Source organism: Lycorma delicatula, chromosome 11, assembly GCF_047948215.1.
Source record: "Lycorma delicatula isolate Av1 chromosome 11, ASM4794821v1, whole genome shotgun sequence".
Lineage (NCBI taxonomy): Eukaryota > Metazoa > Arthropoda > Insecta > Hemiptera > Fulgoridae > Lycorma > Lycorma delicatula.
In genome coordinates, this window is record NC_134465.1 from 46,345,062 (window position 1) to 46,417,150 (window position 72,089).

The following is a 72,089-nucleotide window of genomic DNA, read 5'->3' on the forward strand; positions in this document are numbered from 1 at the left end:
TTTTTATTTACAATCCAGTTATACGCGTATATGGACTCTACTACCTTCGAAATAGTTCCCTTGAGAACCTCACGCAACGCTTCAAACGGTTTTCCTACTCTTCATAGCAGTGTTGGAACTCAGAAACCAGAATATCCTTCAGATGATCGGTTACATTTTTTATTCTACTGTTCAAAAATGTTGTTCTTTGAGGTGTTTTTTTTTTAAATTTGGGAACAGGAAAAAGTCGTAGGGACTCAAATCAGGTGAATAAGATGGTTGAGGAACTGCAGGAATGTTTTTCTCTGCCAATAACTCATTAACTGAGAGTGCAGTGTGACAAGATGCATTGTCATGATGCAGCATCCAGTTGTCTTTGATGGCTAATCTTATGCGGACATCTCTTTTCCGCAGTTTTTAAAGAATTTCTTGGTAAACATATTGATTTACAGTCTGTCCTGTAGATATAAACTCAAAAAGTCTCTGATTCGCTCAACATTGTCATCGCGTTTTGACGTTGACGGTCTTCCAGAGCGTGATTCGTCCGCAACTGATTCCCGGCCATCTGAAAACGTTTTAAACCGTCTAATAACTTGAGCTCGTGACGAAGTGTCATCTCCATACGCCCTTTTCAAGTTTGAAAAAGTTTCAAAAGTATTCTCACCGCGTTTAACACAAAACTTGATTGCACAACGTTGCTCATAATTATTATCGCTCATTTTTGTAACGCACAACAAAACCTCGTTTCACAAGAAGTTTTTCTACGTCTCACGTGGCAACAACAGACTAAAAATATTAATACCTAATATAAATCAGCTGTTCATATAACCATATGTTTACTAGTAACTTTACAGTGTTGCCACTTTGGCTGCAACAAAACTTGTCTCGTTACTTTATTTACAGATCTCATATATGCAATTTAATAAACGTACAAGGAAGTCATGTGGTGTACACATGACTTCCTTGTACGTTTCCTTGTTAAAAATTTAATGCGGTCACTATTAACTATTTTCGAAAAGTTTATGTTCCAGTCACGTGATATAAATAAAAATACGTAACAATACAAGTATGTAGATAGTTTTTCCGATTTCTCCAGCACAAAACCAGGGAAGATTGGGCGGCGAGGGGTTGAGGGACAGCCCCCTCCAGAGGTGCCGTTCGTCTGAGCTTGCACGGATGAGCGGCAGTGATGAGGCACTGGGATTCTCTGATCCCTTCGCGAAAAATACCGAGTTTCGATGTGATTGCCCTGCACAGGATGCTCTCACTAGAAGCATTGGCATCAAGACCGAGTACCGGCTTCTGGGTTAGGGTCCAGGAACGATATAGTCGGGCTTGGATACCCCGTCCTAGGGGTTACAGGTAGCCAATGAAAAGATCTAACCGGCGGGCTGACCGGTCGGACTAGACTTACGGCCAGCGGACGGGGAGGCCCGTTTGAGTACACAACCTCCTGGGCTGTACTTTGCTTTGGTGTTGATCCGGTCCGGGGGTTAGGGTGAAAAAAAAATAGGATCTTTCAAAAATTTCTATAATTTTTTTTTTTTTTTTAAATGAAACTGCGATATTGCTAAATAACCTGATACCTACAATTTTTGTGGATCACTATACTTTTGTTTTATAGTTTTTCTATTGCGCAACAATAGAGCTATACCCGGGAAAGTAAAAGATGGAAAAGGTTCCACCGAGTAACCGAAAAGGTTCTGTCTTTCATCAGACAGTTCACCGTCGTTGATAATGCAGTACAAGTCTAAGCACATTTATAAAATTAAAAATGTAAATAAAAAAGTGTCAATGACATATTAATCTCATTTTAAAATAACTATTACATATTATAATATTAATAATAAAATATATTTTTTATTATAATAATACATAGATATATAAATATCAAAAATATTTTAACTTCAGCTCAGTTCATTGACAGTAAAACAGATAAAAATAATTTTACATCACATCTTAAATAATTTAATACACGCATAGATGCAAGCACACTTAAAATTAAAGCAATAACATTTAATTAGTTATTTTTATTACGTATTTTCTTACAATATAATTTTTTTTCTTATAACGAAAAGGAAAAATTGATAACAGCAAGTATCATTTTGCCGAAAATTAGCACATCAAAGTTAGCAACAGATATAAAACACCACAGTATTATATAATTGTTATTTTACTTGTATAATAATTATACCATAAACCTCTTCAAATTATCATCTGTATGAATGCGTGTAATTTTTATTTCAACCACATTTATACAAATAAATAAAAGGAGTATACTCGTAGAACTTTAAAAAAGAGAAAAAAAAATTATCAAGCTAGGCACCGTTGGTATATAAGATTAGTTATATAAAAAATAAAATGAAAATCAACCGTACCAAAATTTGGTTGTGTTGTGAATCAGTTATGAATTATATTACCAATAAAATTAGAATAAAAAATCTAAACTAGACTCATAAACCCTGGGTATAAAAAAATATTTATCACTAATATTGATACAAATGAAACTATAAATATCATATTTAACAGACTATCTAAATTCAATTTACATAATGAAAAGATAGATGAAATAACTGATTTCTTAAATTAAGCTCTAATCGTACTTATTTTAAATTCAACAATAAATGTTACCAACAAAAAAAAAAGGACTTGTTATGGGTTCACCCCTTTTAGCCATTACGGCAGATATTTACGTGGAGAAGTTTGAAAATTCACTGTTACCAAACATTTTTAAAAATCACCAAATCCTTTTATATAGAAAATATAGGTTGAAGACATTTTAATTACGAGTAATTTTAATCAGATAACGATAATGACACAAATAAATTTTAATAAAATTAAGTCGCTAAATTCTAACATTAATTTCACGATAAATCAAGAAACTAATAATAAGAGTATTGACTTAGACTTATTTAGATATGACTACTGAAAAAAAAAAAAAATAATAATACGTTTAGAAATCGACATATATAGAAAATTAACTCAACATAACATTGTAATACAAGCTAATTCATCTCATCCATGGAACCACGTGGCTGCTCGCGTATAGGCACTGTGGAACTGCATCACCCCTTATTTACAATTGATATTATCGATAACATTTATTATAACGAGTCCTTTTTTCTTTAATTCTTTTTTATACTGGTACAATATAAAATCCTTAAGCTTAATATCAGTAGCCATCCCTCAGTTTATTAAAAAGAAACAAAAATCTTTGTATGGAACTGTGCGCTTCACAGTTCCAGCGGCATGGTGTTTGCCTGTTGTGTGCACGCGCACATAGGAAGCTGTAAGCGAGGCTGCGAGGGAGAGAAAGCACTGTCGCTCCCCCCCAAATGCCGACCCTGGTAGAAGGTAGTTTTTTTTTACTCCGAGAAAGTACGGAACGTTCCTTGTTCGTTCCCTTTTCTGGTTTATTTTACTCCGAGATAGTACGGAACGTTCCTTGTTCGTTCCCTTTTCTGGTTTATTTTACTCCGAGAAAGTACGGAACGTTCCTTGTTCGTTCCCTTTTCTGGTTTATTTTACTCCGAGAAAGTACGGAACGTTCCTTGTTCGTTCCCTTTTCTGGTTTATTCGGTAGAAGGAATATCAAAACGATTAAGTTGTTTTTTCAGTAGCGATCAGAATATGGCGGAAATCAAGGGCTCTTTGATCGACAAATCTGTTCAAAACACGCTGGAAGGAAGAAAGAGAAGGTAATTAGTAAAAACTAATTATATATTTGTTTCTGTGTATATAGTAATTTAAATTATACACCGTTGGACTGTAGTGTTTTTAAGCGGACATTTTATTAAGTTATTATCTAATAATATTAAAATATATTATCTGTATTGACATTTTATTACTTATTCGATTAAACCGAATACGGTTTTTAAGCACATTGTGCTTCAAAACCGTGTACCATATTCTTGAATGTGATAAAAGTGTAGAATTAGATTATTGTCCTGCTTCTAGCTATTCTATTTGATTCATTTTTTTTTCTGTTATTTTACAGAAAACTTTAAACCATGAAAAAGCCCAGAAAACAATTTCTGCGGCAGCACCCCGACTAATTTTAGCTACGAGCCGCCACTGAGTATGACCAATTGTTCTTTTTCTGTTAAAACTAAGGAACATATTAATAATATAAAGAAAGGATATTTAGATAAATTCAATTATGCTAAATATTTATTACAGTAAATAATTAAAATATAAAACCCACTTACCAAAAATCTTTTAATGCGTCCTAGCGCTTTCGGAAACGAATTCCATCTTCAGGAAATTAAGAATGTCTCCACCGTTATCTGGAGACATTCATTATGACAGGACGAAAGTCGACGCAATTTTAATACATGAAAATCACCTTTACACATTGTACCCACTTTACATAACAATTACTAATGACGACAAAGTTTTAGTTAAAAAATAATGTAAGTTCCTGGTGATGGAATTCGTTTCCGAAAGCGTTAGGACGCATTAAAAGATTGTTAAGTGGGTTTTGTATTTTAATTATTTATTGTATAATCATACCAACGGACTATGTTTATAAAATTATTATAAATTACAAAATAAACATAATTACAATCCTGATAATTTTATTAAAATATTAGATATATCTAAAGAGTTTTATAAAACCAGTTCTCGTAAAATTTCATATATATATATTATTATAACAATAAATTAATCAACGAGCAAACGAAATTTGTAGACGATATTTTGTTTAAACCAATAATGAATCAATATTAAGATACCTAACCTGATTATTCTCCTTCAAACATTATCATTCATAACAACTGCGACTTCCTTCCGTAATGGACGTAATTACTTTTAAGCAATGAAGACCGGTTGTAATGATTTTAATAAGTTATAACTTTTTAATTCAAATATTTAAATTTTAATGTCTTTAAATTGAAACAAACTTATTTCCTGAAGATAGTTGAATTAAAAAGTATTACAGGAACACGAACAAATTATTGGTAAGGTTGATTTTCATTTTATTTTTTATATAACTAACAAATCACTTATTAAAATCAATGTGGCTTCAGTTCTAAGAAACTAGTATCAGAAATTTGGTCACCAATTAAAAAATAACCTATTTTCCATCAAAAATTAAAAAAAAAAAAATCTTAAAATAATTATGTAAAATTGAAAACATATAGTAAAGATTTAGTAAATAAACAAAGATAGAATGATATCAATAAAAAATTTTACAATAAAAAATAAAAACGTATTTACTGCACAAAATATACAGAGGAAAAATTTTGCCCAGAAAATGATGTAACATATATTTGCCGATCACCACGGCAAAATGGTTACACCTCGATCTTTAATTCGTCGAAATGGGCGGGGGGAGGGGTTACGGATTTCAATCCCGTTAAGGCAAGGCATTTTTCAGACTACAAAATTCCATTTCCAAATTCCTAAGTATAAGCTTCAAATCTTCTGCGGATTTTGTAATAGGAAAAAAATTCATACTAACATATGTGCCAAAACGCTTTGTTATAGAGTTAAAACTAGCGAAAAATTTCGCCCGGATTTCAGTTCCTCCGGGGAAATGAGGTCATACTGAAATTTTTATAAGGGGTAAACCTCCTGATGGTTTATGTTTTTGACTTGAAAAATCGAATAAAATAGGTCTAGAAATTTATCTCTCATAGTTTTCATGATAACCAACGTAAAACAAAATTCCAGTAGTTCTAAAAGGGAAACCCACCGGGTTGGTCAAATGGTGAACGCGTCTTCCCAAATCAGTTGATTTGGAAGTAGAGAGTTCCAGCGTTCAAGTCGTACTTTTATACAGATTTGAGTACTAGATCGTGGATACCGGTGTTCTTTGGTGGTTGGGTTTCAATTAACCACATCTCAGAAATGGTCGACCTGAGACTACAAGGCTACACTTCATTTACACTCAATACATACCATCCTCTGACGTTATACCTCAATGGCACTTCCCGGAAGCTAAACAGGAAAAAAAAAGAAGAACCTCTAAAAAGGAAAGTATTGTAATCGGTCCAATTTAGGCATATGCGATTTTCACCGGATCTTGACGTTTTCACACCTAACAAACCCAAAAAACCGGATGGAAATTTTGCGAATGTTAATGTTCGTATGTACGTGTGTGTGTTCAGTGTTCGCCTTTAAATCACCTTTTATCTTCACAACTAATGGATCGATTTCGATCAAACTTGATCAGATTACTTCTATATATGGGGCATTTATTCCATTAAATTATCAACTTAAAAGATCAAGGGAGTGACGCAGTAGAGCAAGGTCACCCATCCCTCAGTATCTCGAAATTTCGGCAAGTCATATTTTTCTTAGACGATTAAAATATTTTGTTAACGATTAAAAAATAGCAATATTTGCAAAAAACATTTTTGAAAAATCGATCTCCCATCCCAAAAAAATGCTATTATAGTCATCTGCTATGTTGTGTCGTTACAGGTGAGCGATTCAATCAAATAAATGAATAATATTTAATGTGTAAAACAGTAACTCGGTCTGGGCAGGTCTCGAACTGACAGGCCCGGTAGACTCGGTATGTGGTGCGTTAAGCCTCCCGGCTACACCGGCTGCCAACCGTACAAGGGAAATTTCTTCTATGTAAGTTGTGAAATTACATTATTTTAGTTACTGCCGACCGTCGTCGCTACCACTAATATCTCCACAGCCGGGTGCGAATTAAATACGGTATGCGCGCGCGCTTTAATTAGAATCTTTCAATTAAATAAACAAAAAAAAAAATATATATATTTAAATAAAATGGTAAATATTTTAAATTAAGTTGTATGTGTATGTAAGCTACGCATCAGAAACAATCCACAGTCGTAGGCTTTTTTACATTCCCACCGTCCTAAATAAAAACCAAAATATACTGATGAAATTTACCACGATATATAATATCCCTACGTTACATCACATGATGTAAAATTTAATATTATTTATAACAAACTAAACTGACATGTATTATATTAAGAGTTACATCAGATTTTATAATTTACATCATATAAAACTACAAAATAAAATTATTTTTTTACTTTTTAAATTACGATAAAGGCCCCACATATCAATACAATATTTATAATAAAGCAAAATTTTATTATAAAGAAAATAAAACAAAAAAAAAAGTTTAATACAATTTCAAAAACAGTACTATATTATCTTTTCCTTTCTAAGCTATATACTCGTAATTATACTGAGTAGCTATATAGTATAATACATTCGATAAAGTACGCTAATCAGTTCAAGTTTTGCTATATGAGGTAGCTGTGGAGAGAAGGGATCAGATGGGACTTCCCATTTGTCGTAAGATGTTTACGACTTAGTCGTAAACATCTTACGTCGGTTAGAATATGGGGCGATGATGCTTGCTTGGTATGAAGACCGATCCGATATTTTCGGTAACATCCTGCGGTCAGATGAAGCCGTGTTTCATGTTGGGAGAGGTTTGTTAACCGGCAAAATTGTTATTATTGAGCGACAAAGGATCTGAGGATGGTTGTTGAAAAAAGCCAACATCGTCCAAAGGTCACAGGTGGTGCCGCATGACATCCACAAAAGTTATGGGTCCATATCTCATTCGGGATACGATGAATGCAGAACGGTAGTGATATGCTTGAAAATGATGTTCACGGTATTGTATCCACCGGGTCAATTACAACGACCTAACCTTTATGCAAGATGGGGCCACGCCTCCCTTCCAAGGCCTGTCCGTGCGTGGTTCGACACCCGTTTTCCAGGACGCTGGTTTTGCAGCAAGGAGTCCTGATCTAACGCCCTGTGACTTCTTCCTCTGAGGTTGGGTTGTACGTTTACAAGTTTTTGTAAACGTACCGCTGGGTTATCTGCAGATGTCTGTCGCAAACATCCCCTTCCGTTTACGGAAACTGGTGTATAACGGTGGTGTTATGTGAAATTTTAGCAATGCATAACATTCTACCATTGTAAGCAACAAAATGTTTTTTTTTGTTTCTAGAAGGTTTAATGAAGGATCTAAAAAGTTACAAACGATGTTCAATAGGGAGTTAATTCCGGCCCACTCTATAGATACATTTTCCACGCATCATCTAATCCTAGACCTTCCTTACCGTAGTACACAGTATTTTTCAGTTAAGTGTGATATTCCTCTTTTGAGAATCGTCTTTCCCAATTCATCTTCCCGAGCATAACATGGTTCCATCACTCGAAAACATATAGAATGATTTTATTGAGAGTAGTAGTTACAAACTCCCGGTGTACGCTACTCCGTAATCTCAACTAAAAGTATCGTCGACTATACCTAACAAATTTACAGTAGCTGATTGTAGATACGGGGGAAATAAATTTCTCTATGCAATTCATTCCAATACCACTATAAAATCATTGTGCGGCCGCGCACTACGCCGCTTAAGAAGGAACAACTACGGTCGGGATCCAAAAACTTACTAAGAATTTTTATTTTTTCTATTTATAATTTTAAAACTGCATAATTATTGAAAGTAAAATCGTAATTGAACAAAACGGTCAAATCGGATAAAATATCTACTGAACATTTTGATCTTTTTTCGAGATCGTGTATAAATCGAGATCGTGTACCCGATCAGCAAAACCAATAAAAATACTACTACTTTTAATTTTCTTTTTCTTGTTTAACCTCCGGTAATTACCTTTTAGATAATACTTCAGAGGATGATATGTATGAGTGTAAATGAAGTGTAGTCTTGTAAAGTCTCAGTTCGACCGTTCCTGAGATGTGTGGTTAAATGAAACCCAACCACCAAAGAACACCGGTATCCACGATCTAATCCGTGTAAAAATAGCTGACTTTACTACAATTTGAACGCTGGAACCTTCGACTTCCATATCAGCTGATTTGGGAAGACACGTTCCACCACTAGACCAACCCGGTGGGTGTACTACTACTTTTTCTGTTATTAATAATGATTATTTATAACTTTATTTAATACACAATTTTTATTTTATTTATTTTATAAAATTAGCTTCAAGGCGCTTTTTGCGTTAGTAAAAGCCGAGAAATAATAATATTTACAATTTTTATTTAAAATTAAAAAATATTTTACTTAATTTTATTGTATTTCCATTTTTAAATTTTATTGAACGATAAAGAAACTGCACTGTGAAAGTTTTGCAATTCTTTGCCGGATTTATTTAATTAAATCTAATTTAATATAAAAGAATTTTTTTTTTTTTTAAGTATAGATTGCAAAAAGTACGGGGGAGAGAGAAAAGTAGGCGTTTGGATGTGTAAAAGAAAATAGTTTGAAAGACATTTACAAGAGGTCATCGAACTCACTAAAAAATTAGTAATATTAATATAATAATAAATATAAACGAAAAATAGTAATAATAATGCCGTCTAATGTTCTAAGGGCATTATGATGCAATAATTTTGATTATAACATTATTGTTCTATTCACCTTAAGATGATGACAGACTAATAAATAGTACGATTTAACAATTACGGGTCGTCTTAAATAACAAACATGTGTTAACAGAGTGTAACACCCATGTTTAGATATATTTTTAGTGTTTTATATATATATATATATAAAACATTAAATTTTACTGGTAAACAAAATAAATACATAAATAATATATGATTCATGCAATTGAAATGAATAAAGACACGTAGCTGATGACCGACTATCCAAATAAAAAAACTATAAATAACAAGTAACCTACATATTTCGTTGCCGTTTCTATTATTTAAAAAAAATATCGTTAAAATTAGAAACAAAATAATACGAACGATACAAATTATATTATCTAATAATAACAAAAGCCAGCAAAAATTAGCCTATTCTTCGATTACCCCGGGGGCTTCACCCACGATAAACTAGTAGATGGAAGATAATTATTAACAAGCTCTTAACTTTAATATTTTCATAGATTCGCTTCGGTATAATTTCGGCTAACATTAATAGAAGTTTAATATTATTCAATTCCGAGTAAAATTTTGAGATACGGGACCTCCCGGTGACCGTACCTAGCAACCCCTTGACCGAACGCAACCAAAATTAAAGGACATCCTGACCCCGAAGAGGAAGATCACGACACGTGAAGATTCCGGTCGTCACGCCAACCCCTCCGTATTTAGCCCAGATGGATTTTACCGAAGGTCATCTTCTGAACCCACAGACCGAATATCATCTCTCGGTTTAACAGCTTGTCTTCCGTCAGGATGCCGCCGATGTAAATGCCACTAATGACATTTCCATCTGTGTAAGAACGTACTCGTTAAAAACAAAAAAAAATCGAAAACAAACTACTCATGTGAACAGAAATGAATAGAAATAAAATATTTAAATTTTAAGCTATAGTCTTACCAACAGAATAAAACGAACATCACGAAATAACAGAAAACCCCATATATAAAAATCATTATGGCAAACTTCATGCAAATTAATCGATCCAGTCTGGATACACTGAGAAAATAAACAGGCCACATCAATCCGGAATTTTTAATGCTACTATTTTTTTTGGGGTCATTGAACGTCAATATTGCAAAAACTTCTTCATACTTTAACCTACATGCACTTATACAGTATATATATATATATATACAGAAAAGTAAACATTGCAATACACAGCGTGTATCAAAAAGTATGATCCGATTTCAAAACTATACACCTGTGGAACCATGTTAGTTATTAAATTTGCAAAACTTAAAAGTGCGCGTCCTAGGGTTTTTCAAATAAGGCCGCCAGACTGCTATATAATGCTCAGACAAACGCTAATCTCAGTCGTAAACAACATGACGTATATGTAACAGAAGGCGTTTTGAGTTTTGGAATTTAACAAGACAATATCTGTAATAACGGTTCAGCGTGCATTTCAGGATCGACCTACCATCGTCTAAGAACACTCGACGCCGATATAAACAATTTGAAAAATTGGGGTGTTTATATTAAGGGTAAGAGTCCAGGGCGACTATATATTTCCAAGAAAAATGTACATAGAATTCAAGTGTCTTTTCAACGAAGCCCCGAAAAAAGTCCACTGTCGAACTAGCCGAGAATTTGCGATATCTCATACGACTGTTCTGTGTGTATTAAAACCTAACTTAAATTTCAGGTCGTACTGATTACAACTGCTAAAGTACAATGTACGAAAAACGGTAAACATTTCACCATATAAACTAAAATAGGTTTGTACCGCTGTTCATTTTTACTGATGAAGCGACATTTCATTTAAGAGGTAAAGTTTCATGTCATAATATTCGCATGTTGGGACTTGAGGGTCTACACGTTATCGTATGACAGGAGTAAGATTCATCAAATTTTATGGTATTTTTCTTTGTGCGGTTTCGTTTACAAAAATTGAGCGCCCTTTATTTTTTTTTTACGGAAACACAGTAACAAGGCATACTTACTTATCTTGATATGCTGCAGTACTGGCTTTTTTCCACAACCGTATGAAGAGGCTGAAGATTTCATTTTTCAGCGAGATGGGACTCCGCCACATCGGCACAACCGAGTTTTTCGATTTCTAAATGAAACATCGCCTTGGCAGGACGTAGAGAAGCTTAAGACATCTCACTACACTTCGTCATGTAGTTGTTTGTTCAGATTCCACGAGTGCCTTACACGTGATGAGTGATGTGTTCTCTAGACCATCTGTTTGTGAGATTCAGTGTGTTATTTCGCAAATTCATCAACGTAATACAAGTGCGAGCATCTGGATCTCAACCATATTGGAATTTCAGGCAACGAGCACACTGATGGTGCGTCAAAAGAGGCTTGTTTCCAATCTCGTTTCACTAACCGCGTCGCTTCGAACGAATTTGTCTGTTTTCTAAACAGAGCGGTTCATGATACGTGGCAAAGTGAATGGGTGCTAAAATTAACAACAAACTAATCCTATTAAGGACACTGTGTCACGGTGGAGCTCCTCATGCAGAAATAACCGTCGAGTGAGGGTTATTACTTTTAGTTTGCGAAGAGGGCTCACTCATAGGTATCTGATGACTCAAAAAGATGCACCCGTTTGTGCACGCTGCAACTTCTAATAGTGCATCACATCCTTGTTGATTTTATCTGTTATGAGTCATCTGCATCGCAAGTTTAACTTAGATGCTAACATACGAACTATTCTAGGGGATAATGAAATGTTATGTTTTACGATTTCTTACGTTTTACGTTTATTTGAATTGTTATTTTGTGTTTCAGCGATTTATGCCATTTTTTTTTTATCATTTTAAAATGTATTTTTACGTTGCTGGGTTTTATTTTTTGATTAATTCTTAATCGTCAATTTTTAAATTTATTTAATTACAACCAATATATCGTGTTCGGACGATGATAACGCGAAAGTGTTTTTCTTCTAGAAAAAAAATGGTACTACACACTTACCGCCGTTCAGGTATTGCTTCAGCGGATGAGATGAATGAAAATCTTTGTAGTGTGTGGCAATCCCATGCCTGACCGGGATTCGAACCCGGGACCTTCGGATGAAAGGCCGCGACGCTACCACTCGCACCACAAAGGCTGGTAGCAGTCTCTTACGTATAGATAATGTTCTACACTCTACGTAAATATATATGAAACTTATCATCATAATTACATGTGTTTTTTACTCTAGATTAAAAATAAAGATTAAAAAAATGTAACGCGTAGAAAGAAATGTTAGAAAAAAAAAATAATTAAGCAATAAAAAGAGACACCTTTAAAACCATAATTATCATGTTAAGAAGTTTTTCAAGGAGAAAAGAACAAGAAAGAGAATCTGAAAATGAAATGATCAGAAGTATGCAAAGAGGATGAAGAGGTATTGAGATGAAAGAAAACAGCAATGAAGAAGTGAAGGAGGTTAAAATATAGTTCTAAAGTGCCGAAAATTGAAAAGAATAAAGCAATGAAAAAAAACATTTGGTAAGAAATTAGGCTAGAACAATCAAAAAAGATAAAAAAGTATTTCCACATAGTTATGGAACAATGTGACACTAACACGCTACACGATAAGTCATATACTTTATCATTATGAGACAAAACTTGAATGTTTTTAACTCAAAATTAAGTAAAATGAGAATCTGTTAAGTTGCATTTTTTAATTTAGTAAATATAGCCGTACATCTTTTATATTTACCTAAATCAGGGGTAGGAAAATTTTTTTTCAGAAGGGCCAAATCGTAAAGATTTTAGGCTCAGCAGGCCAACTAGCAAACTCAAAGATATATTATATGGGTAATTCTACTCGTAGAACAAAAAAAAAACACATTGGCTACAATAATGTAAATTAAAATTTTAAATTAACTAAGATTACAAAAACAACTATAAATCATTAACAATTTTTTTAAATTTAATTACTACAAAACATTTAGACTGAAAGATACGGAAAAAATTGAGCATTAAGTGGAAAATTTACTAATTGTAAATGATTATATTCAGCTGATAGGCTGCAATTTATTGGACTTTTTTTAAAAAGTTAAAAAAAAGGTTTAATATGGGTAACAAGAATCTCCTCTTGACCTCAATAAGCAAAAAATAACTCTGCTGAAGGCCACATTTACAACCATTCATATATAATATTTGATACTATTATCAAATTTTATTGAAATTAAATTCATGAATAAAATGTCAATACTATCAATGATAATTTTGTAAATAAATAAACAAAATTAGTAACGCTTCTGATTAATATTGAAAGGCTAAATATAAAATCTTACCAAGGACTAAAATTAACGATAATTTTTTAATATTATTAGACAAGACCCCAAATTTTAATGAACGAAAATAAAAATAAAAAAAACTGTTAAAAACATCAACTACCGTGGTCTAATTCCTTGTGCACATTACCTCTGAACCATGAAAGTTAAATTTTTTTTATTGAAGGTCATAAAAATCAAAAAGTTTTATTTTTGCTGAAAAATGTTATAAATGTGAAAGTTTATCGAGAAAATTAAAATAGATTTTCGTTAAATTAGTAATTTTCAATAAAACTTTGTGATCCACATGGCCTTTGACTACATTTCCACTGATATCGATATTAAGGTTCCTTTGATTCATCGGTGTATCGCATAAATAATTACATATTTAATTCCACTGATATTGATATTAAGGTACTTTGATTCATCGGTGTATCGCATAAATAATTACATCTTTAAATAAATAAATAATTATCAGATTTTAAAAATATCTTGAAATGTAAAAAATATTTAAAAATTATAAATATAATGTAATGAATAAAATATTCAGTAATGTAGAAATACACTTTTTTTACAGTCTGTCAATTTTTAAAATAATGATCCCGAACAATACAAGAGTCAGCCTACAAGAAAATTACAAATAGAACGTAATATGATATTCTAATACTACTTTCTTTGTAGTATTACTACACTGCGCACATTAACTAGGACAAGCTATTTTTTCTCAAAATTGTTACGCGATTGCTAGTTATGTCTGAAACCGCCAAAAACTGATCTTATCTCCTTTCTTTTTCTTGATTTAGCCTTCGGTAACTACACTTCAGATAATACTTCAAGTAATTAGATAATAAGTATTCGATAATACTTCAGAGGATGAATGCGGATATGTATGAGTGTAAATGAAGTGTAATCTTGTACATTCTCAGTTCGACCATTCCTGAGATGTGTGGTTAATTGCAACCCTATCACCAAAGAACACCGGTATCTACGATATGGTATTCAAATCCGTGTAAAAATAACTGATTTTACTAGGACTTGAACGCTGGAATTCTCGACTTCCAAATCGGCTGATTTGGGAAGACGCGTTGTTCATCACTAGACCAACCCGGTGGATTAAAACAGCTGATCTTATCTGCCTTGAGGTGGTGTAACTGTTTGACCTTGACAATAAAAAAGCAGTCTGACTAGTTTTAAAGTGCAAGAAATCACCTTATCTTCAATTGAGAGCCTTTCAGTGTAGCAGGTGGATATTAATTTTACCCTCTGGATGTCACTTGCTTTCGTGTGTTTAAAAATGGATATTACTCCAAGGAAGCGTGCAAAAATTATTGCTCTTGAAGATCACCCGTCTCTTACGGTGAAAGTTATCACTTCTGCTGTCAGTGTAGGCAAATCAAATGTATCAAGAATTTGACAACATTCAAAGAATCTTGATCACCATCTCCAAAAAGTAGAGGAAAATGTGGGTGCAAACGCAAAACTACTCCGAGAACTGATAAAATTCTAATAACAAAATAGCAAACTTAATCCAAACAAGCTCAGACCTTAAAAGAGATTTATTGGCGACTGGTTTTTGATGTTAGTAGTTCAATTGTACTCAACAGGCTTCTGGAAGCATGCCAGAAGGTAAGAATACCAACGAAAAACAATTTTTAACTCCTAAAATGAAGAAAAACATTTAGCATGGGCCTATAAATATAAATGGACTGCTGATGACTGGAAGAAGGTAATTTTTAGTGATGAAACTCATTTATTAGTGTAGTGTTACAAAGCAAATATCATGAGACGAGGAACAATGAATCTTTGAGACCTAAGCATGTTCAATAAACTGTGAAACATCCTCTGAAACAGATGTTTTGGTATTTTTACATGACAAATGGTACTTCAAGCTTATTTCCTGTTCAAGGTATGATAAACTCAATAGAGAACACAGAAATATAATGATGTAGGATTGTTCCATTCATGCAAACTTTAGACAGGACATTTCAACATGACTTACGGGTGTCATTATTCAAAATTGATCACAACTTTCATGCTGGAAATCAAATTAATGTGCTGATTGGGCTGGAAATTCACCAAACTTAAAATTCCATTGAGAACTTGTGAAATATTTTGAAGAGATGTTTAGGTAAGATGGACTACTGTATGACAAAAGAACGCATGATAACTAATCTTATAAAAGTGTGGTTCCACAATTATGATGTCAAGAATATGTGCACTAATCTAATGAAGTCTATGCCAAAATGTCTTCAAGAGGTCATTTCTGCTAAAGGAGGGCATACTTCATACTAATACATTTATTTATCAGTGCATAAAGGCACAGAATGAATAAAATGACAGTTTTTTGTAAAAGGGTTTTTTTTTTTACTTTGTCCCAATTAATTTGCATAGTATTTCTTATCTCTGTACTTCTTAGGCTTTATTAATGCTCACAAAATTACCATCAGGCTATATATATGCAGGTTTTTTCAACAATTATAATGCACTATATTTATTGTCATATTCTTAACTGTGAAACTGAGCCCCTATTGGTTCAGGATTTTTGGGTTAGAAAAAATGTAAACTTAAGATCTCTTTAAGCTTTGTTACAAAACTGTGTAAAGATCAGCTGATATAAACAAAAGATTCTTTATATGGTTAAGATCGATTCAAAAATAGTTTGACTAAAGATTTGGTTCACAACCGTGAACCAAAGGAAATCAATTGTGAATAACACACATGACTCATGTAACAGTTAATGTGTTTAACATCTAGGAATGTATGACTGACCTAAGTAGCCCCAAGACCAAAGAAACTTACCTACCGGATCTGAAATAAAAACTATTGTATACCAATTACATTACATATTATGAAATTACGGGTTCAACTGCTGTGATTATTAGCCCAAATGGAAATTTTTAGCGTATGAAAAAGTCATGTCTAACCAGGATTCAAACCCAAGACCATTGAATGAAAGGCCAAGACACTACCACTCCGCCATAGTTATAAATAGAATGAAACACAATGCATAGAATTAGGCATTGTGTAAAATTAGACATTAAGCAGCTCCGAGCTACTTAAAGGAAACTTATAGTGGATTCGCATTACTAATCAGATACCTGTGAGTCACTTCTAATGTAATTCAATGAAATATCATACACTAAGCTAACTGTTAGCAACCCATTAGACATCTGTAACACACCACTTCCAAGCGACACACTGTTTCCTAGTCCATATGGTACATATTATTTCAAATTAACTCACTCATGTTTGTATTATGCTATAATATAGTAGGAGCAAAGAGTTAGATGACTATTTTGACATGTAACAAAAAATAATAAATTTAGAGTAAGTCTGATGGAGCTCTGTTACTGACATAATAGTCAGCAGTAGATGTTTTTTTCAAGAAAAAAATTAACTCAAAATTGTCTTTCTTGTTTTATTCTTTTTAAATAATACTGCATCACCAGAATCAGCTCTTGAGATATCATGACTGTACAATGAAAAAAACACTTTCAGACTTCAATGAATTTAATCGATGCAGTTTCTACCACTACTGAGTATCTGCATGTGCAAACCCATCACTAAACAATCGGTAATTAGTTGATTTTAATCGCTAAGCAGATCCATTCCTTTATGTGGATGATCTTACTGAAGCCTTTTGCCTGTCTTAGAATAGGTGTATTATATTAATAAAGATAAAGGTAGTAGAGTAGCTTACCTAGATAAACCTTTTCCAGAATTGAATTATAGATTTGTAAAACACTAAATAACTAAAGCAAAGAAAAGAGAATACAGAAAAAGGAAACAAAAATACTGTAATTACTAACTGTAATAAATATGGAATGCTACGAAGAGAAAAAATTAAATGAGATCCGCCAGGCAAAGCATTTAATTGGATTGAACAAAGAACAGTAAATTTTTATACAGTACATATTATAAAAAGCAAAATGAGACTGTATCAAATGTCACATATTAAAAAAAACAAACATAAATTGTAAAAAAACATTAATTTTTAAACTTTTATAGATAAAAGGGTGGACGGAATTAAATGCAATACATGTTTTTTTTGGTTTCTTCAAGGAAGAGGGCTTTTTTAAGTGCACAAATCACTCCAACTGATGCAAAAAATAATAAAGACAGAATAAACTGATTATTTCAAAAGTTATAACGCATTTTCTTGCAAATTTATCAGTAATTAAATGTTTTTTTTGTTACTCCACCTTTGGACCAGATCTACTTTAATATGAACAAAGTCCCAAGGGAAATTCTCAAGAAATTACATACCCCTGCACTTCTGCTTAGATGATCTTCAATGACAGTATGGAGACCACGTGCTGTGATCATTCAGTCTGCAACATAGTTCCAACGACGTTATCTGTAGGAAAGCACACTGAATTCCCTCCAACATGCCCTCCCTGCAGTGTTGTCCTGCACCCTCTCAGTGTCACACTCTACAGGAACTTTCAACATCCGTGCGCTCAGGTATGCTTTGAAACATCCCAACCCCACAGGGGAAGACACCCGCCTAGTGACACTTCCAGTTGCCACACCTCCCCCCTGTTCCTAGCCCTGATGAGTTTTAACAGGATATGCTTTGAAATACCTGTGACCAGTAAGAAATATGGTTAACTCATATCCCAATTCCCCATTCTTGCAGTCCAACCATTTAATGGAAGTCCGGGATCACCCTGTGGTTATCTGCCATGCATCGACTGATCTCAGTAACTAGCCAATTTGTCAATATTTAGTGGAATTAAATGTTAAGTTATGGCTCCAAAAATTAGCTATTTTTTTTCTATTTAAAAATTTTACTTTATAATGAAAGGAAATAAAAAATAACTAAATAATCAATATTTGAGTAAACAAGATTCAAGTTAGCAAGGTTTGATTTAATAATAATAAACACGATTAGAAAAAATTAAAAAATCCTTCACAGTAAAAATAGAATTGAATTGATTATTATACTTCAGATAAATTTATTTATTTATTACAATGGCTCAAATAAAATTTACTCTATATAGTAAATATATTGTAATGTGTGACTTGAATAAGCAAACTCAATTATGGCTGAACACTGGAAATATTCAATGAAAAATTTCTACAAAAAATAACAAATTTATATAAATATAATTCAATCTACAATACAAAAGAATAACATTTGTCATTGCATGGTCAGTGCTTATCAATAATTCTGCTGTTTGTTACTGTTTATTTTCTGCAGATGTAGCTTATTTCATTTTAAAACTTTCAAACAAAATCAATTTCAATCTTTTACAAATTTTTTTCAATTTTCTTTTTTGTCGTAAAAAAATAAAAATATAGATACTTTTTTCAGTTCAAAAAAGTTATGTAATATTATCAGATAACAACTGGTAGGGGTACTATTCCACAACATAAAAAAAAATAATGCTTCATTATTTAACCTATATTTAATGAAGCTCTGAATAAATATGAATATAATATCATTAGCTAATGATGTAACACTTCTATTCAGAAGTATTATTTGGGATGATTTTTTCCATTCAATAGAAATAGTTTGTTTAATTTAAAAAAAAAATGGTTATGCATAAGCACTGACATTAATTTTTTTAAAAATCAAACAACATAACTTTCTAACCTAATTTGAAAGGATAACCAACTACTTTCAAAACCAATACAGAAAAAAATTATTCAAAGTACTAACTTACTAACCTATATTAAGCATAAATATGGAACGCTACAAAGAGAAACAAATTAGATAAGATCCGCCAGGCAAAGCATTTAATTGGATTGAATAAAGTACAGTACCAGGAACCAAAGTTTAAAATATACAAGAGCCCCAACATACCCTTGTAATATATACAAACCCCAAAGTGTATTAAATAAAATTGGTAAAAATAAAATAACAATTTCAAATTGTAACTTGAAACATATTTAAGTATACATTATACAATCACATCAGACAGAATGGAGAAAATTCACCAAATTTATTTGGTACTTTACTATTTTAATACTTCCAATTATTTTTTTTTAAAGAAAAATTTTACATTTAAATGAAATAACTGAAAGACTTCCAGATAATTAAATAATTAATTAAAAAGTTCAACAAAACATATTTTTCACAGACTGAAGTCCTGTGCCGTGCAATTTGAAAGTAGTTCTTTTACCCAGTTTGATACAACTGAAACGTTCTTTATATTTATTTTTTTTATCAAAAGGAATATGTTTTAAAATATAAAAAATAAAAATGTTAGAATCTTTCATTCACTAAACATCATATGGTCATAGGATTTGTAATTATTGATGCCAAAATTCCTGAAAGTCCATTTTTAAAGCCTGACGACTTGTTTCACTTTCTGAACCAGTTTCTGTACCAAGATGTATTATATAGTACACTTCAAGGTGATATAGGAGTACTGGTATATCTATGTATGAAGTACGAATATAATGCAACAGTTATTATTTTAAATAATAATAATTTAATTATTTTTCATTTAATAAATAAGAAATTTTTCCAGATTACAAAATCGATTTATCTATCATTACCAAAACGTATAACATATACAATTTTATTTATATTTTAAGTTACATACATACAACCCATCTAATGAATAATTTTTTGAGTTACAAAAGCTGAATTATCTAATCCTGTAAAGGAATTTTCTTCTGACACAAATACAGTTTTATAATCTGTAAATAACATAAAAATTAAAGTTCTGATAGTTTGGGGTAGCCTTGTTATTTTTTTAATAATGTGACTAATCATTTTATTATTAGCCAAAAAATGGATATGGTATGCATCTCAATTGAATGAACTTAGCAAATTAGTTTTGTTAAAAGTATAACCTATTAAAATGTGTATTACATCATGGAATTCTATACCTGAACATTGGCTTTAAGTTACTGTTTGATCACAAAAAGCCAAATTACACTATCATGTAAATTAAAAATTGAGGCCTACCTTTTACCAGAAAAAAAAATTACTGACAATGAAATAAAAATATTAATAAGAAACAGCAACAGCTAGTTTGTGTAACTATTAACAAGCAATTCGATGGATGTCCCTCTTATCTGAAACGTAAAGCAAAATCCGAATCGAAGTGTCGTGGTGACTAAAATTAAAACTCAAACATTACCACGAATAAAATTAAGTATATTCAACTAATCAAAAGTAATATCACTAAAGCAAATTAGATTACATTAAAACTTACTTCATTTAACTCCTGTAACAGAATTTATATTATGAAAGTACTTTCGTTGTTTTCTATTAATGAAACACAATAAATACTGAATTGCACAATTAATAGTGACAAAACAATTTTAATTTTTTTAAACTGACCGAGTTGAGTTCACCGACGACGGTGATCAAATTACGCACTACCATCAAGTCGTTCGGTAGAATGACGCCAACGAGTTTGTCCACACCGAAAGACTTATTTACTCTGACCAACTCGCAAATCAACATTTCAAAATTTTTTTAAAATAAAAAAAAAATAATTTTGATGAAATAAAGCTATACGTCATCGCAGAAATATATATTCTTAATTAATATAGGGTTTATCGACAAATAAGTGATAATTTTCGTAATTTCATGTTTTTTAATTTGAAAATGCGAAATTTTTCTAACCCTGATTTTTTTTCTCCTAACCCGTTTACGAATCGCGCCGCTAGAGAGCAATATTGATAGCACTAAGTAGCGCACAAAAACTTGATAAAGTATACTTGAAATAATAAAAATTAAATACTAAATATTCTAAATGAAAATACTGAAGATGAAACTATTTTTTTAAGCCCCATCACTTCATTAAAAAAAAATAAAAGTATTAGTTTACAAGGAATTATATTAGTTTTATTAAAAAAAATTAAATAAAACAGAAAAAACTGGTAAAATTTTTATTCTATAATTATAACTACTTGGTGGTGCTAGGGGTCATCATATATCGAAAAATTGTATTTATGGTCCGATTTGGCTCATATTCAGAATACATATTAGTTACGTAAAACGAAATATTTTTGAAAAAAATGGACCCGCTAGGTGGAGCTGAGGTCGTCATATTTTGAAAAATTGTATATCTATGAATATTTATATGTATATGTATATATATATATATATATATATATATACATGTATATGTATATATATATATATATATATATATATATATATATATATATATATATATATATATATATATACATACATGTTACGTATACATACACATGTATACATTTATATATATATATATATATATATACATTACGTATACAAACACATGTATATACATATATATACATATTATTTATTCATTGCTTTATATTTATTTAGAATTAATACTGATCTTTTTTACCGTTTTGAATCTTGTATTTTTTAATAATTTTGTGTCAACACTATTAAAACCTTCTTTTTTTTTAATAATGCTGAACTATTTTCACATTATTATTGCAATTGCTCAAACCAATGAAAATAAAAACTCAATTACTAACAGATAACTAACTAGATATCGACTAGAAAAACTGATCTGAACTAGATCAGTATTAATTGCATATTTACTGCAACAATTGCTAACATTTACAGGAACCAAACAGCAATAGTAATAATTGAAGAACATAAGAAAGAAGCCGTAATAAGAAAGGGAGTCCCACAACGATATTCCCTATCACCGTTACTTTTTAATCTTTACGTGGAACTAGCAGTTAATGATGTTAAAGAACAATTTAGATTCGGAGTAACAGTACAAGGTGAAAAGTTAAAGATGCTACGATTTGCTGAAGATATAGTAATTCTAGCCGAGAGTAAAAAGGAGTTAAAAGAAACAATGAACGGCATGGATGAAGTCCTACGCAAGAACTACCGGATGAAAATAAACAAGAACAAAACAAAAGTAATGAAGTATAGTAGAAATAACGAAGATGGACCACTGAATGTGAAAATAAGAGGAGAAAAGATTATGGAGGTGGAAGAATTTTGTTATTTGGAAAGTAGAATTACTAAAGACGGACGAAGCAGGAGCGATATAAAATGCCAAATAGCACAGGCGAAACGAGCCTTCAGTCAGAAATATAATTTGTTTACATCACAAAAAAAATTTAAATGTCAGGAAAAGATTTTTGAAAGTATAGGTTTTGGAGCGTCGCTTTATATGGATGTGAAACTTGGACGATCGGAATACCTGAGAAGAAATAATTAGAAGCTTTTATAATGTGGTACTATTGAGAATATTAAAAATCAGATGGGTGGATAAAGTGACAAATGAAGAGGTGTTGCGGCAAATTGATGAAGAAAGAAGCATTTGGAAAAATATAGTTAAAAGAAGAGACAGACTTATAGGTCACATATTAAGGCATCCTGGAATAGTCGCTTTAATATTGGAGGGACAGGGAGAAGGAAAAATTGTGTATGCAGGCAACGTTTGGAATATGTAAAACAAATTGTTAGGGATGTGAGATGTAAGGGGTATACCGAAATGAAACGACTAGCACTAGATAGGTAATCTTGGAGAGCTGCATCAAACCAGTCAAATGACTGAAGACAAAAAAAAAATTTACTGCAGTACAAAAAAAAAGTTTTCATTCATGAAGGTGTGCTTATTTTATAAAAATTTGAAGTGGATTTTTCATAAAAATAAGAAGAATCTTATTATTAATAAATGACTAGTTATCGACAGCATTTGATATATCGTCTAAAATTTCACCGAATTTAACGAATGAACAAAAACCAAACAACATATGATATCAAAACTTCCAAAACGATAAATTTGTTAAGGTTTCGGTGAGAGTGTGCCGTTAGTTGGAAACATCAAAAATCGAAAATCAAAATTCAACAATTTATTTATTTATAGTTCTTCAAAAAGACATTGCCCGAATCAAAAAAGTACAGACATCTATAAAAGGCGATATAATAATTGTTATATAATTTTCCTACTTCATTTTTTCAAACACAAAAATATACATCATTAAATATTTTCTTCCTGCTCTTTTTTAATATTAACAAATACGAAATCATCGAGAAGTAATTGGAGATAAACAATTTTTTTTATATACTTAATAACACAAATCATGTAACAAAAAAATTGGTCAAATTTTCTCAAACATGTTGATTGAAAATACATAAAATCTTACCGGCCCGATTTCATACTTTTAAGAACGAATTTGAACGAAACTTCAATATTATACCCTTAATATTATTATTTGTTCTACGCAAATGCATTATGATCTCAACCATAAGTTCAACTTTGTCCGTTACGACAAAAAAATTCTATAAAGAACAATAATCGATTTCTGATTTCAATAAAAGATCACTTAATGAATAGATCAAAGATCAACATTTTGGGCAGTACGAGTAATTGTGACAATTTAAAGTGAACACACCTTATTACGTGAACTAATTATCAATCGTAGGTTTCTATTGACATATGTTCCTAATAATTAATGGTTAAAAAGTCGCATAATATTAATCATACGTAATTTTACCTTTAATAAAATGTTTCCTTGATATTTTGAAAATTCAAACTGACGAAACCATTTATAATTTTACCTTCACTCTATAAAGTATCATAGCTATCAGTAATGCCTCTGTGTATTAATTAGCCTGAAAAAAATTAATCTATTGTATAAAAAATGATTAAAACATATTTCAATTTTATGAACGAAATTTACGTTTTATTTTGTTATTTTGAAATCAAACAACATTTTTTCTAGAATAGAATTAATTTTTGAAACAAAGAAAATTACGAACCGTTAATATTTTTTTCAGCTAATTAATTATTTTCAATGATTGAATCATTTGATTCTGTCATGAAATAAAAATAATAGATCAACATTTTTTTCATTAACTTTAAACATTGTCAAAAATTCAAATATAAAAAATGAAGTTATTTTTTAGAAAAATTCGAAAAAAAAATAATAAAATAAGATGCATATTATTTTGTATGATACTCCCGAATTGCATCAATTGTTTTATACCATAGAAGTTCTTATAAATGACTAATTAGGATTTAAAACTAGAGAATGATCACTCATATGATTTGCATTGTGAATTATTTCTTTCAAAAGCAAGTCAAAAAGTAGAACACTCACTTATGGATCGTGAAAACTCTTAGGCAAGAGTTTTTGCATTTTCAATCAACATATTTGATAAAATTTGACGAAGTTTTTATTATATGATTTGTGTTATTAAGTATTTACACAAGTATATAAAAAAATTGTTTATCTCCAATTATTTCTCGATGATTTCGTATTTGTTTTAAATTAAAAAAGTTCTATCATTTAGTTACAATATTAGTAGAGCAGAAAGAAAATATTTAACAGTGTATACTTTATGTGTTTGAAAAAATGAAGTAGGAAAAATATATAACAATTATTATCTCGCTTTTCATACAAATCTGTACGTTTTTTATTCGGACAATGCCTTTTTGAATAATTATAAATAAATATATTGTTGAATTTTGATTTTCGATGTTTCCAACTGACGGCAAACTCTCGCCGAAACCTTAACAATTTTATTGTTTTGGGAGTAGATTTAACTTCAAATTAAGGTTACGAGAACTGGTAAAGAACTGTTTACGAGTATATTTGAAAAAAAAAACAGTCAACAAAACAAAAATATTTTCCTTAATGATTGATGTATTTTAAAAACTTAATTATAATTATGCAATCAAAAGACAACATCTAGAAATAGAAAAACTTTTAATATTTTCAATCCATAACTTTTACGTTACATGGGAAGTTAATTTGAATAATTTTGGTTGCATTTATTTATGGCAATCTTGTGTTACCTGTTCGATTGTAATTCTAATCGCATAAAGTAGCATTTGAACATTTTATTAGGCTGTACTATACAATTTATTGCTTTAAATTTCCATTTCATAATGTAGGCTTATATTAAGATTGTAAACATGAAGACCTTATAATTTTTAATAACACGACTTCCTACGCGGTTGAAATGTGACACACAATATTAATTAGATGCCGCTTCTGGGTTTATTAAATCATGTGAATATTCATTCAACCATTTTTATAGGCTATTAAAGGCGGTACTTGATCCCGCATGTTGATAACTTGAAATATATCTAGATAACATCACATTTTGTCAATAGTTTTCATGTATATAATTTAATTATGTAATAATATAAATTTATACAATATATAAATTAAATGGAAGTAATGTTTAGGATCGGAATTTTTTAATTTTCTCCACAATAACAATTTTAACAAAAGTCAGATCGAGCCTCCACGTGGTGCGCCTGGTGCCGATAAAATCGGAACAAATAGGAGTAATTTATTCGGTGATTTGAACCTAAATAAACTTCACAACATCTATCATCAAGTCATGCCCCACTATCACCTCACTACATCACATCTACAATTGTAAATCGGGACCTAGTCCCACCTTTGGTGGGAAAGTCAACTGTAAAAGCTCTTTTAAGAAATACTTTACGGGCTGAACCAAACAACACCAGAGTTCAGAGAAGGCAGCACACGAATACGGTGGGCTGCCGTTTAAAAGATAACATGCGACCGGAAATATTGGAATACCGCACACAAGAACAAGAATAATAGAAAACCCAAAATCCAACCGAAGCAAATCACCTACATTTCCACACACAATGTAGCTGTGCGTCTGCGGGGAGATCCAATCGAACGAACACATGATGTTCGATTGCCAAGCTCTTGGGCGGGCCAGAACTCAGGCCACCCTGGAATGTAGAGGTCAAGAAGAAAATTGGCCACTCACAAGCGGCAAGTCTATGTGGCGAGAGCCGCATTGTCGGACCGTGTGGGAGTTCCTTGATACGGTTTCTTTGTTCAACCGATATCAGTAGTTTACCTAAGAGAAAAGACTCCTACCGCGCTGCTGTAGGAAGCTAACCGAGGGATATGGCTGGCTACCAGCCAGATTAAGGCTCCAAGCGCTTTAATGGTGGACACCTGTCCACCATTAAAATGCCAGCAAGTAGGTACTTGCTGGCATTCAGCGGCCTAGGCGTGGTAGCGAATTGCTGTCTTTGAGGAGATGTATTTAATTACTAATAGTCATAGTAGTTGACGGGATGCGCCTACCCATTTTAGTGATATATGACAAGTGGGCGGTGGGACACGCAAACGAGTGGTGTATGGTACCACGCTTATTCCGCTCACGCTTTTAGGTTAGCTCTAGGAGCTAGTTAGGACACTAGTCGCTAAACTGTTTCGTGGCTCAGACATTAGCCGTTTGCGGCACAGACATGGGAAGCGAATGGGGTGGTGGCGGGAGAAATACTAAACAAACCAATACGCACAATGTAAACTCACTCACGCAGATTGGTAAACTAAAAATAATAACCGACCTAACGGACCAACACAAAATTCTCATCATGGGACTGCAGGAAATAAGAAATACAAACCAGGACGCTAGAAAATCTCAAGGATATAGGCTCTGCAAAGGTATACCTGAGAAGAGAGTTATGAAAATTGTTTCACAGTTTGGAACATTTTTTTGGTTAGCCTCAAAATAATGAACTCCGTACAATAATCCCCATGAATCTCAATACTCACCCTAAAAGCATATAATACAATCTACACCATAATAAACACCCACACTCCCACTCTAGTAATAAAAACAAATCTCCAAAAGACCGTGAAGAAACAGGAAAAATTCTAGGATCTACTTGACCAGACCATAATCTCCAAAAATCACTTAAAAAAGTAATTGATGACTTCAACTCTCAATTAGGCAGAGAAAAACGATACCGCGACATCATCGGAAAATGGCTCGCCCAAAAGAAAACGGTCAGAGCCATCGATCTCTACAGAAACCACAACCTAATCTCGAAATCCACATATTTCAAGAGGAGACCTCAAAACCTGGAAACACCCCGACTACACTAAATGAGAATGACAACTATATCATGTCTTCATGGACAAACACCACCACAAAGAGATCTACAACGTAAATGTCCTTCGAGGAGTAGACTCAGGCTCAGATCACTATGTAAAATGAAGCCCCTAAAACTAAAAGAAAACTGGACCCTATCCAACTAATCAAAAATGAAAATTATCAAAAAGCAACTGAAAAAATACCAGTTACAGATAAACTTGAAGATCTAGTCAACAATCTTAAACAAATCACAGAATTGCTTCCAGTAATTTATGGTTACTTGTGTTTCCCATAGCAGTCAATCTTTTTATTTTGTTTCTTATTCAAGTAACTGGAGGCAGGGGCAACCAGTCACACATACAGTAATGGTGGCAGTGGCTGTGTTGGTTGAGCTACAGCGCTGTATACCTTCACACCCATTAAAAAAAAATCAATAAATGATTCTTAAATATTTATTTGTAAGCCCAAATCTACTGAATATCTCATTTACTATAATCAGGATTGGAAAATTGACAATCATTGTTCAAAATATTTTTTACCTTTCTTCATCGCCTTTCAAAAATCTAAAATTGGTTTATTGACATGAAAATTACACTCACTAAAAATCGGGTTGATTTTGAAACTATTATTTTTGAACTATTTTGAAATAGATATTTTATTCTATTCTTAATGTGTATGTTGCAATCTGTTCAACTTGTGAACAATAAGCATCCCCACGGTCCAACGAGATCAATATGATATGTATGACAAGTAAATGAGGTGTAATATTGTACGGACAGATCAATCATTCCTGAGATGTGTGGTTAACTGAACCCCAACCATTAAGTATTCAAATTTGCATAAAAGTATATTTACTAGGATTTGAACCTCAGAACATCCAACTTTGAAATGAGCTGTTAAACAGTTGATTTGTAACAATGATTTTACTAGACAAACCCAGACAAACTAGATAAAAGCAAAATATAAACAATTAAAAAAAAAATTTTAACAAAATGTTTAAATTTAATCTGTAACTATTAATAACAACATTAACCACAAAAAAAGAAAAACAAAACTTTTTTTTAAGCTAAGTTTTATTAAACCAACATATTTAATTTACGAATGCTTTCTTAAATATACGTTTATTATCAACAGCAAAGGCTTACTTAAAATGTAAAACTTCTATAAATAAGTTGAATCATAAAATAAATTAAATTATAGCTAGGTTAATTATTTAGAGCTGTGAATATTGCTTTAAGTATCTCCTTCAAAATAATCTGTGTAATGATTATTATCAACTTAATTACTTTGTACTTTAATACAAAATACCAGGGTTGTTCAGAAAGTTTTTGGCCTGACACAAAAATGATATAAATATGATCAAATGACTATGATACTTATCAAATATGATCTTTTAGACAGTGTGCTGCAAAGTTTCAAACACGTAAATTCAGTTGATTGTTTGTGGCAACTGAATAAGTTTGAGATTTTCTTAAAAATGGATACATTTAAGTTTGAGATGTTATAAGGTAATATGTTTAAAAAGTTTAACCCTGATAAAGGTACAGAAAATTTAAGACTGTAAAATATGTCTGCTGAATTTCAACATATTCGTACACTTACTCAAGGTGGGATGCCCAAAAATAGCTACTACTGACGAAATTGTCACAAAAATCCACAATGCTTAATTAAATGATTGCCAACTAAAAGTGTAATGGTTCTAGAGGCTAAAGTGTAACTAAAAGTGTCTGCTGACATCAGAAATGTCTTAATAGATTGTGTCCATTACATTTCACACAATGTTTTCAGTATGAGAAATATTTCTGCTCGATGGTTGCCATGTATATTAACAGTCTACCAGAAATGTTTTTGACTAGACATTTTTCAACACATTAAGACTTATTTACATGCAACTTCCCCGAGTTTCTTTGATATTTTATAACAAAAAATTAAACATGGATTCACCATTATACGACAGCTGTAAAACTTCATGAACTATATTTACAAGTGGTTACATATGTTCTGTATTCGGCTCCCAGCGATTACTACCTCTTAAACGTAAAGAAATGAATGGCTCGCTAGAAAAAGATTCACTTCAAATCTTAAACAACTACACATTTTGCAGAATTGGAGAAGTTAGAAAGTCATTGGTCAAAATTTATAAATTGCAAGGGCTATTGAAAAAGATGACAAATTGCCAAGATTATGTTAAAAAAAAATCTCTGAAAAAACTTTTGTGTTTTCTTTATAAGGCTGAAATCTTACAGAAAATCCTCCCATTTGTGTGAGTGTAACTGTTTTGTCTGCAATTATTCTAACAATGTATATTTCTAACATTCATTGTATTCTAAGTCTTACAAAGAAAATACACATTAGAAAATGATTTGAGATCTTTAGGATAATTAAGAAAAAATGATTAATTATCCGGCAGATTTATAGATTAATATATAAAAAAAACCATTTACAGATAATACTTTTAGAAAGTATGCAGAATGAATCTTTAAAGTAATCTAACTAACTATATGTGTAGATAAAAACAACATAATAAAGAAAGGCTAATAAATTTAAAAAAACAAACCTATCTGATATACAGATCATAAACTTACTAATACAATCAAAAATAAAATTTTAAAGTAAAATTAATTACTTAAAATTTCACAATTATCTTAAAAATAAAATTAAGAGTAGTCTCCCTATTATGTGTCATTCATCAACAACTCCATCTCATAGTCAGCTATTCTTTTCCACTCCATGACCGATAATGGGAAGAATACTTGACGATGTATTACAGGAATAAGACACAATTATAACTTAAATCCTTAAAACACGTTCAAAGTTGCAACTACATCAAATACGTATATTTTTTTTATTATAATCTTATTTTTTAATATTTACACTTTAATTATCGTTTTACATAATTTATTGTTGATTTATATTCACATATATATTCTTGTCTCTCACACAAATTTTACAATTATAATTTTACACATTTACAAACCTGTAATTTTAATTTTATGCTGGAGAGAATGAACTTTTAAATTATCAATTATTGTGTCAAACAAGTCTATATTTTTGTTACATATTTAACAATTTATTAATTGACAACATTCCACATACCACCTTACTTTATAGTTTCACAGAGTGCATATATACTCAATCCCTTATGTATGTGCTCTAATCACAAAATTTTCCAAGTGTTAATTATGATATGGATGTATCCTGGAATACCTAAATAAGCATATCACTTGCCAAGAAGTTTTAAAAGACAAAATGTATGTTGCGAGTAGTACTGTACAAGAAAAGCAGCACTTGTCTTTTACAGAACACAAAAAACTTTGTTCTGCATTCTCCTTGGTATTAATGTTAATAATAAGTTTTGAAAATTCATGCTGGGACTCAAAGGCAATCACAGACAAATTGTAAGTTGGTGGGTAGATAACTTCGTTAACAAAGAAAAGAAGTATGGGGTAGCAATCAGCAGAGTAAAGAATTGTTGTTGTTTCTGGATGACAAATAACAGAAGACTAAAAATTAAATTTTTAACTATACAATAGGTTTAAAAGATGATGTCTTGCCTAAGTTGGTAACATTGATAACACTAAACAATATTAAGGAGATAAGCAACCTAAGCAATTGTTAAAACTAACAGAATCAAATTTGTAAGTTGACAATAAGCTATACATTAAATACGCTAGAATCAAAGATCACATATTTAAAAAAAAAATTAGAAAGAAAACTCGCTATTTTGATTGGAAAATAGGGAATAAAATTGACAGTTAGTGCCAAAAGTAACAAGTTCCTTCGAAACATGTTAATTCTCAAACCAGCTGTACTAACAGCCAAATCAGAGGCAATCATTTCTACTAATGAGCTATCGAGGTTATGTTGATTGGTTTTAAGCAAGTTGTTTCTCTGAATAGTTTTTACTTGGTTTTCTTTAATTCACAATGTTTCTTTTTTTCATCTACCGACATTGTCGACTGATAAAATTTTGGATAGTTACTAAGGGGGTGACCATATTCAAACACTATTTCTGCAAACATCCCCCATACGAGTGTAAATTAATGGTGCAAGTGTAATAATTTAACATACTTCCTGATATTGGACTCTTCCTCTCGATAGAATTAGGTTTGAAGAATTGGGCAACTCCAAATTAACAGGAAGAAAAAATGATGCATTATCAGAATGCATCATCTTACAATAATGATGTTATTAGAGATGGACTGAATTAGAAATCTTTTAAAAACTCATAAAAAAATTTGCCAAAAATTGTGATTATTAAGTAATGAAATAAAAACTTCATGATGTAAAAACTTCACTATTTTGTTATTTTGTATAGTAAATATTCGATTGAAAATTTGTTTGATATTTTATAAATATATTAGAAATTTCAATATATGATGTTATCTTTTGAAATCCAAATTAACCTACTACTTAAACTCATGTAATGTATGATAATAATTTGATTAAGTATGACAAAAGTATAAAGAAAGTTTTTAAAAGTTTTTGTAATATTATTTATAATTAAAAGTATTATTTTAACAATTTATACAATACCGAAAGTTATTTATATTAATAATGTATTGTTGCAGCTATCTTCATCTAAAGCTCCACAACAAATAAATGAAGCAGACCAGTTTTTCCTATTACTGGACATAGTTTACTGCCACCAAATCAAATATTTGTAAAAATCGAAAAGGAATTTAAAAGAAAGGAGACAATTTCAAAACCAGAAACTTTTTGTGCATATCAAAATATGCTAAAGTAAAACATGTTGGAAAAGATTTAGATGTGGCAGATTTTTGAGGTGCTGCTAAAACTGGTTTAATGTAAATGGCACTTCGAAATATCACAAGCATTAGAAATCTTTAACAGATTTACATTTTATGCAAATCTGAAACCATCTACTTATAACACCAAAGATAAAGTTGTGTGAACAGGTAGAAGAAGGCTGAACTTGTGCGATTAGTTTTTTTACATTTTTGATTAAATTTTTAGAATTACATTTTGAAAGGACCTTATTATCTTAAAAACTTAGTTTTTTTTATTATTTTTGTTAATAAATGTTAAAGTTGGCATACTGTAATAACAAAAATATATTGCTACTTTTTAATTATGTAGTTTTTCTTTAGTTATATTAACAATAAAAATTAATCTGCTTCATTACTAACTAAGAGTTTTTTAACTTCATTATTGATAATATTATTATTTTGTGCATCAGAAATCAAATGTTCTAATACAGTAATTGTCATAACTCACTCTGCACACTGTCAAAACTAACTAGTTCCAAACTTAATTCATAAATAAAACCTTAACTACACGGAACCTGGCCATTTTGATTACAGAATTGAACATTTCAGCCCAAATTACATTAGCATGGTGTAATTTTACTTTTAATTTGCTTTAGGAAGTACCTAAATTTTTTTTTACAATTCCTGTAAAATTAATTTTTTGGAACATGTGGTGTTTGATTTTAGCGTACTCACATATCTTTATATACATATTTACATTTACTTTTATAAATGTAAGTCTGATTCAACTAGTATTATGAAATAACATGTACATCCTGATCCCTTAGGGGAAAGGAATACCCTCTCCATGTGATGGTTTCGGTAACCACACCAAACCCTATATAAACTCCACACAAAACACACCTAGAAAGTCTCAAAGACTGAATAATTTTCTAAGAATGAAGAAATTCTGCTCTACCTATCTGATAGGTAAAAATGAGTCCAAACACAACGAATCATAAAATGCAATACAAAACCACTAACAAGACATAATAATAAATAATATACCATAACAACAACATAAAACATAACTAACGAAAAATAAACAAATCTATAACCAAACAGAAACAAAAACAATTCTGTTTAGAAACAGTTTAGTAAACCATAAAACAAAATAACAATAAAATCAAACAAACACAAAGAAGGAAAGTCCAAGCGGAACATCAAACCCCTTCAGCAAACATTTTTTTCGTCAAATATGTAATAAAACTTTTAACAATCATCTATTTGGCCTGGCTTTTCCAATTAACACTGAGATAAAAGTGTCGACCTGATAATATCAAGCTGACAAATAGTCTCCGTGCGCATTAGAAGTCATACTTCTAATGCGCACTAGAAGTCATACCTAGCACACTCATATATCACATGATAAGCATCGTCTAATAATCTGCATTGCAAGCAGATACCAGTCCTCCAGGCCAAATTTCTGTAGTCTGTCTCGAAAAACGCCATACCCTGAAAGAAATTGCATCAGATACTTGTTCGGGTGTACCCAAGAGGTGTCCTGTAAATCAACATTATGGAAAAGATAATGACTATTATGCCCACACTGTTTCATCCCATCAGGCCTGCCACAGGGTGACACCATGCTGTTCTATCTCCTTTATTTTCTCTGAAATCAATTCACCTGACTTTTTAGCAACACAACGCTGCGTACAATCAACAGTAGCAAAACACGCAATAACATGATGTAAATAACAAAAATAAAGATTATAATATTCAATCATATAAAGAAAACAGAAATGGATAAATCAGCAGTAATGAGCTCAACAAATTATATGGAACAGAAGGTGCAACAAAACACAAGTACAATATTTTCAAGAATTATTGAAAATGTAGTGGCCAAATTTCTGTTGTATTTCATATATGTGTAATAAATTGACTTCACTGATAAAGAACGAATTTCAGGTAGGTACTTACGTATTAACGCCACAGCAGCTACAGCTTTATTTAAAAATAAAGTAGTCAATTGGGTTTTGGTGGAAAATGGGCCGATATAGAGTTTAACGTAGATTCAAAACAGTCTCTTTATTAATTTTAATAAATGGTTATTTATATTTATTTATTTTATAAATATAATTTTACCAAACTTAACCTACGCTCGCTAACCTTGACTAATTAACACCGTAATTTTTTGAGTATTTATTTAATAAATTCAGTAATTATTGCAATCATTTATTATTTAAATAATCAAAACACTCCTGTTAATTAGTCAAGGTTAGCGATAAAAGCGTGCGTAGGTTAAGTGTGGTTAAATTATATTTATAAAATAAATATCCATTTATTAAAATTAATAGAGACTGTTTTGAATCTATGTTAAACTCTATATTGGCCCATTTTCCACCGAATTCAGATTGACTACTTTGTTTTTAAATAAAGCTGTAGCTGTGATTGCGTTAATACGTAAGTAGTACCTTCAGGTATATTATAACATACAATTTATATAACAAAACTGAAGATAAGAAGTTCAACATTATTACTTAACTGAGTACTGAATTTTCTCATTCTTTGAAGCCTAAAACAAGGATTGATAATTTCAAAATAAAGAATTGGAAAAATACAGATCTGTTGTACAATAATAGAGGATTTTATTTACAATTTTTGGATAACCATATTATTTTGTATCACAAAAAATAATTACACTTTAAATGGATTGGTTGGATGTCAAGTGATACAATAACTAATAAAATTCTTATTAACGAAAAAAAAATGAAATGAAAAGAAAAGAAAAAAATGAAAGCAACTTTATACGATTGCACACTTTACATGTTAAAAGCTTGTAAAAAAAAAAAAAAAACAAAAAAAAACACAAAAATGCATTACTTACAGTAAAATAACAATGTAAAATAAAGTAGTTCAGTTTTCAGCCACAATAATTTAAACAAAGATGAAAAAACAATGACAATGTTTTAATGCTACAGTGTAAGAGCAACATTTTTTGTTTACAGTTTTATTGACTATGTAAATTCATATTTTACAGTCTGAAAGTCCTCATGACATCATGTTTACTTTTACATACAACATAATATGAAATTTGTGTCACCAACCAAAATAAAAAATTTAACGATCTGCATTTATAACATCTGTATATGAATAAACCATCTGCTTTATTGATGATGCATACGAAACTGTTTCCAAACACGCAGAATCATCCTTATATGTCTGTATAATGTTATCCAAAATATTCAAAAAATTTAAATTTGGTTGTCGACAATCTTCCAATGCGTCTGGCAAGTCTTTAGATAATGAGATTAAAGCACCGAGTAAATGTTCTAAAGACGTTATTTTTTTCCCTTCTAAAGCTTCCATTATTAGTTGAACAAGAAGTGTTATGAAACCCATTTTTTGTAACTGTATTTTAAGAAATTGATCGCCTGAGAATGCAGTGGATAAAAGAAATGCTACTTTTATTTTAAGCCTGTCGCTATCAGATTGTAAAGCACGCATCAATGTATGACAAGCATCGATATCATGAAAAAAATTAATTGCTTTTTCATTTCCTCTCATTATTGTTGAAATAGCATACAACGCCTTAACTCTTACACGTTCATCTGTATCGGTATCAACAAGTTTTATTAAATCATCAAGAAATGTTAACTGGACAGCATTATGTTGAAATAATGGGTTGTTTTGAGCACATTCACCGACGAGTTGAGCAGCCCTCCATCGAATGCCATTGTGTGGTGAATATAAACAAGGCTTACACGCTTGTAATCCACCAATTTTCATAAAATCATTTGCAACATCGACTTCATCGACTAAATCTGTTAAAACTTCTAATGCATTTTCACAATCGGAGGGGTCATCTTGCTGAGTTATATTAACGGCTTGTGATATAACCTTAAGTGATTCAGTAAGTTTTTCTGCTATGTTTACACTCATACTTTCAAAAACATTCATTAAAAACTCTTTTCTTTCTTCATCCATCGGGCTGAATTCCGAATCATGAGTACCATCTTCATTTTTTGTAGTTTCTAACAGAAATTTTAACAATCCTTGCATATTTCGGGGATTTCTCCTCGGATTTGAACTACTTGGTAGTGCATCATTTGGATTGTGTTGTATTGGTAATAAAGAATTTTGAATCGGTTGAACTTGATGATTGTTACTAATAAAGTCACCCTTTTCATCTGCAGACATGATAATAACTTTTTTTCACTGGCACAAAGTAAACAATTAAATTAATTCACTAATAAACACAGACAACGAATATACATTTACACTCATTAATAATGGACATAACCTCAATTAGACTACCAAATATTGCGCAATACATTTTTTTATTTTACTATAATAATTTAACGAAAAATTATAAAATTTATATATCACTAATGAAAACGTATTGAGTTTTGTATTGTTTAACACAAGAAATATTTAAGAAATACAAAAACGGCTAAAATTATTTTATATAAATTTAATTTATTTTTACAAAATACTTCGTATTTTCATCTTAAAAACTAGAATATCTAGTTTAATTTTATTATGTAATTTTAATTTGATTAAAAACTAAAAAAAAAAAAAATTGTTTGAAAGAAATTACAACTAAAGAAGTAATCAGCTGGTATAATACTATAAGCCGTCTAGACTGTTCCATGCGCGTCGTTAATTCTTGGTTTATAAGAGGTATGTTTTGATTATAATAATTTCATTTTAAACTACAAAAAAATTATGATCAAATATTATATAAAAATTATATAAACAAGATTATATTTATGAAATAAAAATAATCCTTGTAATTTCATTTTTCAGGATTGCTATTTTCCTTATTTATAACCTGAAGATATGAGTAGTTTGCATTTAACGTAATGTTTGTTTTATTTACTTTTGTTTTAGTAATATAAATTTATACAAAGTGAGTGTAAGGAAACTAAATACAAAAATAATTCTTATTGTGTTTTAAGTCTAGTTTGTTTATAAAAAAATTAACAAAATTAATAAAAGCAAAACACCCAAAACCAAATGTCAGTTGAAAGTACATGGGCAAGGAATGGCTGTATGAATTTAGTCATCACATCATTTAGAAAATATATATTTGAGATGAGAAAATTATCTGTGAGTCTGTTGAAACTGGATGATGTTAGTTCATTGTTTGTTAATAAATAAGTATTGTAGATGGCCAAACCTTGTGTATAATTTAACCAGGATAAAAGAGAATTATCAAGCAGTATTAAATTTTTCATTTAAATAGATGTACATCCAGCTATAATGACAAATTTTGTTACTGTTGTAATTTCAATATGAGTGTGTTGTATTTTATTTTAATTAGACGATATGTTCATAGATCAGCATGATGAAGTAATATTTAGAATTTCATAAAGAATAAATTAAAATCGATTGTCATTTTTGTATTAGCTAGAAACATTCTCCCATTGAAATTCTGATCAAGGCTCATACTTTAATGTTTTGGATGTACATTATTAGTGATGTTCATCTTTAAGTAATTTTGAAAAGATATAATGGGTTGTGGTAAACTAGTGTATTTTATGTATATTTTGTTGTTCATTTAGTATGTTTTTTAAAAATGTAATATATTTTTCTGTGAAGTGACATGCAAAAGTTATCTGAAAGTTATAAATGTAAACTAAGAAAGTACATGTATTACCACATTTCTTCAACATAACCGCAATGTAGATAAACATACACAAGAAATCAAAACACATTTTACTAAATGCTGGCAATTTACTACTGGCACACGCATCTGTATTAATAACTTTAACAAACCATAAAACAGTGTTTTCGGAAAGTCGCTGTGCAGTTTGCTTTAGAATTATGCATTCTGACCTTTTGCCATGAGGTTGGTTACCCTGTGGGTTCGTTGGGTATTTGTCAGTAATAAACCAAGACTTGCATAGTTGAATGTGATTGAACGTGTTTCATATTGTCTAGTTTATCTGAATCGATAGTTACAAGAAATTTAATTTTTCTTTTGGTAGAGGAATGCATTTTTCTTGTTAAACACATATTTTGACAGGTATTCTGATTTAGTGAAACGCAAGCTTTCTAAAAATTTTCAAAATACTCCTGTTTGTCATCACAGTACATTTGTTGATCAAAGTGGAAGACCACTTAAACTAAACGAACAGTAGCTACTTGATATTTCAGATGCTATGGCTGAAAGTCCATCAAAGTTATTGCGTAAGTTAGCATACCAACAAGATATTGAACTTGCTACCTCACATAAAGCTGTAAGAAAAGAACTGAAACTTTTCTTCTATAAAGTATTATGTGTTCAAGAACTGAAATCTGCAGATCATGCCAAAATACTAAATTATTATTTATAATTTAAACGTTTTGTCTGAAATTTTGTAGGTATCCTCGACATTACATTCTGGGAGGGTTTAATAATTCATAAAATGCACAACTGGTCGACAATCCCAATGAGAACAATCTTTACATGAAGCGAAATTTGTTGGCGTGAATAGGATGCACTTTGTGGGTTCGATATTTTTTGAAAATACAGTTATAGTGATCATTATTATCCTGTTTTAACAAACTTCATTAGTCAATTAACAAAAGTGGAAATCAGTTACAGTTTGGTCCAACATAATAATGTCAGTGCACACAGCCAACCGCCGGTCAATGATCAGTGGTTTTTTTTACAAAATGTTTGGTGATTGAATCATTTCAAGGGGTTTGTTCAACCTGACTCCCCCAGATTGCTTTCTATGGGCAGTGAAATAAGCAATATATCGCAACAGACCACGCATGATTGATAAAATAAAATCGCAGTAATGGCATATGTATGAGACATTCCAGTACATCAGTTGATTAAAGTATTTGAAAACAAATTGAAACGTGTGCAGTATTGTATTAATGTTGGTGAAAGTTATTCTCAACACCTTTTATAAACTATTCTAATTATTGTAATATTTATTTCTATAAAATAATGAAATAAAAGTACAAAGTAGTAAGAAAGTTTCATCATTACACTTCCATAATTCCAGTGCACAGCAACTATCTGAACGTACTGTAAAACAAAGTTAGTATCCTTTCTTAAATTAACCATGTAACTAACTACTAATATATTTGCTTCATCATATAATTACTTAAGTGTTCAACACCTAGAACTTATAAATAGTTTAATTTAGTATAATACAAAACAGGAAAATAGACCAAAAGTGATATCTGTATAGGAGATAACAGAAAAGATGCCAAAATTATTTTATGCACATCGCATAAAATGCACTAGTCTTACTAGTGAGTACACCATTTCTAATTTCCAGCAAGAAATATATTTTGAAAATACTTGATTGCTATATAATGAATAACAGCTATATAATGAATAACATCAAAATGAAATACTACACTTGCATCACTATCCTTGTTTATGTCATGTTCCAATATATTTGATAAAACACTTTGTAACAGTTGATAAGGATATACATCCTTATATTTCACAAACCTCATTTTTTCTTCTGAAACTTGTAATTTTAAATATGGCTAAAACCATTCTATTTTGCTTCAGATAGGTGTAATATTGTTGATCGCATGGATAGAAGTCCCATTAATGATAACGATTATATTTCTGTTGCCTGTAAAATAACAATTTCTGGGTGTTTTATTAGATGACAAGTTCTTCTGGGATGATCAGATTGAATTAGTTGGCAACAAAATCATATCATTTTGTTTTACTTTGAAGCACCTTAATAAAACACTAGGGTTGTTATCATTACTAAATATCTATTATCCTTATGTATATTCCCATCTGAAGTATATTATCATCTATTAGGGCTTCCTAAAAAAAGTCAGCATGAATCATCTGGATACAAAATTGGGCTGTACATCATTGATTGGTGTTCCTATGAATCATGTGAACTGATATTTAGAAAATAATGTTAACTTATACTTTTGTTTGTATTTATAAATTAGGTAGCCCCCTAGCCAGTACCTGGACTCTCTTGGCTCAGGTCAGCCCGGGTAAATCCTGGAGCCAACTTGGGGCTTTTTAGGGTCTCCTGAGGCCAAGGGACCTACCCCCATGGCCTCAGAGCTCGCCATTCCCAATTTGCTAGGGGGATCAGTGCCCTGGACATCTGCAGAGCTTGCTTCAGTCACAATTCCCACATACCCAGAAGGCTCCCATCCCGGATTCCCAGCACTGTATGTTATTCTCATGGTTGTAAGAATAATACTGATAAATATTGATTATAGTATTAAGGCCTTATAGAAACCTGAAAAGGAAACTAAATTTTAAAAGATAATGTAATAGTAACTGTGGTAACTGAAGTACATACATCTTTGATGACAAAAAATTCATAACTTATTTCTTTGCCATGGTGGGAGAAATATAATAATGAAGTAAAAGGATTAATCTATTTTTTCTTAATGAATATCTTTAATTCACAACTTCACCCTCCTTGGGGAGGTGAAGCATATTAAGTATTATTTAACATCTTTAATATCTTAACCTTCAAGGGAGGTAGGGTCTTAGTCGATGTGTTAAAACCTTCCCTGGGATAACTTAAATATATCCTGCAAATTTGAAAGTAATCTGTTAATTGTTTCTCATGTAATGCGAGAACATACAAACAGACAAACTTAACTGCTATTCAGGAAGATGCCCATGGCTGATCTTTTTTTTCTTCTTTTTTCCTTTATAGCCTCCGGGAATTACTGTTCAGGTATTACTTCAGAGGATGAATGAGCATGATATGTATGAGTGTAAATGAAGTGTGGTCTTGTACAGTATCAGTTCAACCATTCCTGAGATGTGTGGTTAATTGAAACCCAACCGCCAAAGAACACTGGTATCCATGATCTAGTATTCAGATCTGTATAAAAGTAAGTGTCTACTAGGACTTGAACGCTGAAATTCTTGACTTCCAAATCAGCTGATTTGGGAAGACGCGTTCACTGCTAAACCAACCCGGCGGATTCGTTTACTTTAATCCAGTTTTATTTTACGTACTTGAAATCGTTTTATACTTAATATTAATTTGTTTACTCAACCAGTTTTTCAGCTACTGCCGTGTATGTGTTTGTGTGTGTTTATAGATTAGCAACTGCAGTCACTGCTAACGGCTTTCCATGCCTGACCGTAGCTGCAGGCGTAGTGCAAATGTACCGTTAAACATGTAATCTTCAACAGACTCAGGTTGACCATTCCTGAGATGTGTATTTAATTGAAACCCTATCACTAAAGAACATCGGTATCCACAGTCTTACATTTAAATACATATAAAAGCAACTGCCTTTATAAGGACTCAAACCTTAGAACTCACGACATCAAAAATCAGCTGATTTTGCGATGTCAAGTCTTACTACTAGACTAATCCTGCCTTTATTAGGACTTGAATGCTGGAACTCTCAACTTCCAAATCAGCTGATTTGGGAAGATGCATTTACCACTAGACCAACCTGGTGGGTCTGCCCACGGCCAATCTGTAGTCAGCTGTCATTGCAGTTAGTCAGTTAGTTGCTAGATGGTGCCACTAAAAGGAGAAAATAAATAAATAGTAGATATTTTTTTTCTTCTTAAATATATGCATTGTACTGTATTATCATTAAAATAATAAAGTGATACTGTAATAGTAGAATAAAGTACAGTAATTTACTGTGTAACTTAACAAGAACTTAACCTGTATTTCTGCATTAAAATAATACATTAAACATCATTAAAATAATACAATGACACAGTAATAATAAAATAGTAAAATAAAGTACAGTATTTTTTGAGTACAGTTATTTACATATATTATTTACTGTATAACTAGAACCTAACCTGTATTTCTACCTTAAATGTGAGTCTCAATTTATGTGATTTCATTGTACGTGGAAATTTTCCGGAACGTAACAAACGTGTAAATTGAAGGTGCACTGTATAATAAATTTATATAAATAAATAAATATATATAAAAATTTATATAATAAATAAATCTAAAAGAATAAATATAATCGAAGCAAACTTAATCTACGCTCGCGTTGTTCGCTAGTCAAGGTTAGCGAGCTAAGCAAGCATAGATTAAGTTTGGTTAGATTATATTTATAATTATATTTTATTTTTATAATGTTAGATTATAATTTTTTTAATTTATTTATTGTCTCCTTTCAGTGGCGCCATCTAACAACTAACTGACTAATACAGATCGGCTGCCCGGCGTCTTCTTGAAAAGTATCCAACTTTATATATGTAGATTTCCGAATAACCATGATTTGTTAGATCAAGAGTGTTCCTGATGCTTGCAAAAGTTAGCCTTTGACCTACTAACAAATGCCCAATTTGAATTTGGAAAATTGAAAGATTGTTTGCAGAGATATTATAAGAGCACCCCATTGCACCTTCCAAAACAGTGCTTCCGAGGCACCCTGTTTGTTACCAGTTGATGGTGGTGATCAGTCTAGCTTCCCATGAGTTGCTCATATACCTCTCAGTACTCTAGCCTCACATGCAGTCTCCATGGGAAGCTCATTATTATTAAACAGAATTTTTTTAATTTTATTTAATATTATTTTAACATAAATTTAATTCTATAATTTTTGTAATATTATTCATTAGATTGATTCAAATCTTTCAGTTCAAACCCTGCTCACACAGTGATAGAGACTCACAGTTAAATAATGCAGTTCATTAAAGTTTTTACTTCAACCAGTAAATCTCCATTACTATATATACTAATATACTTCTATATATACTTTTTATATATATATAAAAAATAATTTTTTTTTTTTTGTATGAGATGAAATACATCCAAAAACCCCAGTTATGCTGAGAAACATGATTAAAAATTTACTTACAATTGATTGAGTAGTTTTTTGTTTATGCTGAACATACAAGAACTTTATTCCTCTATATATAATAGTATAAATATTCCCTTATTCTTTAAAACTAACAATATTTATGTCTGCTAAACCAGATAACGGAACTCTTCTGGCTTGTAATTTAATTTGTACTTATTTTTTGCGTTAAATATCTTTGTATATTTATGTTAATACTATTTTGTGTATTTAAATTTTAAATAATTAATATGGCCTTTAATCACAACTATGTTTAGTTTTATGATTATGTATTTTGTGATATCCTGATTAACATTTTGCTAGGGTTTGCTTAGATCTATCCACTTAAATGCTGGGGCATCATTTTGTTTGTATCCATGGAGCAGACTATCTACTCATTCCTTATTTAATTTCAGGAATGCCCAATCTCTGTAGCAGAGTGGGAGGGTCTTGGCCTTTCATCTGGAGGTCCTGGATTCGAATCCCGGTCAGACATGGCATTTTTCATATGCTACAAAAATTCCATTTCCATATCTGACGTATAATCTTCAATGTGGCGATTTCATCAAGAAAAAAATATGTATTACATATTGTTATATATGGATTAGAATAAAAAAAATTATTTTGTAAACAAATTAGAAGTAATTTTATGTAAAGAATTTCTTTTTTATTGTTCACTTGAATAAATATTTTCAGTCTTAGATTTTTTCAAAAGCCTGTTATTGCTTTAAAACGTATTGAAAGAAAGTGTTATGTCTTTCATTTGTCTGAAAACACATGATTTTAAGTGACGTGTAAAAAAAAGTGTGATTCAACATGTAGGAGACTGCTACTATTGATGTTTTTACAAGAAACGATCAGATGAATTTCATTATTAATTGAACGATGTTATTTTTTGCAATTTTTACCGGTGAAAAATGTCTAAAATATATTTTCCATTGTTCAGATTTTTGTGAAAGTAAATTTATTTAAATCTGTAGGATAAATAAATGGAAAAGCTATTATAGTGAATTTGTTAAAGGAATGAGGATGAATTTTGATATTGATATTAATGTATTTATTATAGATCATCTTGTATGTATTTTTATGACTGTCTTTATATTATTTTTTTAAATTTGAATCGAAATGTTATTTTTTTCTCTTTACTTATAGAATGGGGCAGACAGGTAGTTTAGATAAAAAAATAACAGATGATGTTGAAATATTTAGTGAAGAAGTATTCAGACAGGCAAGATTATTGTCTGAGATAGCTACGCTAAGTTATGAAGACTTCTTAGACTATCTTAGAAAGTTAAACGGGCTGTAAGTATTATGATTAATGCAATTTACTAATTTTTAAATTATTTAAAGATACATAAAGTAGCAGTGATGGCAAAAGTTTGAATACTAAATGATGTAATCAATATGTTATAGGAAATTATTGTTTTATCTTATCAGTTGTTTCCTTTGTTTCATATATTTGTCCATTCTTTCTGTTCTGGTTCACTGTTTTAGCTTTGACATTCTTCTTTTACCCTGTAGACTATCGTCTGTTTTGTATATTTTAATTTGTATCTTTCTTTACTACTTTATATTTCCTTTAAGAATAAAATTCACGTAAAATGATGAGTAAATCATTTAGTGACCTTTGGGTAAGCTATATAGTCTATGGCTTTCATCCGGAATGTTCTGTATTTAAATGCTAACATGGCAGGTTTGGCATTTCCCATTTTTACAATATTCTTCTCTCGTCATAAATGAAAGGAGCAGGGTTGGTAACATGGATATGAAGTTACTAAAAAAAAGTAATAAATAAATAATCATATGGCTGTTTCATAAGGTGTAGCTTTGTCCTGTTTTTTTTTTTTTTAACTTCTCTCTTCAATTGTTAAAATTTCTTCATTTTGTACCGTATGGTATATAATTTCCTTCACAGATGTTCAAACCATTAACTATTTTTTTCTTTCAGCCAATTACTACAAGTAAATTAAAAGCAATCAGTCGACAGTACACAGTTGTTATATGAGGATTAATTCACCATTGGCTATGTTTACCAGCAATTGAACAATTTTGCACTTAAGGACATCAGTTGTTTAGTTTGTATTTTCAAAATTAATTCATTGATGTTGTACAGTCAGGATTAACTGAAAACAAGTCATGAGACATTTAAGTGATAGCCCTATTCTGAAAGCACGTTAGCAGCCCAAATCGGTAATAGTGAATCCAATAACCTAAGCTCATTTTTGAATGAAAATTATCTATTAACTCAGTATTACTATTATTATTATAGTATTATTTATTATTATATAAATCAATAAATATTCTTTTTCCAGTAACCGTAAACTCAGCCTCATGTGAGTTATATAATTTTAAATATTTTTTTAAAAAAGAAGGTCCCTAACACCTTTATTTTACTTTCATCTAGATAGCGCTATAGCAGAGCTATAACTCTAGAAGGGAAAGTATTATAATAGGTCCAGTTTTGGCATACACGGTTTTCACTGGATCTTGACAGTTTGATATTTAAGGGACCTAAAAAATTGGATGGATTTTTTCTGGATGTTAATCATCTTATGTATGTATATAAGGTGTTGGCTTCTAAATCACCTTAAATCTGTAGAACTACTTTACCGATTTTGACCAAACTTGGTCAGATTACTTCTATATAATGGGGGGGGGGGGGGCATTGATGCCATTAAATTTTTAACCTAAAAGGTCAAGGGGGTGAGGCTGTAGAGCAAGGTCACCACATCAGTATCTCAAAATTTTGTTTAAATAACATCGTATTTTTCTTAGGCAGATTTATTAACGATTAAAAAATAACAATATTTGTAAAAAAAGGTTTTTGCAAAACTGCACCTCCACCCCAAAAAATGCTGTTTTAGTCATCTTCTATGTTGTGACATCACAGGTAAACAGTAGAATTAAATAAATGAATAATATTTAAACTGTTAAAATGTAACTCGATCTGGCTGGGTCTAGAACTTGATCACCCGGTCGACTCTGTACCTGGTGCATTAAACCTTGTGGTTACAGCAGTCTGGTGCTGCCCGTACAAGCAAAATTTTTTCTATGCAAGTTGTGAAATTACATTAGTTTAGTTAGTGCCGACTGACACTGCTAGTACCGCCACACCTGTGCGACTCAAATATGGTATGTGTGCTCACTTTAGTTATTGAATTAAGTAAACGAAAAAATATGTTTAAATAAAATGATAAATATTTTAAATTAAGTTGTATGTGTAGGCCATTCATCAGATACAACCCACAGTTGTAGGACTCTACCAGAATGCAGCTTTAGCTGTGTGATGGGAAAGCCTACAACTGTGTTGTCAGCATTTTTTAAAATAGTCTAGAAGATTTAGAGAAAATTTTTAATGTTTAATGTCGACATTAAGACACAAATACATAGTGAATAACTTATTTAGACATACTGCTTATCTTATTATATTGAAGCCCTCTTATACTTTTATACTTGCACTTTAACCAGAGTCCTTACCATGTGACAAGTAGTTCACAATATACCCCCCCCCCCCCCAACACATGGAGCATAACATAGTATATACTGAAGTCAACTACTCAACTGGTTTTATCTTTGACCAATGCTGTGTCATCACAGTATAGTTGGTAATTTCTGTCTGTGTAATTATATTTTTCAATAATCTTTTATTTAAACACTATATTTCTTTCAATAATTTTGAATTATATTAAAAAAAAATTAGAACTATGTTAAAACTTCTATGTGAAAACAATTGAACAAAAAATCTGCTTATTACAAAGGTGATTTAATAATTTATGATGGAGCTATAGGTCACTGGATTGTCTTCTATCATACAATAAAAGCAGTTGAGTTGTATGATAGCTTTAAATAATTTTTTAGTGTAAACTAACTTAGAACCATTATTAAAATTCTGTATCCCCAACATATGAACATTGTTTTTAATAAACCCCATATTCATATTGTGTGGCGTTTTTGCTGCTGCTGTCTCTACATCTTTGGTTTTGAACAGGTTTCTGTCCACTGAAAATTATATTTTTCATTAAGTGAATAGTTTTAGAAAGTCATTTTTTCTCACCGACAACAGTGTAATGTTATCAAAAACAGGGGATCCATCAAGTTTCACATTCATTGATCTAAACTTCATTTTAGGAATACAGTTTACCGAGAGATTATTCGATAGCGTAAACAATCTAATGATTGAATAATAAATTTTATAGGTACAGGCAAAGCCTGGCAAGCTTATTTTATTATAAAACTGATGAAAATTAATTGACAGTGCGGTAGAAATTTGTATTTTCCCTAAATATTCAACTTGCATAGTAATACAAGAAATTAAAAATTATCACTATAGTAAAATAACTTTATCCATTTAACTTAAAAGTTTTTAAAATACCATACTTTAATTTATGACAATAAGTTGCTTAACAGAAGTCAGCTGCTGAATATTAATAATTAAATGGTCCAAATGTAGATAATTTGGTCTATTCAAAGTGTAAAACTATATCACAGATTCTGATATTTACAAAGCTTGACTTCGTACACTTGATTCACACATCTTACAAAAATCAAACACTTGATTTTTGTATTTCAACCTCATCTTATAATATTTTCCTTCCAATAACATTATTTTTTTTATTCTCAAGAAAGATTTTGAATCTGAAAACAAAATAAAGTAAATGACTAATTTATATAAGCGACAGTATATATTTTAATATATATAAGTGATGATATTTTACTTTATTAGTCATTTAAAACATTATATTACTGTATTGTAAAAATGTTAATATTATTTATTTTAATATTTTTTCTTCTTGTTTTAGATCACAGCATTGTATGGATTCTGAAGGTAAACAGTTAATATTTGTTATAAAAAGTGGTACAGATACTTCAGTATTTTGGCGATCAAGAATTCGTATTGCTTGTGTTAAGATAAATCCGATTACAGCAGAAATTGATAGTTACAGACTTATGAATCTTAATGAATTTTTAAGGGTAAATTTTGTACATTTTATTTAATTATGTATATAATATTTTTACCAAGTAAACTACAGTCTGTTCAAAAAGTGATGCAACCTTATGGGAAAATGATTAAGTGTCAATAGCTGTTGAGAATGACCTCCATTATCCGATTCACATAATTGAATATGACGTTGCATGCTCTTAAACATATGTTGTAATGTTTGTTGAGGAATTACAGTGACACATCGTTCAGTTTTGCTCTGAAATTTGGTAATGGTGTGTGAGGATGAGTTTAGTAAACAGCAGCTTTAAGGTATCTCCACAAAAAAAGTCAGTAGGGGGTAAATCAGAAGACTGAGAGGGCCACTACCCCTTCAAAATCTTTTGTCCATGAAAACACTGTTCCAAGAAAGTTGTAGTGATGGCTGTGTCAGCTGTAGCGTTTTCCTGCTGAAACTGTGTGCAATCTAGCTGGTCTGCAGGTGTAGCATTTACAAACTGTTGCGCTATCTGTATGTAGTGCTCAAGTCTGGGGTTTGAACTAAAGTTGAGTTCACTAAAGGAACTAGGACTAAATTTCATTGTTGCGATCAACATCTTTGGTGATATGTTGTGTTTAATTACCTCGAATTACAAGACATTCACAAAATTGGCTCATAATAAGTAGAACTAGGCGAAGGGTTCACGCTTCCACAAGCTCAGTTAGCTAGTTTAGAGGGATATGATGTAGGACATTCAAGATGTCTGGGTGAGGCCTACAGCGAAGGCAGAAGCTGAGTTAATAAATCATCGATGCAAATGTCTACCGAGGTATTTACATTGGTAGCATCCCAGTGAGGCCAGGCTTATTACTATGAGATGTAAAATGTCAGAGGGAGATGGATAACTCCCGTTAAATCCCAACAGGGGTAGGAACAAGGAGCAGGAATGGGGTGATGTGGCGACTGGAATGTCACTAGGCGGGTGTCTTCTCCTAGGGAGTCTGAAATTACTGGGTATCAACGGGCTGAGACCCTAACAAAACAGGAAGGGTGTCTTCCCCTAAGGGGTTGAGATGTATGTAGTGCTCACTGTTCACTGTGCCATAAAAGAATGTAAAGAAGATTTACCTACGTGACATTACATACCAAACACCCACTTTTTGTCCATACGGAGGATACTTGTGCAGCTAATGTGGAATTTCTGTACACCAAAAGCATGAATTCTTTGCATTCACATATCCATCAAGAGGAAACCAAGCCTCATCAAACAAAAACCAATCGTAGAATTCATCCCTATCTGGCATTACAGATGACATGAATCACTGACAGAAAGCTGCATGTTTTCCAGTGTCTGCAGGTAACAACTGGAATTCTGTACGGATGCATCTTTAAACACTTGCGCGATGCCTTGTAGGCACTACGAACAGAGACCAGACCAGGTAGATAGGCATCACACAAATTTCTTGGACTAACAAAATATGAAAAGCTTGCAAGTCGATAAATTTTTCTGGTGTTAGCACTTTTGGTTGATCACTTTTGGCTCCATCTGCCACATTCCCTGTCTCTTGGAACTTGTCGAACAGCCACTTGATGGAGGATTTGTATGGTGCATCCATACCATACTTCTCTGTGAAGTTATTTCGGGTCTGGGCATATCTGGTACATCTAATGTATTGGGAGGCAATGAATATTCTCTACTGCATTGTGCAATCCACTTTTCCTCAATTTTTCTCAATTAAACCAGCAACAAAAAAAAATGAATCATTTTTCCGTAAGGTTGCGTCACTTTTTGAACGCTGTATTTTAACAGTGTCAAGACATAATTTCCAAGTTAAACTTTTCTTGCAGAAAATTTTTCTAGCACTTCTTTCAGAATCAGTAGAAGACATCATTTTTAGATAAATATTTTATTTTAATAAAGTAAAAATAACTTTAAAATCTAACTTATCATATCTATCTGTTAATAACATCTGTTAATAGTTAGTCAGAGGTATCAGAATGAATCTGATTTTCATTTATTAGAATATTTTTGAAGCACGCAAGTGTATTTACGTTGATTTAATTTTATTAAAACTGTTAAATTTAGATTAATTGTTATTATATCATTAAAAATAATTCTTATATTTGAATTTTTTTTATTTTTAGGTATTCAGAGCACTTAATAATCAGTATCAAACGGCACAACAAATATCAAAATGCCAAGAAGCGGTAGAAGAAACAGGTTTATTACCTGAATTGTCGACATCAGAACAGACTGAAGATAATCGCATTCAAGAACCATCGACTTCGACCACAGAAACCACAGCTGTATCATCTCCAGCTATACTGTTAAATAAGATGACTGCATCTGTGTTATTACAAGAAGTGGATAAAGTTACAAGTGCAGCTTCTTCATCCACAAGTAAAAAAAATAATGGTGACAGTCAAGATCAATTTGTTGAATGTTGTATATGTCTTGATAGAACACCTAATGTTATGCTTCCGTGTGCACATTCGTATTGTAAACCTTGTATCGAAAAATGGTAAGTTGTTTATTTTTATTAAAATATGTAGAAATTGAATATATTTGTTTTATTATATAGGAAATCTTTGTGTAAAATTGTTGCATTTGTATTCTGTATTCTTCCATTCCAAATTCAAATACAATGAATTTTTTCTTACTAAGCTACTCTTATTTTCATATCCACTTAAAAATCATGTATAAAAAAAATGTTACATTTATTATTAATAGTTTAATTTTATTTTTCTTACATGTCTTTTCATTATTATAGTCCTATTTTATTTTACATTACTTTTTAACTACCTCAGGTATAAAAAGTACATGTTATAATTATACAGCAACAACAGTTTGATGACCAATAAACAATTATTGACAGATGAAAATTAATTTTGTAATGTGTAAAGATGCCATTGTGACTGGGATGCAAACCTAGAATCTGGATGAAATTCACTGATAACATCACTCCACCACAGGGTGGCATTGTCATTGATAACACTAATCAACACAAAATTTGTATGACATCATACAGATATTTGTTGTTACCTACTTCAAGCTTAAAATCTTACACAAGTATAGACAAGCGGGGTCTAGCTTCACTTATCTATACTGTGTGTTGTGTTTCATAGAGTTATTAGTGTTTGGCTATATTTTCATCAATTCTTTGTAATACAAACACTTGTGGATGTTCAAATCATCCACACAAGTTTTGTTATGTCTAGTAAATATATGCCTAAATTTCAAAGAAAGGCTATTTCTGAATTGATTAAAACAGCTTATAGATTTTATTTTGATTGTATACTCTGAGATCAAGATAAAATCTGGGTGCTTCATGTTATTTTCATATCTTGCTCGGTAACTCTAACTGAATGGTTGAAGGGGAAACGATGAGCCATGCCATTTGCTGTACCGATGGTTTGGTGTGAATCGAAGGACCACTTCACCGACTACTACATTTGTCATACAAAACTTTTGTATGACAAATGTATTAGGACTTTCATTCAAAGATAAAAAGTTCATAAAGTATGCAGATGTATCCACAGCTTTAAGGTCCGTTTGCTTTTTATAACCTAAAAACATGAGTGCTGCAATCGAAAATACCGGAAAATGCAAGGTGCATGCTGTCATAAGATTTCTTTGGGCATAAAATGTTTTTGCAGCAGACATCCATCATCAGTTTTGTATTGTGTGTATCCCAAATGTTATAAGTGATGGTATAGTGCGGCAATGGGTCTGATTTTTAAAAAATGGAAGGACGCCTTCTGTTGTGACTGATGATCTTGTCTATAAAATTGATGAAAAGGTGTGTAAAATCAAAGATTCACCGTTCCTGAACTTTATGAACAGTTCCCACAAAATATCTCATACGATTTTTTATAAAATTGTTAATGATAAATTAGACTACTGAAAGTTCTGTGCTCGGTAGGTTCCAAAAATTCTCACAGAGATCCATTGAACCAAACAAGTGTACTCTGCCTTAGATTTTCACGCTATGGTGCAGATGGAGAAAGTGTTTTGAAGAGAATTGTGACTGGGGATGAAACATGAAATCCTATGTGAACATTGAAATGAAACAAGTCGATGGCCTGGGGCCGTACCAGTTCTGTATGCAAGCCAAAGAAAGCCTGTCAAACTTTGTCAACGAGGAAGGCTATGGCTACGGTTTTTTGATGTATCAAGGGAGTTCTAGTAGATTTTATGGAATGTGGTATGATAATTACTTCAGCAGTCTACTGTGAAACTTTGAAGAAACTTAAGTGAACAAACATCATGACAGTGATGACACCATTTTTTTTTTGTATGACTTCCTCACAGAGATAGAAAAATTCAAGAACTTCTGATCCAGAAGTTCTTGAATTTGAAATGTCATTTTTTATCATCCCCTTACAGCCTGGATTTGGCAATGAGTGATTTTCATCTCTTCACTCACATGAAGAAATGGCTTGCGTCGCAGCATTTTGATGATGACGACAAACTTCAAAATGCCATGAAAGGTTGGCTAGGTGCTTAGGCGGCTGAATTTTATGAAGGCATTTGTAAATTAGTGAAACGCTGTGACAAATGCTTGAATTTAAATGGCAACTATATTGAAAAATAGTTAAAAGCTGTACGTAATAAAATAACTTTATTTATGCAGGTTTTTTTATTTATAGCCAATTAAAGGTTACTTTTCGAACTGTCCTCATACATTTATTTGCTTATACTCAACAGTATGACTTTTTTTTGTTTAATGTTATATAAAGATATAATATATAAATATTATTGCCTATGATAAATTTGAATGTATTGGAAAAAAGGATCTCAAGCCTTATGATCAAGTTTTCTCATGCTGAGAAAACTTGATCGATTTTTATTATTAAGGAACCACTAAAAGAGATGTGTTAATTAATTTTTTAAAAATCTTTGAGCTTGAAAACCAATAATAGTGTTTGTAGGCTTCAGTTGGAAAAAAGAAAGCGATCTATTATGCTTAGCTCTTTCTTTGTATTTGTAAATAAATAAAACTATTCTATTATGATACGTAAAAATACATTATATAAATCACATCGATATAAAATAAATTATAAGTTTAAAAACAAATTAAGATAAAAAACAGTATGTTACAAGTCCATATTAATTATTTAAATACAAACATTAAATAATGTTAATGTAAATACATTAAATATAAAAAATTACTCCAAAATAATTCACAATTCAGATTATTAAAAATTATATTGAGCACATATTTATATGCATATTGATGAACTGGATGCAGATAAAGCAAGTTTTTTTGTTTTGTTTTTAATTGGTATTTAAAAATTCAGGAACAGAATAATATTATCCCCATAAAAGAAAGTCTTTTAATTGTATTCTAATTAAATTGGTAAGATTTTTTAATGGCTCAGGAATCTATTTAAAAATTGTAATGCAAACATAATAATATAGTAAGGCTCTTTGTTGTAAGTCAAAGTATTCTGTTGAGTTATACAAAAATAGTTCTGTTGTGGGTTTTGTTTAAGGTGATATTGTAATTTTTCAAGAATATGCCATAACCATTCTTTTTATCAAAGATTGCACATTCATAAATATAAAGACAAGGATAAGTTAACATATTTAATTTTTGAAATATAGGCCTTGCCGATTTGTTCTTGGGGATGCCGGATGATCTTACAGCCTGTTTTTATATCTTAAAAACTTCTTCTAATTCGTTGAGAGAGCTCCAAGAGATGATATTATGTTTTACATTTTTATTTATAGCTGCATCAACAATTAAAAGTCATTAGTGACTCATAAATAACTGTATGAATGTACTGGTTAATATATACTCTTGAATAGACTCAGGCAACCATTCCTGAGATGAGATGTGTGATTAATTGAAACCCAACCACCAAAGAATACCAGTATTCACTATGTAATATTCAAATTCAAATAAAAGCAACTGTATTAGGATTTGAACCTTAGAACTCTCGACTTTAAAATCAACTGATTTACTACAAGTTTACTACTTGATCAACCTGGTGTGGGTTATATTTTATATGAGAATACATATGTAGCATAATAAATATTTAATAATTATGACAAACTTAGGGTTTTCTTGAGGTGCTGTATTCTATATTGAAAATAATTATAGCACTAGTGAGAAATGCGAAATTTCAAAATTTAAAGTAAAATAAAAATGTGTAAGTTCGATGTGTATGGTTTGATGCAGCTCTCCAAGATTCCCTATCTAGTGCTAGTCGTTTCATTTGAGTATGTAAGTTCACTATTAGATGAAATAGTACTCAATTTTTATCTTTATGTGATCAAAGGTATCTTCTTTGTAGGAAATTTGTTTTAAAATTGAAAAAGTATATTTTTAGGAGAAATGTTAAGGGCATGGCATGGATCAGAGAAATTTTATAATTAATTGAATTTAAGTAGCAAAAATCACAAACAAACAGGTTACTCTAGATTGAATAGCAGCAGATTTGAATTTTAAAACTAATTATATTAAATTTAAGAACTAGTCAATTATGTAAACTTATACTCAGATCAATGCTCTGTTACAAATCAAAAAATATTCAAAAGGACAGTTACAACAGTCCATTTAAAGAGATAAAGTGAATTTCATTCCAAACTGCTTTAAATCGAAATCAAACTAAAATAATTTGCCTACTATTCTGAAATAAAGTTTGGTAACTATTCAGAATAGCTACAGGAAAAATAGATTCACAATTTGCTTGAAACAAGTTTGTTAGTGGTTTACATAACAATTTGATAGCATTCAGAGGTTTTGAATGGATTTAGACTCCTTTATATTTCCGCCCTTAGTCAGTCATTTGAAGTTTTTTGCTTATAACCACCTCCATCTTTCCGATTAATATTTAATAATTCCTCCAAATATTTTTCTATCTCATGTTTATATTTTCTCTTTAGTACTGTTTCATTCAATTCATCTTTTATCACTGTATTCTCTACCTACTTTCCTTCTGTCTGTAATTTAGCTTGTTGTTTATTCTTTCCTGTTCTACACCTTTAGTTTCTTTACTAGTTCCATTTACAATGATTAATCAAATATAAACTGGATTTTTGTTTTCACGGCTAGGGTATAAACATGAATGGGCTGGCCCAGAGGAGTATTTAAAGGATGGATGCTCCACCACCTTGACATTCATTTTTTTCTGATAAAGAGCAAGAGATTCCATTGTTACTCTCACAATATATTATCATGCAGTTTCTCACAAATGAGGTTATCAAACTCTTAAAGATTTTGACTGGTCTGGGTGCACAGTTTGTGTATATGATGACATTGTCACAAGCCCAAGTCTTCAATCGGTTCAGCAAATTTAAAGGAGGACTTGAAACTGTAGAAACCGAAGTCACAATAAGAAAAAAGTGTGGCTCATGATATTAGATCTTTCTGTTATCTCAGTAAAAACAATCTGCAACTCACAGTTAATGAAATTGCTTCAGAAGTGGGTTCCAGCCATGGATGTACCCATTCCATATTACTTCTGGTTCCTAAAGTCTATGGTGGGTTCCAATACTTCTGACCCAAAATCAGAAGCGGGCTTGAAAGAAGGAATCTTGCCAAAGGTTTCTGAATCGATTCCGACGGCCTGAGAGTAAATAATTTTTTGCATCAATTAATCACATGTAACAAGATATTTGTTCAACTCTACACTTTCAAGTTAAAATTGGTGAGTGTGGAGCGACATGGAAGTGAGTACTGCATGCTACTGCCATCTCTTGGACAAAGTGAAAGGCACCATCAGCCGGTTGGAGATGTGATTCTTCTTCACAATAATGGCAGGCTTCAGGAAGATGTTAACACTTGGATATAAATAAAAACGTTTTCTAGGAAATACCCTGATCAACCCATTTTTATCTCTTATGATTCCTTTTTATTTGGGTTATTGAAGGAGGCACTGAGAGGACAATGAAGTAGAGAAAGGAATTAATGTGGATTTGGCTTGTGACATGCCCTCAAACTTTTTATAAAGAAGGGATCCACAAGCTGCCCGCACAAAAATATGCATACCTTCAGGGAGACTATATAGAAATGTAATAAATATGCTTTCTGTTTTTATTCTGTATTAATAAATGCTAAAAACAAAAGTCTGATTTATATTTGACCCACTAACAACATAATTTCATCCTTTATTATTTTCTTGTATTATTTTTTTCCTCCTGATACTGATTTTTGTTTCTTTAGTAATAACATCCTCTATTTTTTCCATGTTTCTCTTTTTCTACTTATGGCCATCTTTACTGTTCCGTACCGTGGTTGTATTTCCTTCTCTTTTCATTTCCCATTTAAAAAATCAAAAACCTTAACTGCATTATTCTAAATTAATCTGTTTGCTTTGGCGACATTGAAAAAATTTTCAATTTACTTTTAGTTTAAAATTCATTAGAAAATTGTACAAAAAATAAATTTTATATAATTTTATTTAAAAAATGTCAATTCAACCGGATTAAAAAAAATTCAAATAATTATATTCTGAATGGATTTAATTTTATTTATCTCAATTCAAAGTGTGTTAATCTCGTAGTATTTACAATTTTGTAATTTTAGAGAGAATGTTGTTGTTTAATGGTATTATCAATATCTTTTGAAACAAATATAGAATATGAAAATCATATTTAGGGTACAATTTATAAGTTTTAAAAAATAATAATGCTTGTTTGTTTTAGGAATGTTAATCATAAGACATGTCCAGTATGTAGAGAAGAAGTTAAAAGTAGTGATGATGCATGGGTAGTTATATCAGAAGCACCGAATTCGTTAGAAGTAAATGAAGAATTATGTTCAACGTTAATGAATATTTTAAATAAGCATAACGATGATACTAGTACAAGTAGTAGTGGTGATTATGTCGGACAGACGAGTGTAACAAGAAATGCTACAAGTAATACTGGTAGCACTAACGTAATAGGGGATGATGATTATGACGACGATGATGATGATGATGATGATGATTTTGAAGAATATGATGATTATCATCATGATATTGATTAGTTAATTGTTTTCATTGTTATTTCCTTTTATTATATTTTTGTATAAATTTATGGTAAACATTTTTCTTTCGTTGAGGTAAAAACGTTAAAATTAGTAGATTATCGATCTGTTTATAAATGCTAAGTGGTTTCAGAAAGTATAGATATGTGGATGAGAAAAGCATTTTAAAAGTATTTATTTTTGGATCAATTTAGAATGTATGTTTTTTTCAATGTAGTCGCTATGTATCTCTTGATTTCAGGATCATAAAAATTTTCCTCCTGCTTTATTTATCATGTTTAAACATTGTCATTTATAATTTGCCTTGAAAGTTGGTTCGGCCACATTTTGTTTTTTAGAGTTTAGTAAAAAATGAGAGTCACTGGTTTCAGGTCAAAACTTCTCACCTGAAGGTTTAAAACAGTTTTTCTGTTTTTAGGCAAATAGTGGTTTTCATAGTTTGGCGGTAGGTGTGTTTCAGAGCAATATTGTTTGCGATAATAATTGGCATTTATGGTCTCAAGACAAAAAAATCAATAGAGACCTTTTCCTGTCCGAGAAGATGTTTACCATTATTTTTTGTTATATTATATTTGTGTTATTTTTTTTTGTATTACTGTTAATTTGTGTGTTTTAAAATTGTTTCTCTGCAGATAGCAAATATGTATTATAATGAAGATTTATTAAAAAAAATAAAAAATAAAATACAGAGATTTAAAAAATGTAAAACATTATAAGCATTGTTATTTTACTAATTATTAAAATATAGCATTAATTTTGAATATACATTTGCTCAAAAGACTTGCATTATCAAGGGGTCGACTAATTTTAAATATATTATAAATTTAAGATCATGCTAACAATATAATTATCAAAGTATATTCACAGAACTTATATAATACAACAATGTAAATGTAAAACATACAAAAACAAATTATGATAAGTAATAATTGAATAAGAAAAATTACAAAAAACAAGTTTAGTAACAAGCAGGATTAATTAGGGAAATTTTTAATAAAAATTTGTATATTAATATAATAGATCATTTTGACTTCAATTTTGAAACCGTCATGATATATATACATTTAATTGTTTTTTAAACACAGCAGAGGAGATAGAAGCCAGAATATAAGATTGAAATGAATTATATTTATTTATTTGATTTCTGTTGTTGCGTAACATCCTTAGATCCAACAGAAAGGTAGGCAACATGACTAAGTATATATATAAAATTTAAATATAATATATAAAATAAAATAAACATAAACAAGAGAATCTAAAAAGAATATTTAAAAATACAATCATTTTATTAGTTATAAATGGTGAAACACCTAGTGCTATATCAGTAGGTTGCAAGATCACCACCAGTCATAGCAAAAATCATCGAACCCAGTAAAACTTTGAATTTGTAATTCATTAAAAACATATTCAAATTTTATATTAATATTAAGATCAACGATCATAATTACTGTTGACAGTAAAAAAAATTAATTTGTTGTTTTAGCTTTTCTCCTAAACAATTTCAAAGGATGTTTTTTGAAATTATCAATAGAATAAATTTTTCTTAATACTTTGACGAAGCTTATTATAATATTTTATAACTGCATACATAACTGAGTTTTCATAAATATTTATGTGCAGTGGAAACAAAAATTCATCTTTAAGGCAGATAAATTTTGGTTTCAACATGATGATGTATTATTAATTTCTTAATTTCAATTCTTTTTAAACCTTTATTTAGCACAGTTTGTCACCCATTACTAAAGTGTGTGACTCAGTTTCATTATTGTTAAATAAAAAAATAAAAAAATTGTTGATATTAAATAACGAATATCCAAAAGCAAGTACATTTTTGTGCAGTCTGATTTTTATAATATAATTTATATTTTTTTATCAGCTTTAAGTTAAATCAAATTGTTCATATTATTTTGTCTTATCTTATCATATCCTTTGAATATTTTTTTTATTGGCAGGGGTGCGCTTACAAATTTTCCAGTACTAGAATTTTTTGATTTTATATATAGCAAACCACAAAAATGTGGTCTTCAGCCACAGGCGGTTGGCTACATGATAATGTTATGAAAAAATGTACATTCATTTCAATATTTATATTGATAATAGATAAAACTTATCCTTTTTATATCAAAGGTTAACTTTTTTCAGGAATTAAATTTTTAACGACTTATTTTGTCACTGTTTGCCTACGAATATCCAAAAGCAAGTACATTTTTGTGCAGTCTGATTTTTATAATATAATTTATATTTTTTTATCAGCTTTAAGTTAAATCAAATTTTAGGTGAAAGTATTTCTCCCGAAAAGCAGTACTAGAATGGTGTTGCAGCACCAGTGTAATCTTCATTACTGATAATAATCAACAAACTATTATCAACAGATAGGTGGTTTTGGAGTTGTGTTTGGTAATTTGTTTATTAATTGTTGTTTATAAAGATTTTTTGTTTAAATAATACTCATTCCAATACTGTACAGTACAAAGTATGCAATAGTTTATAAAACAATGACTACATTAATTGTATATATATATGTATATGTATATAATTACTGTAACTCTCAGGTTTTATGTCAGACCTTTATTAGTGAGGCTAGTGCAGGCAACAAGAACTGATAACTTTTGTTGTGGTGGTCCCTTTATTAAGAAATGTGCTCAGTTAAAAGAGTTCCTACTATATATATATATATATATATATACATACACACATACACACACACACACACACACACACACACACACACCTTTACCTCATGTATATAGTTTCTTTATTATTAATTATTAGATTTTCTATTGTGTTTTGCTGCAACTGATGCCCAGTAGGTATTATTTTTATTCTTTATGATAGGTGATAAATTAATTTTTTAGACTTAAAGATCTCTTAAGCTGCTTGGTATTGATATTCAAAATTTTTTGTAAATTTGTAAAAAGTTTCTGTTAGGATTATAATAAAACTTTAAAAAATATTTGATTAGATATTAAAACCGCTGATGATGGAATTCAGTTCATATGTTTTGAAGGAACTACATAAAATAATTCAGTTTCCTGGAACATTATATTTTTTCTATCCTACCTACAAAAATAAAAATTCCAAAAAAATAGTATATAGTTTTTTTGCAGTTATGATAATATTGATATTATTTTAAATGTATTGATCAATAATTTAAAGATTGAAATGAATATAACAATCCGAGAAATTAAATATTTAAAAAATAAAATAGAGAAATAAATTGCAGTTAATATAAAAAAGTTTGTATGTACTAGCAGCAGAGCCTTGAATAGAAGAAACTGTAACTTGTAATTGATCGACTACTTAACTTATAACTATATTTATAGTTATTTACTGCTTAATTTATAACGACTGCTTAACTGAATAACTATACTTATTCAGTTAGCTTGTAGAATGAAGGATAAACAAAAGCCTTTGTGAGTCATATTCCTCATATTCTTTCATATTTTTCATATTCATTTTTTTTTTCATATTCCTTCCTGAGTCATATTCCTTGCATCAGTGCCGATTCACAACGCATCCATATGTATATACTATAATCATTACTCATATTTTAGTCACCATATAATCAATTTGTCATATAATAGTTGATGTAATCAAAAGTTTTTTCTTCTCAGTTCTATTAAAACCCTTGATCTTTTCATATGATCACCTTTTGTTCTTGTGTTCAATTTTTGTGTTTCTGTTATTTATTTATTTACTGTTTAATGTTATTTAAAGTTAATATAATGCATTTTTTTTTACGTTTACTGAACACGAGTATCGTATATTTATAGATTTGTTTCTGTACAACTTGAGTTATACCATTATTTATAATGAAATTCAACCTTACCAACAATTTGTCTGTGTTCTCTTTTCTAGTACGTTTGGTCATTCAACCATCCTCACTAAAGGATATTCAATTTCAGATCATTAAAATTAAATTATGTAGAATGTAAATTTATAAAATGTTAAAATCGTGTAACAACTGGTGGTGTTGGTATAAAGTTAGTTATGTCTATTATGTAAGAAGGCCACAGTTGTTATGAGTATTAGTGGTTGGAGGGAGACTTTACTCACAAGATTATGCCACTATTCTGTTTTTATAGCCTTACTCCTGAAACATTTTGTACAGATTTGTATGTTTATGACTTATTAGTTCATTATATGAAAATTGAAGGCAGAAGTTATGGCATATAAAACCCTAAAACTCTTCTACAGTCATATTTATAGATTATTTAACCACATCTCTGTATTCATATTTTTCATTTAAATGTCTTCTATTTTCAGTGAATGTTTATGAGTTCATTACCAGTAAATTGTAGTTTATGGTAGTTGTATTTTTTTTTTTTTTTTTATCTGGAATTTTACGGGCATCGACTGCTAAGGTCATTAGCCCTCGTCACAATCTTTAAAAGAAATTACTATCACCATCTGGATCGTCATATGTAAGGGTGTAAAGGGCCCTTACATTTTATTTAAAAGCACAAACTACACAAAACATTTAAGACATAAAAGACAAGGACAATCACAAACACTTACGGGGTGTAAAGGGCCCCGATATTAAAATTTGAGATAAGGTTCTCAAAAGACCATGAAATTAAAATTAAACTTATCAATACCATTTCTTTCTTTCTTTATATATATATATATATATATATATATATATATATATAAACTACCGCTTAGAGTATCTTTTACCACAGCTTTCATTTTATAGACTTTTAAGTCTGGCGTGTAGAAATGCAACTATATTTTCTTCATTTCCATTATCCAGATCAGCACTAATATTATTTGTAAGACAGAACCTCTTTCTGAGGTCCTCATATATAGTACACTCTTCTATTAGATGCTTGATTGTCAGTGTTTTATTACAAACACCGCACATTGGTCTCACTTCGCCGGTTAACAAATATAAATTTGTTAATCGCGTGTGACTGATTCTAAGTCTGGTCACTGCTACTTGTTCACGGCGAGTCAACTTAAAGTCGCTTTTCCATTTATAAGGAGAAGTTTTTACTGAGTTTAATTTTGTATTTAAACTCTTCCATTCAGCGTTCCACTTGTTTCTTACTATGTTTGTTAGACGGTTTTTAACATCTGCCACTCTTACAGGAAATGCATCCAAATCATCGCAGACTGTTGCCTTTCTGGCAGCTTCGTCTGCGATTTCATTACCTGTAATACCAGCATGCCCCGGAGTCCATACAAATACGCATCGCGTCCTCATTGTTTTAGAACGTATAAAATGGACAGGATGTTTGCAATTAGGACATCCTTAATGTTTTTGTTCCGAATTGCGACAAGTGCACTTAATGAATCGGAACATATTAGCACTCTCTCTTCGCAATAGTGTTCAATGTAGCGAAGAGCTTGCTGAATTGCAGTGAGTTCTGCCGTGTAGACACTGGCCACATCTGGCAGTTTCCAAAAGTGGGCTTCTTCATTTACATATATTGAGCATCCAACACCATGTTCGGTTTTAGAACCGTCAGTATAAATTCTAATATGTTCTTTGTAGCTACTGATGGTTGCCAAAAATTCCTGCTGGATGATCATGATGGTAGTTGTATTAATTGTTTTTTTGGTTTCATTTGGAAGAGCCCACTGTGATGGACAGTAATAAAAAAGAATTTAGTTAATATTTTTTTCTATTGCAAAAGCCAGATTATAATTTAAAGTTAGATACTGAACATTGTGATTCCTCTAACGATGTAGGAATGAATCTTGTTTCTTTGAGAAAATAATAACTAAGTAGTATACTTGTACTAAAAAAACTTTTGCTTGGATAACTGGCCAGTTAAAATTGAATTTAAATAGTAATAATTGTAGGTTTTTAAATAAAAAATGAAGTAAATACTGAACCAAATGAATTAGATGATTTTTAAATGTTTCTCTAAGTAGCATACCATCAGTTAACCAGTATTATGAAGAGAAACATCAAGATTAAATTTATTACCACTCTGAAGATTAAAAAAAGGGCTAAAACAACAGAATAAAGTTTATCTGTTTTTATATGCAATTTGCTGATTTGTATACCAACTCAAAAATATTGGTATTTTTTTTAAGTATTTAATAATTAAATTAAAAGGTAGAGATATTTGTTAAAAATTTTACAGCTGTTTAAGGATTCAGGTCTATAATTTTATAATTTCCTGATAATATAATAGTAAAAAGTTTATATATTATACGTATTGCTTAGTTAAAAATATAGCTTTTATTTACAAAGCATATCAAACAAAATCTGTAGTAATTTAATGAAACCACAATAGTATTACAGCATGCTTGATGATATCAGTATTCTGCTTATTTTAATATGCAGAATAAATATATGCATGTATGTATTAAATTGTATCAAGCATGATACGCTTTTCAGCAGTAAAAGAGTTAAAGCATTAACATACTGAATTAAACTTTAGAGATTGTTTTACAAAATTTAAATAGATTACTTGTTAGAATAATTTTTTACATCTTGTGTCTAATTTTTATTTTTTTTTTTTTATTTCTTATGATTAGTTGTATTTCAGAAATTATGAAAGTTTAGTTAATACTAGTAGCATGTATTATTTTTAATTTATTACTTTTCAATTCGTATAATACATACTCTGAGATTAATAAATATATTAATTGTAATTATGCTAAGTTTAATTGAAAATGTACTTTAGATTTATAAGTTCTTTTAGTTATTATTTTTGTGTTACGTTTATTATTACTTATACAGTATATATATTTGTGTAAAAAAAAAAAATCTGATAATGGTATTGTCTGTGATGTTAATATTTACTGAATAAATATTTTCCCAGTATAGAATAGAAAATGGATAATTTTCTTATAATTTTACTTAGATGTCAAACTTTTTTTTAATTTTTGGTTTTATCACTTTTATACTGGTTACAGATTCATATTCATCCACTTTTAAAATATAATGAACTAAAAAAATATATAAATAAAAAAATTTTAATCTTTCAACGATTCCTCCATAAATGATTTAATTGGTCATAGTAGTATCAGATACTGTTGAAAATACATATATTCGTTATTTATAAGACTGTTTAGAAAATAAATAAATATGTAATATTTGGTGTTGATCTGGCTATATCCCCATTAAAGTAATCCTCTTTTGCAGTATCACACTGCTTCCAAAGCTTCACTTTTGATAAGTTGTGAGGAAATACTGCTCTTTAATTGTATCAAGCATTTTTTCAATGGATCTGCAGTGTTGAAAAAGCCTGTTCCTCACCCTAAGTTTTTTTTTAGGAAAGCGGAAAAGGAGCAACAATCTTATTTTTGCAGCCAAAAAACTTTTTTATTCTTTAAGCTTTATGAAAGGAGTATCGTTAAAATGGAATATTTGGTTGCCTTCATACATGAGTTAAAATCATTTTTGCCAATTGACCATCAGTGATGTCTTTCCTTTATAGTGATCCAATGGTCCTCATACAAGCTGTATAATGTTTACCACATTTTTAGCAGTTCTGCTAGTGAAGGGTTTCTCTCTACCTCATTACCCATTAATATTCTGATCCTCTTGGTTTGTAAGTGTACACTCAGAACATTTCATCTAGTTCATTGCTTCATTGCTGTAGGCTTGCTAAAATTTTAAAGATTTCAGTAACGGATTTGTCAAGTTTGTTATAGAATATGATATATCTTTACTCAACCTCATGGACTACATTGTAATTGCTTATGATCTCAAATGTACATGTTAGTATATATCCCTAACAAAAGCAGAATATGCCACTCGGCATGGTGATTTTTGATCATAGCTTGCTGTTGCACAAACATCTCTTTGTTGTGGTTTGTATATTTAAAAGAATAGTTGTGAATTATTTTTACTGCATTTAGTAAACTGAGGTAAGGTTTGATTTATTATAAATTAGTATAATTTTAAAGATGTTTTTAGAAAAACTTTTATAGTTTGCAAATAAAATCATTCCCCCTAATCAAAATTAAAGCAGAAGTAAAGAGCAGTGGGTTAGCACATACTTTTTATACTTGAGGTTTGCAGTTAAGCTTCAAACCAAATTAGCTCCTAAAATAGTAATACAGAAAGTAACACAACAATAAAAATTCAAATACATGAACTTGTTTTGTATGCAATATTTTTATAAAAATCAAATTGTCATGTAAAAGGTTTTTTCTTTTAGTGGTTGATAGTGGTTATCTCAATTTGAAGAATTTTTTTTAAATAAATGAATTTACAAATGTTTGTTACAAAGTTGTGACTGATTAACAGCACATAACAAAAACTGATGTTAGGAAATCTATTATTAGCCTAAGACTGTTAAATAAAGAGTTTACAGAGAATTCTAGTAGTAGAATATGTTGCTCGAATATGAATTTGTCAATAAAATCAGATAAAATCATTTAAAGAATAATGAACTGATTTTGGCAGACATACAACATTGGATCTCTGTAAGGAAATTCATTGAGTTGGACATCTGACTGGACAAAATAATTGTCCCAGTTTTTATTGAAAATTTAATAGTTCATTTTTTTACTTCATTAATAATATTTAAAGATTTGAAAACTTTAAATCTTTTTTTTAATACTGAATATACCATATAAAATGTAAGCCATTTTATCATAGTTTTATGTCTGTAGGTATATCTAAATGAAAAATACTTGAGTAACCTTTGTTTGTTTTTTTTTTCTCTGAATAATTCACCTTGGCATAGATTACTTTTGGTTATTTGTTTTTTTTTCTATCTGCCCAATACATCTTCATTCTTTCTGATATCTCTTTTCTTCATTCTTGATAAAGTGCAGCTCTGTTCTTATGTTTTAGCGCTTCTTGGAACGTTTCATTTTCATCTTTATTATTCTCTTTAAAATTTCTCTTATAATTTATTAAGTTATCTTAAGTTCTTTTAGGTTTTCTTAGACTAACCCACCGGGTTGGTCTAGTGGTGAACGCGTCTTCCCAAATCAGCTGATTTGGAAGTCGAGAGTTCCAGCGTTCAAGTCCTAGTAAAGCCAGCTATTTTTACACGGACTTGAATACTAGATCGTGGATACCGGTGTTCTTTGGTGGTTGGGTTTCAATTAACCACACATCTCAGGAACGGTCGAACTGAGAATGTACAAGACTACACTTCATTTACACTCATACATATCATCCTCATTCATCCTCTGAAGAATTATCTAAACGGTAGTTACTGGAGGCTAAACAGGAAAAAGAAAAAAAAGGTTTTCTTAGACTTTTGTGAACCATTTGTGTTTAGTTATTTTACTTTAGAAGAAATTTGTTTAGTCAATCTACTGTTATTCATTCTAAATAAATGGGAGTAAAATTCAATTCATAGTTTCCTTGTATTGTTCGACAATTTTTCAATTTTAGTATAAAGTTTGTTATTTGGAATTAATTTAACTGATTATTTTGAAATTTAGGACCTAAAATTTTTCTTATAATTTTCCTTTCTTTTTTTCTAGTAGACTTTTGTTGCATAGTCTTAGGGTTTGTGCCGCATAGAGTGCTTTCAGCTTTATCACAGTTTTATTGTGTTGAAATTTTGAATTCCATGATAAAGACTGTGTGGTATATGTGTTTTTTGATAATTGGAAAGCTAATTCCCATTTTATCAGCCCAAACTGTTAATACCTTTTTTATCTAAAGCATTCAAACTGATCTATTCTCTGAGATATTTGGAATTATCCACTTAATCTATTTCTTTTTTATTATTTATGCTAAGGAGTAACTTAAAACACGTTTTACGAGGGTAAGTCAATTATTATCCGCAATGTAGTTATAAATTTTATTACAATACAAATAGGAAACTTACATGTACATCATTTTTCAACATAGTCCCTTTGCATTTCAACGTACTTGGTCCATTGTTGCACAAGCTTCCTGATGCCCTCATAAAACAATATATCTTGGTTGAGCTGCAAGCCAGGAATGCCCCGCTTCTTTCACTGTTTCGTCTGAGGTAAATCAACTTAATGCCTCTGAGTGGACCATATGGAGAATGAGCCAGTACTTCAAGGTCGAGTTTTGTGTAGCGTTTCAGCAGTATGTGGACGGGCACTGTTGTGCAACAACACAACACCTTTTGACAGCAGTCCTTGACGTTTGCTTCGAATTGCAGACTTCAGCTTGGCAGTAAACATTTCACTGTAACGCACATTGTTTATTGTCATGCCCCTTTCCTCATAATGTTTCAGTACTGGGCCGTGTGAGTCCCAAAAAACTGTAAGCATCAGTTTTCCTGCAGACGGTTGGGTCTTGAACTTTTTTTTGCAGGGCGAATTTGGATGTTTCCATTCCATACTCTGCCGTTTACTCTCCAGCTCGTAACGATGGACCCATGTTTTGTCACCAGTGATGATTCTGTCTAAGAAGATGTCCCGTTCGTTACCGTAGCGATCCAAATGTTTTTGGCAGATGTCCAAACGCGTTTCTTTATGTGAATGTGTAAGTATTTTTGGGACCCATCTTACACAGACTTTATGAAACCCAAGTCTGTTATGGATGATTTTGTAGGCAGAACTGTGACTAATCTGCAGACGATGTGCCACTTCATCAATAGTACAATAGTATATTAGAGTACTATATTGTAATACTATAATTATATACTATATTGTAATAGTACAGTAGTATATTACGATGTGCCACTTCATCAATAGTATATTAGACAGACGAGTAGTCTGTCTAAGAAAACCATGTCATGTGCACGCTCAATGTTTTCCTCATTTGTGGTGGTAAATGGTCATCCGGCTCCTTTGTCGTGCGTAACACTTGTGCGACCATTTTTGAATTTTTCAATCCATTTGTACTCTGTTGCAGCAACACACTGTTTCTGTACTATACTGAAAGTCTTCGATGAATTTCGACCCTTGATATACCTTACGACCACAAAAAACGGATTGCTGAATGTTGCTCTTCTTTGGTGCAAACAGAAAGCGGAGCAGCCATGCTTAACGGCAGGGCAGCGATAATGAAACTAACTTACCAGCATCAAACTTGCACAGACATAACAATTTAAACCACACATGCGTCATCTACGAAACACGACATTACTACCAACATAAACAAAAATATAACTAAATTGCGGATAATTGACTTTCGTATTATTAAATTTTACAACTCCTTACATTCTAGAGTAAATCCTGTATACACACATTTTGCTGAATACACACTTCTAAAATTTTCACCGTAATTCTTGCAACTGTTTATGAAATTTGTGACTGGATATTTAATACAGCTTCTTCATTGTTGATCTTCAGGTGTTCTAATGTCCATAGTTTGTTGTTAAAGCCTTTACTTCAAGATAATCGCAAAGAAACAAATCTGATTATGTCATATAAGGGATTGCTGTAACCATAAGCCACAACTGATGACATGATCACCAAGGAATTTAATGAAAGCAATTGTTGAATTTGTGTAGTGTGTTATTGTAGTATTATGTTCTAACCAACAGTAACATTCTTCCTATTTAAAGAGTGCAGTGAATTGCAATAATAAAGTATTCTGTATTAATGGTATACTCAAAGAAAATATGACTAGCAATTTTAATTTATGGATGAAGCTCCTACCTCTTACAATGAAAATCCATCATAACAAAATAAAATTATTTATTTATTTTCTTTTGTGTTACTAACAATTTTTTTTGTGATATGCACCAGATGCATATTCTGCAGCATTCTAAACCTTACTATTTTTATTGTTTATTTAGCCCGTCCAAATGGTAACACTCCTCATCAGAAAAAAGATAGTGAGTCCATAATATAAATCCCTCCGCATGGTTCAAACCAACTGAACCATTGGTATTGTGCTATATGTTTTTTGTTGGGATCAACAAATCGAAGTAATTGAATTTTTGATTCAGTCATAGATTTAACTTTTATGTCAATCGAATGAATGAATGATTTCAGGAAATTAATTTCAGTTATAGCTGTTGATTTTTTTAGCGAGGCAGTCAATCTAAGTCATTGATTTCAACTACTATCTGCGTTCAATACTGTCCCTGTTTTTCTGTATTCATTATCATTTAACAGAATTCCTCTTTCTCTGAATTTAGATACTGTTGTCTTATTAGGAACTCGTCTACCACAGTACTTGCAGAGAAAAGATTGTTGCACTGTAATCACTGATCGTGTGCTAAATTATGACTATAGTAAAAAAATATCTTCCTCTTGCAAAACCATATTTATTTAATAATAATGACCTGAGGTTTCTGATCACTTTGTTATGGCTACCAGTAGTAATCTACTGCATTGGTGATAAATTTTAGATGAATCCATTACAGTAAAATGTGGAGAGGTAGTCAGTTAAAATTTTAGAAAAACGCTGGTTGGTGGGTTGCGTTTCTATGGACTCTAGTTAATATTTGTTTTATATACGACGTGCTACCCAAAAATTTGGGGAATTTTACCATAAAAATAAAATAACTTACCATAACTTATAATTTCCACTGTCTTCTTCAAAGTAATCCCCTTGGGCATTGATACAGTAACCCCAGCGTTTTTCCCATGATTCCAAACATCCCTGGAAGTCTGTAGGTGTAAGTGTTCGAAGCACGTTCTGTGTTTCTTTCTGAATCTCCTCAATTGTGTTAAAACGACGGCCTTTCAATTGAAATTTTATTTTCGGAAAGAGAAAAAAGTCGCACGGGGCAAGGTCAGGCAAATATGGTGGGTGGGGAATCACTACCGTCTTTGTGGAAGCCAAGAAATTCCGAATGGCTAGCGATGTGTGCGCGGGCGCATTGTCATGGTGCAGAACCCAGCTGTTGTTACCCCACAGATCTGAACGTTTGCGCCTATTGCTTTCAATAGAACATCACATTGACCAAGAGGAACAAATTCCTTATGGATAATGCCTTTGATGTCAAAAAAAACAATCATCATGGACTTCACATTGCTGCGAACTTCGCATGCTTTATTTGGCCGCGGTGAACTTGGCAACTTCCACTGCGACAACTGCTGCTTAGTTTCAGGGTCATACCCGTACACCCATGCCTCATCACCGGTTATGATGTTGGAGATGAAGTTAGGGTCATCTCTTGCTGTGTTTTTCAATTCACTAGAGACAGCCACGCGATTTTGTTTCTGGTCGCTGTTCAACAGTCTCTGTACAAATTTTGCAGCAATGCGTCTCATGTTCAAATTGTCCGACAAGATGCGTTGCATGAACCCATATGACATTTGTACGATTGCATAAACATCATGGATTGTTTGTCTACGATCTGCAACAATAGGCTCTCGCACTTTCGCTATGTTTTCCGGTGTTGCACTTGTTGATGGTCTTCCTGAACGCTCATCGTCATTGACTGTCGTTCGTCCATCTTTGAATTGTTTGTACCACAATAAAGTTTTACTTTTATTCATAGCATTGTCACCAAATGCATGCAATGGGTTTCTGCACCAGTTTTTTAAAGCATGAAGCAAAATTTGATGCAGGTTCTTTGCTCTTTAAAATCTGCCATTTAGAATTTCGCCGAAGCAGTAAAACACAACGTTACACAACCGCACGAAAGTCAACAATGCAGCCTCTCACCGTCACAGCTGTTGGAACACTGATTCACAAAGAGTACTGTTAGCCACATCTAGCGGCAGCAGGTCGTACCAGCAATGGTTCACACGTGAAATTCAAATTCCCTGAACTTTTGGGTAGCACCTCGTAAATTATATTTTTCTGGAAGGATGAACTATCATTAATTAACGACCACCTCATTATGAGTATGCTATATTTATTTTATAGATTTCATGTTTAAATGTAAAAAAATTTATAGTTTATATTTATTGGACGTAGTAGTTTAAAAAAAAAAAAATTATATTAAACTGCTGTTTCATTAACTATATAACTTTTGTATTTAGTGTATTAGATCTCACATGTATTAAAAATTTTCCCAAATATAATTTACTTAATGATGTAAAAAATGACTAATTTAATTACATACAGTTTTTTGTAATTATAAACTATGATAAATATTTGCAATACAGTTAAGAAATCAAGTATCTTATGTTGCTTCTGTTTGAATTAGGGGTTATGAACTATGAATATTAACCTTTTCAGTGCTGCTGCCAAACTTATGTTACTGTTGCTATTACAGGTCACCTGTAACACTGGTTACCCATTGTTACATTACTTTTTTCTATCTAAGCATATTTATAATTAATTTGAATGTAATCAGTTTTAAAGATTTAATAAAGATTAATCAATTTTCATATCATAAGGTAAAATAAATACACATTTTTTTATAAAAATATGGTTTGACAATACATTTTACAGTATAAATTTTATTTATACTCTAAATTTTATTTAATTTTATTTATTAAGTAAATAAAAAAAGTCAACATTATTATATGATATTATTGAAAAGGAATTTAATATGTAAAGTGAAAGTGAAAACAGGAAATCAATAGTTATGAATTGTACTGTAATTTTTAGTCTTGTCAAATTCTGAACGTGAAGAATATTGCGTGTTCAGAAACTTCAGAGACAGTTGCGCTAGATATATTCTGTGCTTAGAAATATGATTTTCGAAGTTGAGTTTGGACTGTACTTGAATACAAATGCAATTTATTATTCTGTTTGTTTCTAGCTTAAAAAGGAAAGAATGGAATCTAAAAATACTGCTTGATCGATAAATCTTTGAACGAAGACAATTTCTGATGAATGTTGGATCTGCAACATGAATATTTCACAACTATTATATCTAAAAATATCTTTTATATCCTACTACCTGCTAAGTGTTTTGAAAACATTAATAATGTGAGAAAAATAATAGCATAAACTAACCTACTACAGCAAATTCTTTGAAGAATTTGTTTTTCTAATAATATTTTATCCAAAGATTATGCATGGTCAATATGAAATGCTTGTGGGAAGGGGGGGGGGGGTTCATGGCAAATGCAGTTTTAGCAGGAAATTTTATCAAGAACAGATAAATACAACGTAAAATATTTCCACTTGTTGGTTCAACAATAGTTATTTCGCAAATGACTAGATGTAATACAACTGTGAGCTTCTGCAGGAAGGATCCCAAGCTATATTGGAATTTCAGGCAATGAGTGTGCTGATATTGCGGCAAAAGAGGTTTTTTTCCAGCCTCCTTTGACCAACTGTGTTATTTAGAATGATTCTGTTTTCATAATGAGTGGCAAAGTGAATGGGATGCTCCTATTAACAATAAACATTGCCCAATTAAGAACAGTGTATCTCAGTGGAGCTCCTTGTGTAAAAATAATGGTTGAGGGGAGGTTATTATTGGTTGTTTGCTAGTAGGGCACACTAGGCTCACTCATGGATATCTGATGAAGCAAAACAGATGCACCTCTTTGTGCTCACTGCGACTGCCAACTAACAGCGTA

The 72,089-nt window shown here is 31.0% G+C and overlaps 2 protein-coding genes across 2 annotated transcripts; one reads left to right on the forward strand and one right to left on the reverse strand.

Moving 5' to 3' along the window:
* Nucleotides 1-35,076: 35,076 nt before the first annotated feature.
* LOC142332081 (hsp70-binding protein 1) lies at nt 35,077-36,436 on the reverse strand. Its single transcript, XM_075378280.1, has one exon. It carries the CDS (start codon nt 36,326-36,328, stop codon nt 35,249-35,251), a length of 1,080 nt encoding a protein of 359 aa, XP_075234395.1. The 5' UTR covers nt 36,329-36,436; the 3' UTR covers nt 35,077-35,248.
* Nucleotides 36,437-36,747: 311 nt separating this feature from the next.
* On the forward strand, nt 36,748-58,580 carry LOC142332363 (RING finger protein 141-like). The gene is made up of 5 exons (XM_075378770.1): nt 36,748-36,811; nt 44,054-44,203; nt 47,701-47,872; nt 49,966-50,342; nt 56,474-58,580. Exons 2-5 carry the CDS (start codon nt 44,055-44,057, stop codon nt 56,796-56,798), a joined length of 1,023 nt encoding a protein of 340 aa, XP_075234885.1. The 5' UTR covers nt 36,748-36,811; nt 44,054; the 3' UTR covers nt 56,799-58,580.
* Nucleotides 58,581-72,089: the final 13,509 nt, after the last annotated feature.

Coding starts and splice junctions, on each gene's coding strand:
- LOC142332081 (XM_075378280.1), bottom strand. CDS start 36,328: ATGTCTGCAGATGAAAAGGGTGACTTTATTAGTAACAATCATCAAGTT.
- LOC142332363 (XM_075378770.1), top strand. CDS start 44,055: ATGGGGCAGACAGGTAGTTTAGATAAAAAAATAACAGATGATGTTGAA. Junction 47,873..49,965: donor ATCTTAATGAATTTTTAAGG/GTAAATTTTGTA, acceptor TTTTATTTTTAG/GTATTCAGAGCACTTAATAA. Junction 50,343..56,473: donor AAACCTTGTATCGAAAAATG/GTAAGTTGTTTA, acceptor TGTTTGTTTTAG/GAATGTTAATCATAAGACAT.